The 72,089-nt window shown below is 39.3% G+C and overlaps 2 protein-coding genes across 6 annotated transcripts; one reads left to right on the top strand and one right to left on the bottom strand.

Moving 5' to 3' along the window:
- The first annotated feature begins 46,186 nt into the window (after window positions 1–46,186).
- On the top strand, window positions 46,187–50,216 carry C1GALT1C1 (C1GALT1 specific chaperone 1). 2 transcript variants are annotated; one of them, XM_043897200.1, is made up of 3 exons: window positions 46,187–46,457; window positions 47,079–47,201; window positions 48,490–50,216. In XM_043897200.1, exon 3 carries the CDS (start codon window positions 48,495–48,497, stop codon window positions 49,449–49,451), a length of 957 nt encoding a protein of 318 aa, XP_043753135.1. In that variant the 5' UTR covers window positions 46,187–46,457; window positions 47,079–47,201; window positions 48,490–48,494; the 3' UTR covers window positions 49,452–50,216. The 2 variants fall into 2 exon arrangements, with proteins under 2 accessions (XP_043753135.1, XP_043753136.1); XM_043897201.1 differs by lacking the exon at window positions 47,079–47,201.
- Window positions 50,217–62,116: 11,900 nt separating this feature from the next.
- On the bottom strand, window positions 62,117–71,809 carry MCTS1 (MCTS1 re-initiation and release factor). 4 transcript variants are annotated; one of them, XM_043896917.1, is made up of 7 exons: window positions 71,442–71,808; window positions 70,758–70,862; window positions 70,058–70,210; window positions 69,420–69,517; window positions 65,278–65,411; window positions 63,560–63,627; window positions 62,117–62,323 (listed from the first exon to the last, which is right to left on the bottom strand). In XM_043896917.1, exons 2-7 carry the CDS (start codon window positions 70,769–70,771, stop codon window positions 62,242–62,244), a joined length of 549 nt encoding a protein of 182 aa, XP_043752852.1. In that variant the 5' UTR covers window positions 70,772–70,862; window positions 71,442–71,808; the 3' UTR covers window positions 62,117–62,241. The 4 variants fall into 4 exon arrangements, with proteins under 4 accessions (XP_043752852.1, XP_043752853.1, XP_043752854.1 ...); XM_043896918.1 differs by having other exon boundaries at window positions 71,540–71,808; XM_043896919.1 differs by lacking the exon at window positions 70,758–70,862 and having other exon boundaries at window positions 71,442–71,809.
- Between the last annotated feature and the right edge of the window lie 280 nt (window positions 71,810–72,089).

Raw genomic sequence — 72,089 nt, 5'->3', positions numbered from 1 at the left:
ATCTTTCCCAGCGTCGGGGTCTTTTTTGATGACTCAGCTCTTCACATCAGGTGGCCAAAGTATTGGAGCTTCAGCTTCAACATCAGTCCTTCCAATAAATATTCAGGACTGATTTCCTTTAGGATGTACTGGTTCCTTTAGGATGTACCGGTTACTGGACCTGCAGTCCAAGGGACTCTCAAGAGTCTTCTCCAATACCACAGTTCAAAAGCAACAATTCTTTGATGCTCGTCCTTCTTTATGGTCCAACTCTCACATTCACATATGACTACAGGAAAAACCAAAGATTTGACTAGATGGACCTTTGTCAGCAATGTAATGTCTCTGCTTTTTAATATGCTGTCTGGGTTGGTCATAGCTTTTCTTCCAAGGAGCAAGTGTCTTTTCATTTCGTGGCTGCAGTCATCATCTACAGTGATTTTGGAGCCCAAAAAAATAAAGTCTGCTACTGTTTCCACTGTTTCCCCATCTATTTGCCATAAAGTGATGGGCCCAGATGCCATGATCTTCATTTTTTGAATGCTGAGTTTTAAGCCAGGTTTTTCACTCTCCTCTTTCACTTTCATTAAGAGGCTCTTCTTCACTTTCTGCCATAAGGGTGGCGTCATCTACATATCTGAGGTTATTGATATTTCTCCCGGCAATCTTGATTCCAGCTTGTGCTTCATCCAGCCCAGCATTTCTCATGATATACTGTGTATATAAGTTAAATAAGCAGGGTGACAGTATACAGCCTTGACATATGCCTTTCCCAATTTGGAACCAGCCCATTGTTCCATGTCAGGTTCTAACTGTCACTTCTTGACTTGCATACAGATTTCTCAGGAGGCAGGTCAGGTGGTCTGGTAATTCCTGTTGTAGCCACACGTTCCAGGAAACAAACTCACTCAGAAGGACAATGCAGATAGTGGAGTGCAGTTTATTACACTGGCGGGCCCAAGGTAGAGTCTCCTCTATAGCCAAGGACCCCGACCAGTTTTTGTGAAAACCTTATATACCCTAAGTGTACGTGCACAAACCCACCTCCCCAAATTCCCTGACAATCAAAGTTAACCCATGATTCATATGCCTTAAGCCTAGGTAGTTAACAGTGGACAATTATCAATAGGCCTGTGGTCATACCCCAATAAGCATAATAGAATGTATGATTCTATTTGGTTACACAGATAATTAGGGTATTCTTTTAGCAAAGGGAGAGCCCTGGGGCTCTTCATTCCGGGAGGCCTGGTTTTCCAGTTGGTAAGTTTCCATAGATACTGGCATATAGCTCAAAGTCCACAGTCCACCCCAAGATGGAGTCCTGCTTTCAAGATAGAGCCTGTTCTGTTTCCTCCTTCATTCCCATCTCTTGAAGAATTTTCCAGTTTGTTGTGATCCATACAGTCAAAGGCTTTAGCATAGTCAAAGAAGCAGAAGTAGATGTAAAAGCAGGCCATTATGTATGCTTATAATAACAAAAAAGGGTTAAAGTCACAGAAGCAGATCCAGTGTAATTTCAAAATTAACCCTTCCCTGTTACAGGTTCTTTACTACTGAATCACTGGAGAAGCCCATGAAGACTGTAGACCTAATGCTGAAGCAGTGAGAAGTCTGTTACCTTATTTGCAAAAGCGGGAAAATAGTACACCTCCATCATGGGGTAGCTGTGAAGATTAAAGGGCACCACACCACTGCCCTCTCCCATCCTGTACCTCCCTATTGAATCTGTCACCAAGTTTGATCAGCACTATCTCCTAGAAATTTGTCACCTCTGTCAACTGAAAAAAAAATGCACAACCTAGAAGTTGAGGATTATATTTTATTTGAAGGAATTTCTGAGGACTTAAGTCCAGAAGAGAGCCTCTCAGATAGCTCTGAGGGACAGCTTCAAAGAGGTAAGGGAGGAGCCAGGATAAAGAAAGAGTTTTGCAATGAAAAACAGGTAGTTAGAACATCAAAAGATTACTGTTAAAGAAAAATAGACATCTCAAATTAATGAATTTTTTTTTCAAGTTAATGAATTTAGTGCTTTTCTTGCTCTTCTTGTATGGGAAGATGCAAGCTCTTTGAATCTTGGGCCCATTGAAATCATTTCTTTGATACGTACCTCAGTTATCTGGGGCTACTATTCTGTTCTTTCCCATGCTCAGTCCCCTCACGGTCTACCATTGTGGGGTGGCTGCAGTGGCTGAGGGCTGGGCAGCCTGTTTTGTCTCCATCCTGAGTTCCCTCAGGGCTCACCATGGGGCAGGCTAGTGGCTGTTGGCTTGATGGCCATATCATCCTTACTTCGCTGATATGGCAGGCCAGTTTTTCATTCACATCTCCAAAATTCATTTCTACCTCCACTGCCACCACCCTGGTCTAAGTCACCACATCTAGCCTGGGCTATTGCTAACTGGTCCCCTAACTTCTACCTTTGCTCCCCTTCACTCCATTATCCCTGCAGCAGCTTGGGTAATCTTACTAAAATGTGAATCTGATCATGACACATTCACTTAAAACCTGCCAATGACTTCTCACTGCTCTTAAGAGACCAAATCCATAAGATATATGCAAATGCCATTCCTCTCCCTGAGATGTGCATTTCAACTCAAGTCCCATCCCCTGCTCACCTAGTTTATTCCAGTTAATCCATCCTTCTCTTCAGGGAAGCCTTTCTTGATCCCATTCACCATCTATTTCAGATTCTTTTGTTATTTGCCGACTGAGAACCATATTTTTTCCCTTCTGATATCTTATCTCTATAATTACATAGTCAACATGACTGTTTCATGTCTGTTTCTGCCACTAAACTATAAGCACCAAGAAAGCAAGGAATGTGTATTTTTTGCTTCCTTTTACATCCACGGAACTTCACCCAATGCTTGATATATAGGAAGCACTCAATGAATATTTGTTGAATGATGGTGATGTTAACTACTGCTACAAATAAAAATAACAGTAGTAATAATTTATTTATGTATATTAAATATTGTTACTATTATGAATGTGCTATTTCACTGATAGTTATTCCTCCAGGAGCCAACTTTTAAAAAACAAAATTCAACTGAATAAATTTAAAGATTAAACTGGCTCAGTCAATGATTCGTGAATCAGACAGCATCCCATCTAGCAAACAGGAGCTCCAAAAAGCTGTGGAAGAAGGAAGGTTTTTAAAGGCAGGAAGAGGTGGGGAAGGAAGGAAGTTACTAGAAGAGAGTGGATCATGTCAGGCAAGATCACATGCCTAGGGGGGTGGTGGGGGTCTATTGGGAAGATAGCCTCACTAGTGCTGACCAGGTAATTCCAGATTGACTGGTTACAGATTACATTCTGGGGAGATGCTAAAACTGTAGTTAGGTTAGGTATTGAGTCTTGGTTTGCTGGTGTGGGGTTTAGCATAAATGACTCCATTTGGGGCCTAAGCAAAATCAACATTGTTGATCAGTAAATATCCTACCACCTTTTTTCAGAGCCCCTATATATTATTATATGTATCACTTATTATAACTAGTTACCACAGGCAGAGTTATGAGACTCTGAACTCAGACTAGAACTAAGTCCTCATTCTGCTACTCTTTGCTACTTTGAACAAATTGGCCTTTTCTGGGACAGAGTTTGTTCTCAGACTCATGAGACTTTAATGAGATCACACATGGAAAGTGCTTAGTACAGTGTCTGGAATATAACATGCACTCACCAATATTACTGTTACATCTTACAGATCATTGATTAGTCTGAACAAGTACCTATTAAAATGTACAGCAAAACCAGAATATCAAAGGGCCTCTGACAACATGGTATCTCAGACTGCTGGGGAGAAAACACCCTCATGATATCTAAACATGATTGAATCTTCCTGTAATCTTGAGAAATAAAGGGAACTTTGTTGGGTTTTTTTTTTTTTCCATTTATTTTTATTAGTTGGAGGCTAATTACTTTACAATATTGTAGGGGTTTTTGCCATACATTGACATGAATCAGCCATGGATTTACATGTGTTCCCCATCCTGAAGCCCCCTCCCACCTCCCTCCCCATCCCATCCCTCTGGGTCTTCCCAGTGCACCAGCCCTGAGCACTTGTCTCATGCATCCAGCCTGGGCTGGTGGTCTGTTTCATACTTGAGAGTATACATGTTTCGATGCTGTTCTCTCAGATCATCCCACCCTCGCCTTCTCCCATAGAGTCCAAAAGTCTGTTCTATACATCAGTGTCTCTTTTTCTGTCTTGCATATAGGGTTATCGTTACCATCTTTCTAAATTCCATATATATGCGTTAGTATACTGTATTGGTGTTTATCTTTCTGGCTTACTTCACTCTGTATAATGGGCTCCAGTTTTATCCATCTCATTAGAATTGATTCAAATGTATTCTTTTTAATGGCAGAGTAATATTCCATCATGTATATGTACCACAGCTTTCTTATCCATTCGTCTGCTGATGGGCATCTAGGTTGCTTCCATGTCCTCACTATTATAAACAGTGCTGTGATGAACACTGGGGTACATGTGTCTCTTTCAGATCTGGTTTCCTCGGTGTGTATGCCCAGGAGTGGGATTGCTGGGTCATATGGCAGTTCTATTTCCAGGTTTTAATGAATCTCTACACTGTTCTCCATAGTGGCTGTACTAGTTTGCATTCCCACCAACAGTGTAAGAGGGTTGAGAAATAAAGGGAACTTTGAAGAAGGCAAGAAAAGCTACAGAACATTGAATGGGGCTTCTGAAGGTTAAAATGTAGTGTTTACTTAACATGCTAATAGCATCATCTGGCATGCAGAAACAATGGAGTCGGTCCCAAAGGGCTAGCTTTCTAAATGATAGTAAACCTCTGAGTGTACCAATATAATACACTTGATCTAATCTATCCTTCTTTGGACTTCTGTGTCCCTGACTCTCCATAACTCCCTGATTACGTTGAGGAAACAGAATTAATTTCCCATGTCCTTTGTTTGGGAGAATTAGCTAACAGCCCATTTTCCTCCACTCTAATGTTATCTGATGTGCTTAAGCCACTGCTACTCCTTTGAGTAGATACCTTTTTAAAAAGGATCTTGGGGTAGGAAAAGCCTTCATGAAGCAAGGGATTGAATCTCCAATGGTGGAATCTAAGTAAGACATGCAAAGCAGTAAACAGACTCAGGAAGAACACATTACTCTATGCGCTTCAATCAGGCAGTGGCTAGGAGCAGGTGTTTAGAATCAAATAGATGGGATTTCAAATTCAATTTCAAATCCTAGATCTACAACATACTATCTGGGTGATCCAAGTAAATTAATTAAGTCCACTTCCTCAACTGTTAAATGAGGATAATAAGGATCTACCTTACCAGGTTATTAGATTAAATAAGATGACATAAAGTCATCCAAGAAGAATCCGTTATAATTTTTTGAGTGCTTACATATTTTTATTATTTAATCATATCTGCTGATTAAATAGAACTGACCATGTCCTAGTCTTTTCTGAAACCGCGGTGGGTTCTTCCCAGAGAGCCCTGAGGCCCGGGAGGTGGTCCACCCTGTTTGTATTTCAGGCAGAGGGTGGAAGAAGCAGCAATGATGGGAAGTCCAGGCCTCTGGCCACTGGTCGTACTTCATGGGTAAGAGTCACATGGAAGACACAAACAGGGAAACTTAGATGAAACCTGTGTCCTCCCCACTACACGTGAACAATAAACGCACAATTCAGAATAATTATCACCAGACTTCTGCTGGGAGAAGTTTGCACACTGCTTTACATAAAGGCCACCAGGTCTATTGACACCCTGAGGACTTAAAGGAGTGAAGTTGTGGGATGCACATAACAGGCACCCCCTCTCCCAAAAACTACCCTTTTTAGCAAACCCCAAAACTCTGTTGTTCAGACCCCTTCAGTCTGCTCCCAGAAAGCTCAGATGGTTTCTGCTTTCAACTTTGGAACCTCCAGGCTTTCCCCAAGTCTTTCCCCTCTATCAAAATGTACCTATTTGGTCCCTCAAGTTCCTATTCTTTACTAGATGTCAGTGATATAATTTGGAGTTAAAACACTAATATTTTTATGATTTTGTTTCCCATCAACCACAAATAAGAGTTTCAAAGAGTGCATTATGGAGGATATTAGATCAACAAATATTTTTGAGGGTTTAGTGTGCACCCAGCATTGTGCTACATCCTATAACACTGTACAAGGAAAAGAAGAATTGCCACAGTGGGTCAATCCAGCCTACTACCCAGTTGCTAACATTAGCAATGAAGAATATGCTCAGGAAAAAGCAGAGGCAAAACATTCATACAAACCTTCTGGCTGGCAATTGAGCCAAACAGAGCAAAAGCTTTAAAACTGTATATAATCCTTGACCCAGTAATTGTGCTCCTAAGAATTTTTTCTAAAGAAATAATCAGAGATATACACAAAGATGCAAGCACAATGATGTGTGTTGCAGGATTATTTATAATACCAAAAACTTGAAAGCAATCTATCCAAAATAGAGGACTGGGCAAATAATTCATTCTGCATCCACATGATAGAAAATTGCATATACATTAAAGTTATATTAATACAAGACTCTTTAAAGACAGGAAAAATCTACTCACTGCTGATTGTGAAATTTTTTTTAAATTTTATGCATAGCAAAAAGATTAAAAAGATATATACCCTAAATGTTGAAAAAAATGATTATGTCAGAATGACAGGATTACTAATGACCTTTTTTGAGCTAAATTTTCCTGAAGAAGCATTTTTTAATTATAAAAAACAATAAAACTTATGCTTTTTAAATCTCACAGTCCCTAAGAAGGACTGTTTGTCTTCCTTATAACATCAAAGAGTAAAGTCCCAGCTTCTCCTATTGTAGCCATTTAATGGTTTTGCATTTATAAATGTGGCTAACATTTTTAATCCTTTTGATTTCTGGTTAGTAATTTCTTGTATTATTTTTTTAATCATTGTACATTCAAAGAAGGTTGCAAGAAATGTATAGGGAAGTCCCATGCACTGTTTCTTCAGTATCCTCAATGTTAGCATCTTATATAACTATAATGCAACATCAAAACTGGAAATTGACATTGATATAATTTGCAGTGCTTATTCAGATTTCACCAATTATACATGTATTCATGTCTGAGTGTGTGTACGGATGAGTGTTTAGCTCTATACAATTTTATCACATGTATAGCCTTGCATAACCACCACCACAATGAAGATACAGAATATTTTCATTACTGCAAGGATACTTCATGCCTCCCTCTCCAATTCTCTAACCTCTAGCAACCACTAAACATTTGTCCATCTCTATAATTTTGTCCCTTCAAAAATGTTATATAAATGGAATCACACAGGATGTAACCTTTTGGGATCAGACATTCTTACTCACTGTAATTTGGTGATTCATCCAGGTTGTCATATGTATTCATAGTTCATTACTTTTTCTTGCTAAGTAGTATTCCAAAGTATGGATGTGACAGTATGTGCAACCATTCAGCCACCGAAGGACAGTTGCACTGCTTTCAGTTTTTGGCTATTACAAATAAAATTTCTATGGGCATTTGTGTACATTTTAGTATTTTTTTAAATTCTCAATTTATGTCACCCAAGAACTCAAGAAAGCCTTCTCCTCCTGTATACTAGGACTTGTTTTTTAAAAAATCCATGTTTACCTTAGGTGTACCGGCACAGTTCTATGAGAAACAAGATAAAGAAAAGAACATGGAGTTACACTGTGTTTTCTCGCTGAATTGTATTTTTTAATTTATCTGTCTCTGTCCCTCGACTGCGCGCTACATGGAGGCATGGATCATGACTGAATTGCCTCTACTTCTATGGCAGGGCACAGGACCTAGTAGAGAGTAGGTGTTTAGAAAATGTTACCATCTTTAGGGGTGGGTGGGGTCCAGGGATAGATGTTCTGTAAGAAACTCCATGGATTATAATAGGCAATCAAGGTTGAGAACTACTATTTAGCTGAATAATGATTATTTAAAGGAGAAGAACAAAAGCTCATGATAGGAGACGGCAGACTCAGGACATAGATGGGGATGAGATGCTTTATTAGCCTTCTCTGCCTGAAAGAGTGAGTTCTGTATCCAGATTAACCTCTAGACTGCATGGTAGAGGACCAGTCATTTCTAGTGCTGTGTTTGAAAAGTGCTGTAGTTAAAAAAAAAAAAGAAAAGTGCTGTTGTTGAATTCCTATGTCTGACTGGGGCAAAGTAAAGCCAGCTTCATCCGTCCCACGGAGTTTTACCTATGTGAAAGGCTGCCCCAAGCATCTCTGGAGCCCCAGACACCTTGAGGAATTTGATGGAAAAAGCAACTGGTGAAATAAATTGCCTGGAGGTGCTTATCTGTTTAGATGGCATAATTACATTTGGCAGAGCTCTGGAGGGAAGGAACAATGGCTCCTTATATTATTATTACTGGATCACCTGGGAGACAGCCTAAAACTGTCCCTTGACAAATGCCAGTCCTGCCAGACCTCAATAAAATGCTTTGGAGATGTAAAATCACATCAGAGGCTGAACACAGACTGTGGAAAAATGACGGGAATGGCCAGGGCCCAACATTTTTAAACACTGAGGGGATTCTGTAGACACTACAGCAGCTGGTTGAAGGACTATTCGAAGATTGCAAAACACCTCGGTGAGTTGGTGCCTGAGATCAGAAGCAGAGCACAGAGTTAAAGAAGGAGGGGAAGGCTTGTACAAAATACCAGGGTCTGTCAGTCAGGAAGACTTGTGCTTGGGGTTCAACTATGCTGTATCTCAAAATAAAGCTGTCCTTGTGGGAGGACCCCTCAAAGAGCAAACAAACCAAGTTTAGTTTTTGCCTGGGCCAACTTTTCTCATGTGCCCTTCCTCTTGAACTTTTGGAGATTGGCATGCTGCCTTGCTTACGGTTCTAGCATGTGCTGTCCCCCGCTACCAAGGCCTGGTTTGAGGACTTGGGATCTGTGCTATGTCATAAAGACACAGGGGCAAAGATCATCACAGCTTTTTGCCAAGTGGAGTCTGTAAGCTGGTGAGATTTAAGATCCAATTCAAAATTTGAGTCTGTAGCACAAAGTCGAAAATACAGACAATGTCCTCAAGTATTTCGTGCCCTGGAGGCAAGGACCACAGACCTGGGCTGATTGAGGAAAGGACATCTCCTTTGCACTAGAAAGGTGAACTATGAGCTAGTTAGGGATAGTGGGGAGGAAGGAGTCAAGGAAGTATAGGCTCAGTCTGTGGAATTGAGAAGACACCTGCAAAATGCTTTCCCTCAGCTTGAGTGAGTCAAATAAGCTCTTTTTGGAGAAGGCGCACCCTGCCTCACACTTTTTCACAGGCCCTCAAAGGGCTTGTTTCAGCTTCAGCCTGCCCTACTGAGAGGGGCAGATTGAAATCTCATATTGGAATGTGGAAAGACTGTGACCCAGAGGTCCCTGCTCGCCTCCAAGCTGAGAAGTGAGGTGAGAAGTGACATGATCCAGGTGTATACCTAGGGTCAAAGAAAAAGGGACCATGGAAGCCCAGGTGTTGGCAACCATTTTTGACATCAACTAAATAGTCAAAAAAGATGGAAGGCAGGGCAGGGTTGCTACAGTAAATGCACTGGGCCCTCAGCAGTAACTGTGATAAGGCTCTGAAGAAGAGGTCAGAAAGCTCCTTGATGGGTCATGTTCATGTCTCTGCTCTGTCGGGAACACCACAACTGAGAAGCTGAGATCAGAGAGGATGAGACAGAGCAAACGCAATGAGTGACAGAACACTGTCTGGGATTTGCAGAAGGAGGCATGTAGGGTATCCTGATGTTGTACCAAAATCTATGGGGGAAGGAATTGACCCTCTACTCATCTGGATTGGAGAAGGCATTACCTATCCTCTGCTATACCCATCTGGAGGTTGATGGAAAGAACTGACAAGTGGGTCTTCCTTGGTAGTGACTCCTGAGTTTTCTCCCCTAGCAGTTTATAACATAGTCGAGATTTTAGACTTCTTTAGACATGAATTTAAATCTTGTCTTTACCACTTATTAGCTGTACACTTATTAGTGTGAGCAATTTAAATCACTTCACTGAATCGCAGTATTCTCTCGTGTAAAATGAGGATGATAATATTTACATAATAGGATTACTGTACAGTTTAAATGAAATAGCTATCAATGTCTGACACTAAGACCTCAGTATATTATTATTTAGCTTGATAATTATACATTTTCATCTGAAAGAAGACAGTTTTAGATAGTGGAAAAAAACAAGCTTTGAAGTCAGACTCAGGGTTGGATCCTGGCTCTAAAACTACCTGTGCTAGTTTGAGCAAGCCAGTATCATCTGTAACAAGGGATACTCCAAATGACCATCAATATTTACCTCACAAGCATGGCAGGTCCAGATTTTGTGGGGCCTAAAGCTTATACCATTTGGGTTAAATTGGCTTCCTTTAAGTACAAAATTAGGTACAATCCTAAACATTTATTTAGAATCAGACAATAAATCATAAGAAACACACATTTTAGAAACTGACAAACATCACAAACATCATAAAATTTTGAAAGTATTTATTTTTTCATTTAATTAACTCTAATTAAATTAACACATCTCCATGCTACCCTTTTACCTATATTTTCTGGCTGCATAACTTTTGATCACCTCTTCATCCAATACACCTTTTGTAGTACAATTTCTAGAGAGAGAGTAGAAGAACAATTCTGTTTTTTCTGAGAGTTTGCATGCATGCTCAGTCGCGTCTGACTCTTTGCGACCCCATCGACTATAGCCCACCAGGCTCCTCTGTCCATGGGATTTTCCAAGCAAGAATACTGGAGTGGGTTGCCATTTCCTCCTCCAGGGGATCTTCCTGACCCAGGGATCGAACCTGTGTCTCCTGCACTCCTGCATCAGCAGGTAGTTTCTTTATCACTGAGCCATTGGTTTCTGAGAGTTTGGAGAAGTCTTTTTCAGCTTCACAACTCACCACCTCTGGTTAATATCATGTCAATTTTCTGGATTGTTGTAAAATTGAGGAAAACCTCTATCATTTCTTTTATATGTGAGCTGTAAGATTTTACATGTCGAGTTTTTAAAGTAATAACTAATCTTAAATAAGCTTTAGATTTACCACTTCAGAAATGCTTCTGCAAGTCATTCCTACACTAATACAGCCAGCAATAACTTAACTATATGCAGAAGTCATAGCAAACCACATAACTATATCCCATTAAGCCCAAATAAATGTATATGCAACTCCATTTCTCTTTGGCTTGATCCCCAAAAGAGTAGCTCTGATAAAGACAACCTCTCTTTAGAAAGCAAAGCAAGACAGGGAATTCCCTGGTGGTCCAGTGTTATGGTCTTTTATAGACTGGGACCTGGGGACTGGAGTCGACGAAAAGAAAGAGAGAGAAAGAGCAATATCACTCGGGTTACGTGGAAAACCAATAAAGCCCATACAAAGGACTTGTACCACTCATGAAGGCACAGGGCATCCTCTCAAGGAGGTCTTGAAAGCCCGGGCAAGAAAGTGAGCTCGGTAGGCTTCCACGCTCCGAAGAACTAGCCAGAGACAGAAAGAAGGATGCGGGGGACCCAAGTATCTGGTGGAACAAGGGTATTTTATTAGCAGAAATGCCTGCTTATGTATCTTCAGTAAAATGATTACTCAGCCATTAAAAAGAATGAAATTCCACCAGTTGCAACAAAATGGATAGTCTATTAAGTACAAGGTTGCTGAGGAGAGTCACTGAAGGGAGTCACTGAAGGGAATCCAAGCAGGTGCTCTTTCCCATGATCTCAGTCCTGAGAACCGCGTGCAGCTCTTCTCCTTCCTGTATTCCAGGAACTGATAATGAACAGAGAGTCCTTGAGAACTGGCACACAAAGAAAGAAAATGCAACATATTGGATCCCTTAAAGTTGAACGTCCCCTGACAGTCCAGTGATTAGGACTCCACATATTCATGCTGAGGGCTCAGGTTCAATCCTTGGTTGGAAAACTAAGATCCCACAAGCTGTGTGGTATGGCCAAAAAAAGAGAGAGAAGAAAGAAAAAAGGAAGAAAATATGAAAAGGCAAAAGTAGTTTATGGATGTGTGGAAGGTAGAAGACACTCATTCTTAATACATCTTCACATGTAGATTCAAAGTTAATAAAACTATTCCCCAGTCCCATGTATGTTTCAAGCATTCTAGCATTGTGAATTCCACTGTAGAATTTGGAACACCAAACCCCAAAAGAACGAAGCCTCAGAGGAAATCTGGTAGACCTAACCTAAGGTAGGAAAGACTTTCTAAAGGAATACAGCAAGGAACTTCCCTGGTGGTCCAGGGCTTTGGACCCTGCACTTCCACTGCGGGGGGCATGGGTTCAATCCCTGGTCAGAGAACTGAGACCCCACAAGCTGTGCAGCATGGCCAAAAAAGACAGTGAAGACCAAAATCCTAAAGGAAAATACAGACTTAACTGTATTAAACTTTAAAACACTCTGTGGTTAGAGCAAACAAAACCAAACATCAAACGAAGAAACTAGAAGAAAAGGTACCTTTTTATTCATATTACAAGGATTAATAGCTCCAGTACAGAAACCCATTAAAAATTTTAAAGCATGAGGAATCCAACATTAGAACCATCAAAGAGCATGAAAAGGCCATTCACAGAGAAACAAATACAAAAGGCAAAAATGGAAAGAATTGGCAAGAATTTAGAGAAACTAAGCCCTCTCACCCTGCTATCAGAAATGTAAATTAGCTCACCTTTTCTTTTTTTCATTTACTTTTATTCATTGGAGGCTAATTACTTTACAATATTGTAGTGGTTTTTGCCATACATTGACATGAATCAGCCATGGATTTACATGTGTTCCCCATCCCGATCAGCTCACCTTTATACAGAGCAATTTGACAATATAAAAGTAACATTAAATAGAGTTTACTATTTGCCAAGTGCCCTGTGAAGTGCTTCACACTGATTTATTCAATTGCCACTCAATTGTATTGATATTCAATGTGCATCACATGTAATAATGAAAAACGAGATTCCTTAGACACCCAACAACAGGATTTGGTTAAATAGAACATGGAACCTCTATACAGTAGGATTGAACTAATTTATATTTACCAACATGGAAAACCTCTAAAATGTAGTAAGGTTTTTTTTAAGGCAACAAAAAAAGAATGTACAATATACCTGTTAAACAACAAAATTCAACTAAGTTTGAAAGATCTTAATGATTTTATTTAACAATTCATAAATTGGGCAGCATCCCATCTAGCATATAGAAAGGAGCTCTGAAGAGTTGTACAAAATGTAAGCCTTTTAATAAGCAGAAGGCAGAGGGACAAAGAAATTACTAGTGATGAGTGAATTGTTTCAGGCAAGGTCACCTTCCTTTGGAGGACTGCAGGGGTCTATGAGGTGGGTTACTTCACTACTGCTGACCCGACAATTGCAGACAGATTGGAAATTACATTTCTAGGAGATGCTGAAACTGCAATTAGGTTAGGTATTAAGTCTCAGTTTGGTGATGTGGGCTTAGTATGAGTGACTCCAGTTGGAGCCTCTTGTGTTTTTTAACAATTCCCCCCTTCTGATCAGACTCTTAGCTTAACTAGGAGATGTGATCAAAATTTAAGGCATTAGTATCACTTCCAGCTATCACTCTGAAGTTCCCAGTTTTTTGCTGACCCTCTGTGTGGTATTCACAGGTCATGACTTTCTTTGCTGCATTTCTGTGGCATTCACAGGTCATGACTTCTGCTTCACAATTTTTAGCTGGTCATTCCCTTCATTTTTTCTGACATTCTAGTCTTAGAACATTTGCTTAGTGGTGAGCAGCCACCACCATGCATTTTACGATTCTGAGAGAACACAGCGCACTGGGGGGACTACTGTGACTATGATAAGCAGGATGAGTCCCAAAGTTTGGAGTACACTTTGGAGTCATGGTTTCTAAGACCCAAACCAATCAAAATCAAACACATCAAAGAAAGAACCTGTTGAAGAAGTTACTTTCTCAAACCAGTGGCTTATTCAGTGATCTTATGCATCTGAGTTTCAACTTTAGAAGTGTTAATCCAGGTGCAGCAAGTGGTTCTGGTCACAGCACAAACAACTCCTTGATCAGCCAAAAGATAATCAAGGGTTATTTTTTTATCAAGAGCAACCTTGACGAGAGAGTCTAAGGATTTCTAATTGGATGGTTATGGCTTTTGCAGTAGATTCTGTAGTATTTTCAGGAGTTTGAGATTCCTGATCATAGCCTCACTTGTCTTCGACTCCTAACCAGGGAAGTAGGGACCTGCCAGGGTAAGTGAGTCCTGAATCAAGAACACCTTAATGAGGTGTTTCAGTTTGACTGTGGACAGTTAGGAGCACAGTTAGCTAACGTAAGAGGCATTGATTGCACAGTTATGCACCAGCCATCTGGGCATGCATAGGCCCAAGGAGAATGACAAACATCACAGACAAAGATAAATCCTGTCAGGACACAAAGCCATTCCCAAGGTGGCACTGTTAATGGATTGTTGCATGCATCTACTCAAGCCAGGGGTTGGTTAGGTTTTCAGCACAATTGGAAACTAAACCTCCTAACCCAAAATAAAAAGTTGCTCTAAATTCCTTGCAAAGATCGGTGCTGCTGGTGAGACCTTTTCATGACTGAGGGAGATCTGATAATAGATAATCATAAGTGTGGGGGTGCAAATGTACTACGATTTACATAGATATTTGTATATACTTGGGCAAATACATTATAACTGAAGAAAAGTAAAACAAGGCACAGGATGTTCTGGGCATAAGTCTAACTCTAAGTGATTCCTAAGACAGGGAATCAGTCGAAAATAGAAATTGGTCACAGGGAGGACCAAGGGGCCTCTAGCATCATGTTGTGGCTGTTGTTCAGTCCTTCAGTCGTGTCTGACTCTTTGCGATCTTGTGGACTGCAGACCGCCAGGCTTGTCTGTCCTTCACCATCTCCCAGAGCTTGCTCAAACTCACGTCAATTGAGTCGGTGACGGCATCCAACGATCTCAATCTTCTGTCGCCCCCTCCTCCTCCTGCCTTCAATCTTTCTCAGCATCAGGGTCTTTTCTAATGAGTCAGCTCTTTGCGTAAGGTGGCCAAAGTATCGGAGCTTCAGCATCAATCCTTCCAATGAATATTCAGGACTGATTTCCTTTAAGATGGACTGGTTGGCTCTCCTTGCAGGGACTCTCAAGAGTCTTCTCCAACACCACAGTTCAAAAGCATCAATTCTTTGATGCTCAGCCTTCTTTATGGGCCAACTCTCATATCCATACATGATTACTGGAAAAACCATAGCTTTGACTATACAGACTTTTGCTGGCAAAGTAATGTCTCTAGCATCATAGACCGGCATTTATGATGACAAATTCAGCAATCTGAAATGTAAACTCTATTAGCAATGGCCTAGAAGATAAGGATGATGGCATTAACTTTCCAGGCCAATGACAGACTAAAGGAAAGAAAGAGAAGGCTTCATGTTTAGCTAAAGTATGAAATTTTGATCTGGCATCTTAGTGGTCTACATCAACATTAGCTACTTCTCTTCCTCTGATTTGGAGGTCTCCAGTGTCTGTGCTATGCTGTGCTTAGTCGTGTCTGACTCTTTGCGACTCCATGAACTGTAGCCTGTCAGGCTCCTCTGTCCGTGGGGATTCTCCAAGCAAGAATACTGGAGTGGGGCTGCCATGCCCTCCTCCAGAGGATCTTCCCAACCCAGGGATCAAACCCAGGTCTCTTATGTCTCCTGCATTAGCAGGTGGGTTCTTTACCATCTGAGCAACCAGGGAAGCCCTCCAGTGTCTACATAGGACCAGCTGTCAGGCGGAGCCTTCTTTAGCTGTGAGATATGCACTCAAGGTTTAAGTTCCTGAAGTTTGGTTGCCATCTGGATAAATGAGGAAGACCTCGTATAGTCTCTTGCAAGAAAACTTAAGAGCAGCTTTATTCTTGTGGATTCCAAATCAGAAGGGTGGGAGAAAACTGGAAACATTAGTTCAGAGAGTTATAGCCAGATATTTGAGGAAACTAAAAGAACTGAGGATCCAGTCCAGTTTACAGGTATATAACAAAACTTCAAAGATCAAAGACAGTTAACAGGACTAAAATCCAGTATCTACAAAGGTGCAAACATAATTTTTCTCTCTACAATCACCCCTATTTTTTAACCAATATAATCACAGTAAAACTAATTTGTTTGTATTAAAATTGGGCTAGCTATTTATATAAGTGCAGCAAGAACAGTGACTGTTCTTTTTAAGTTCAGTCTTAAACAGAACTTAAGTTTAAGTTCTTTTTAAGAGACATTTGCTGGAACTTTGCATAAGAAATCTCAACTTAAACTCTTAAAAGCCTCTGAGAACAGGTAGTCTAGCCAACATTTTGCCTAGAGCTTGTGTGAATTCCTCTCTTCTTGAGATCCTCAAAACATCCTAGCTTTCTGAGCCTGCCAGAAAGTGACCTTCCTTACTCACCTGGTAAGGTTGCCAGGAATCCAGTAAGCAAGGTGCTAGGTCAATTTTTCCAAGAGGCTTTATTGGCTCCATGAAGTCAACCTTAATACCTTAAAGCTCGCAGCACTGTTTATAATAGCCAGGACATGGAAGCAACCTAGATGCCCATCAGCAGATGAATGGATAAGGAAGCTGTGGTACATATACACCATGGAATATTACTCAGCCATTAAAAAGAATTCATTTGAATCAGTTCTAATGAGATGGATGAAACTGGAGCCCATTATACAGAGTGAAGTAAGCCAGAAAGATAAAGATCATTACAGCATATTAACACATATATATGGAATTTAGAAAGATGGAAATGATAACCCTATATGCAAAACAGAAAAAGAGACACAGATGTACAGAACAGACTTTTGGACTCTGTGGGAGAAGGCAAGGGTGGGATGTTTCGAGAGAACAGCATGTATATTATCTATAGGGAAACAGATCACCAGCCCAGGTGGGATGCATGAGACAAGTGCTCGGGCCTGGTGCACTGGGAAGACCCAGAGGAATCGGGTGGAGAGGGAGTTGGGAGGGGGGATCGGGATGGGGAACGCATGTAACTCCATGGCTGATTCATGTCAATGTATGACAAAACCCACTGCAGTGTTGTGAAGTAATTAGCCTCCAACTAATAAAAATAAATTTAAAAAAAATACCTTAAAGCTATCTGGTCATATCTGAGTCTATGCATCTCTCTCTCAAATACAACGTTCCTATCAAAGCCTTGGTAATACAGCCAATGTTTCTGTGTTCTGTTACAAGGAGAACAAACAGATCCTTACTGAACTTAGGCAAATAACTAACGATATTGCCATGAAAAGAATACCTAAGAGCTTCTCAATTATGGAGGGATCAGGTAGGGAGAAAAAGTACATGCTGCCTCTTTGCTTACAAAGGGATAGTTAACCAAATTGCTCCATGTCACAGCTAGCTTAACAGAAAAGCTTTTCTGATATCTGGAAAAACAAAACATTAAGGAACCAGCAATGTTTCGATCAAAGTCATTAAAAATTATAATCATCCTCCTCAATTCATTCAGACCCACGCAATTAACACTTGTTCTACTTGAATCCAGTTTTTCCACTAGTTCTGGAAATTCTTACCCAGTTCAGTTTTATGATCTTAAAGTTATCAGAAACCTGTACTTGTCAAAGTTCTTTCCATGAATCTCTTGAAGATAAAAGTACTTTGCAGGAACAATTTTGCAAAAGTATCAGGGTAAAACAATGTACATGCGTGCTCCGTCATGTCCAACTCTGAGACCCCATGGATTGTAGCCCACCAGGCTCTTCTGCCCATGGGATTTTCCAGGCAAGAATACTGGAGCAGGTTGCCATTTCCTCCTCCAGGGGATCTTCCTGACCCAGGGATATCTGCATCTGCTGTGTCTCCTGCATTAGCAGGCAGATTTTTTTTTTACCACCAAGCCACGTGGGAAGCCCAGTAACCGTATACACTTAAAAATGCTTGTTGTTAAAGATCTGATGAGAGTTAATTACAATAGAATTGATGAGAAAATTCAGTTATTTTGGTAATAACTGGAATTACTACTGAAAACACACCAGGACACTTCAAATTCCCAGGAATTTCATCCAATTTCTGAAACATCTATATATTTATACAAATACAACATAAAGAAGGTTTAGTACAACTTATTTGACAATGCTTCCCATGTAATCTAGCATATCAAATATACCTAATAAGTTAAACATCTCTCTTTTTCTAAGGAGAGTCATTTTTCTGTGACTTTCCAGAGACCTTCTGGAAAAATCTCAAAGTTACTTCCAGGTCAAAAAGACTTCATGTTGATTCGATTTTTTGGCAGGGGGATAGGGAGAGAGTTATCAAAAATATCAAAAGGCTTCAAAAACATTTGGTCAAATAGGATCATAGGTCACTGAAACAACAATTATCTGTTTAGCCATAGTGACAAAGACTTCACAGGCAAATACAGAAAGTTAAATAATTGTAAAAAATTTGGAAAAAAACAGAATAGCTTAGCTCTTTTAATAGAGAAGACTCAATTTTCTTAAGTAACCAAAGACTTAATAAAGACAGTGTGAAACACAGAAAATTATTTTGATAAGACACAAAATCTTTGTCTTCTAAGCAAATTACTTAAAAGATAAAAACCGCTTATAACCTCTTACAAGAGCAGACCAATAGTGGACAAAAACTTAGCACTTCTAACAGAGAGAAAATCAAACTCTAATATTGTACCAGCTACTTTTGATATTAAAATCCATTTTTCACCCAAATAAATTCATTTTAATCTTAGCCAGCTTAACCATGCATAAAATTATTTTCACAAGATTCCTTTCCCATAAACATTTTACAACTTTTTTACATTCAGATTTTGTCATATGTTTTTCCTCTTTCCCATTCTGAAATAACCAACCTCAGGACAAAGCTATTAATACTTTTCCTTCCCCTCAACAAAAATGCATTTCTATTCCTCATACCTTCTTTTACTGAAAACATACACCCTACCTTCCTTGCATGTGGAAACATTTCCCTTATTATTTCTAGTAGTTTTTTTTAATTTCTAGTAGTTTTAATTACATATATAATTGTTAACCCTTAAAAACCTTAATAACTAGTGAAAATAAATAAACAATTGTGAACTATTTTGTACATTAGCATTTTGTGACAAATGTATAAACACTTTATATTTTCTAGAAACATGTGCTTTTTCATAGTGATTTTTTTCAGTATGGCACAAAATGTCTTTACTAATAAACCCAAATATTTTTTGTTCCTCTATAAAATGAAACCAAAAGTAAATAAACTTACATTTAGTAATTAGTGTTTTCATATTTCATCTTATTTGGAAATTATCTAGATATTTAATGACTATCCATCACTTAATTTAACTAAGCAAAACTTTAAGATCTCAGGTTACCAAAAAGATTGTGGAAACTGCTTAAGTAGACATATTGTGAAACATAATTATTGCTAAAAAGTTCACCTAAAAGCTCTAACCTCACGTCTATTTAAATCACTTGTTTTCAACAATTGTGCTTAGCTTACTTCATCATACCAGGTTATATTTCTTGCTGACAAGTTTTATAACAGAGATAACATGCACTTATTTGACTAATAAACCTAGATAGAATAAAAGTTGTAGGTCTGCATTATACTCAATGTTGATAACACAAAGACATGTCTGTTTTAATTAAACTAACAGATTTGAATTAGCTTTAATACCAAATATTTTCCTAGATCACATGAACCTGAAACGCATTTGGGTTAGTTTCTGTTATATTTTTTAAGAATTTTATAAATACTAAATTCACATAGGCATTCTTTTTCTTTAAGCCAATTATACAGAACTCTATTCTGTTTTTACAAATTAATTTTGACAAAACCATCTGAAGGTAAAAAAAAAAATACAACACATCTACAACATATACAGACACACACCAAAAAAATGCTTACCCAAACTTTATAGTTGAGATTTTATAGTTCTTGTTCTAAAATTTTAACCATGAGGCAGGTATGACAATGTAAAACTCACTAGCTTAAAAAAGAACAGTTGAAATAAGTATACCTGCTCCAATGTCTATGGCTAAAGCCTTTTCTACTAATATTTGTGGAGAAAACACTTTAGATTTGTATTTGTCCTTAACAAGTAACCTTTTTTTTAACTTTCCCAGTTCTTTTTTTATTGGAGTATAATTGATATACAATGCTGTGTTAGTTTCTGTTGTACAACAAAGTGAATCAGCTATATGTACACATACATCCCCTCCCTTCTGGGCCTTCCTCCCACCCCTCATCCCACCCTTCCAGGTCATCACAGGGCACCTAGTTGAGTTCCATGTGCTACACAGCAGCTTCCCACTAGCTATCTATCTTACACATGGAAGTGTATATATATCAATCCTAACCTCCCAAATCATACCACTCTTCTCTTCCCCCACTGTGTCCACATGTCCATTCTCTACATCTGCATCTCTATTCCTGCCCTGAAAAGAGGTTCATCTGTACCATTTTTCTAGATTCCATATGTATGTGTCAATATACGATATTTGTGTTTTTTTTGACTTACTTCACTCTGTATGACAGACTCTAGGTCCATCCACATCTCTACAAATGACTCAGTTTTGTTCCTTTTCATGGCTGAGTAATTAATATTCCATTATATATAAGTACCACATCTCCCTTATCCATTCATCTGTTAATGGACATTTAGATTGCATCCAATTCCTGGCTGTTGTAAATAGTGCTGCATTGAACATTGGGTCACATATGTCTTTTTGAATTATGGTTTTCTTAGGGTATATGCCCAGTAGTATAATTGCTAGGTCATTTGGTAGTTCTATTTTTAATTTTTTAAGGAACATCCATACTGTTCTCTACAGTGACTGTATCCATTTACATTCCCACCAACAGTGTGGGAGGGTTCCCTTTCCTCCACACCCTCTCCAGCATTTATTTACAGATTTTTTGATGATGGCCATTCTGATCATTGTGAGGTGATACCTCATAGTTTTGACTTGCATTTCTCTAATAATTAGTGATATTGAGCATCTTTTCATGTACCTCTTGGTCATCTGTATGTCTTCTTTGGAAAAAGGTCTATTTAGGTCTTCCACCCATTTTTGATTGAGTTGCTCTTTTGATATTGAGCTGCATGAGTTGTTTGTATATTTTGGAGATTAATCCCTTGTCAGTTGCTTCATTTGCAAATATTTTCTCCCACTCTGACGGTTGTCTTTTCATCCTGTTTATGGCTTCTTTTGCTCTGCAGAAGTCTTTAAGTTTAATTAAGTCCCATTTGTTTATTTGTTTGTTTGTATTTTCATTACTCTTGAAGGTGAGTCAAAAAAGATCTTGCTGTGACTAATGTCAAAGAATGTTTTTCTTATGTTTGCCTCTAAGAGTTTTATAGTGTCCAATCTTACATTTAGGTCTTTAATCCATTGGGCAAGAGAGCTTTTATAGCAGTGTGTATTTTTAAAAGACTTCCCCCCATTTCGGGGAGAATGGATACATCTGTATGTATGGTTGAATCCCTTTGCTGTGCATCTGAAACTATCAGAACATTGTTAATTGGCTATAGGCCGATACAATATGAAAAATTTTTAAAAAGCCTTCGCCCTACTTTTTCACTTCAATCTTAGGAATTGAGGATGGTCTACATAAGAGTTGCCAGAGAAAGACTAGGTAAAACAATTACATATCAAAGACAGGGAATAATGCAAGTTCCTCCAAGAAGGACTTTTGTTCTTTAAAGACCAGAATTTTTACAATATTTACAAGCTTCCTGAGATAAATAGAGGAGGTTTTGGAATAACACGGTAAAAAGGATAGATAAGCTCTGCATTTTTTCTGCAGTCACATTTCTGGTTTTGCAAAGACTTGTAAGATAGGGATAAGAAAGAAAGAAAGTGAAGTCGCTCAGTCGTGTCCGACTCTTTGCGACCCCGTGGATTAATGTAGCCCACCAGGCTCCTCCATCCATGGGATTATCCAGGCAAGAATACTGGAGTGGGTTGCCAGATAGTTGCTTTTAATTTCTCAAGAAATTAAGTGACTACTTAAATGACATCAACCAAGAGAATGCACTGGTCATAGCAAACACCCTCTTCCAACAACACAGGAGAAGACTCTACACATGGACACCACCAGATAGTCAACACTGATATCAGATTGATTATATCCTCTGCAAACAAAGATGGAGAAGCTCTATGCAGTCAGCAAAAACAAGACCAGGAGCAGACTGTGGCTCAGATCATGAACTCCTTCTTGCCAAATTCAGACTTAAATTGAAGAAAGTAGGGAAAACCACTAGACCATTCAGGTATGACCTAAATCAAATCTCTTATGATTATATAGTGGAAGTGAGAAATAGATTTAAGGGACTAGATCTGAAAGACAGAGTGCCTGATGAATGATGGGTGGAGGTTCGTAACACTGTACAGGAGACAGGGAGCAAGACCATCCCCAAGAAAAAGAAATGCAAAAAAGCAAAATGGCTGTCTGAGGAGGCCTTGCAAATAGCTGTGAAAAGAAGAGAAGTGAAAAGCAAAGGAGAAAAGGAAAGGTATACCCATTTGAATGCAGAGTTCCAAAGAACAGCAAGGAGAGATAAGAAAGCCTTTCTCAGTGATCAATGCAAAGAAATGGAGGAAAACAATAGAATGGGAAAGACTAGAGATCGCTTCAAGAAAATTAGAGATACCAAGTGAACATTTCATGCAAAGATGGGCTCAAAAGGACAGAAATGGTATGGACCTAACAGAAGCAGAAGATATTAAGAAGAGGTGGCAACAATACACAGAAGAACTGTACAGAAAAATCTTCACGACCCAGATAATCACAATGGTGTGATCACTCACCTAGAGCCGGACATTCTGGAATGTGAAGTCAGGTGAGCCTCAGGAAGCATCACTACGAACAAAGCTAGTGGAGGCAATGGAATTCCAGTTGAGCTATGTCAAATTCTAAAAGATGATGCTGCAAAATGCTGCACTCAATATGTCAGCAAATTTGGAAAACTCAGCAGTGGCCACAGGACTGGAAAAGGTCAGTTTTCATTCCAATCCCAAAGAAAGGAAATGCCAAAGGATGCTCAAACTACCACACAATTGCACTCATCTCACACGCTAGTAAAGTAATGCTCAAAATTCTCCAAGCCAGGCTTCAGCAATATGTGAACTGTGAACTTCCAGATGTTCAAGCTGGTTTTAGAAAAGGCAGAGGAACCATAGATCAAATTGCCCACATCCGCTGGATCATCGAAAAAGCAAGAGAGTTCCAGAAAAACATCTATTTCTGCTTCATTGACTATGCCAAAGCCTTTGACTGTGAGGATCACTATAAACTGTGGAAAATTCTGAAAGAGATGGGAATACCAGACCACCTGACCTGCCTCTTGAGAAACCTGAATACAGGTAAGGAAGCAACAGTTAGAACTGGACATAGAACAACAGACTGGTTCCAAATAGGAAAAGGAGTACGTGAAGGCTGTATATTGTCACCCTGCTTATTTAAATTATATGCAGAGTACATCATGAGAAATACTGGGCTGGAGGAAGCACAAGCTGGAATCAAGATTGCCAGGAGAAATATCAATCACCTCAAATACGCAGATGACACCACCCTTATGGCAGAAAGTGAAGAGGAACTAAAAAGCCTCTTAATGAAAGTGAACGAAGAGAGTGAAAAAGCTGGCTTAGAACTCAACATTCAGAAAACTAAGATCATGGCATCCAGTCCCATCACTTCATGGCAAATAGATGGGGAAACAGTGGAAACAGTGACTGACTTTATTTTGGGGGGCTCCAAAATCACTGCAGATGGTGATTGCAGCTATGAAATTAAAAGAAGCTTACTCCTTGGAAGGAAAGTTATGACCAACTTAGACAGCATATTAAAAAGCAGAGACATTACTTTGCCAACAAAGGTCCATCTGGTCAAGGCTATGGTTTTTCCAGTAGTCATGTATGGATGTGAGAGTTGGACTATAAAGAAAGCTGAGCGGCAAAGAATTGATACTTTTGAACTGTGGTGTTGGAGAAGACTTTTGAGAGTCCCTTGGACTGCAAGGAGATCCAACCAGTTTATCCTAAAGGAGATCAGTCCTGGGTGTTCATTGGAGGGACTAATGTTGAAGCTGAAACTCCAATACTTTGGCCACCTGATGTGGAGAGCTGACTCATTTGAAAAGACCCTGATGCTGGGAAAGATTGAGGGCAGGAGGAGAAGGGGATGACAGAGGATGAGATGGATGGATGGCATCACCGACACGATGGACATGGGTTTGGGTGGACTCCAGGGGTCGGTGATGGACAGAGAGGCCTGGCATACTGCGGTTCATGGGGTCGCAAACAGTCGGACACAACTGAGCAACTGAACTGAACTGAACTAAATGGCATCATAGGCTGTTCCACCCATTTAACCACATTATCTTCAGTTTGCTTTTTCATATCAGGGAGAAGATTCCCAACTAAGATGAAAACCAAAATCCAAAATATTTCTGTGTTCTAGATTTAGAACTATTTGTCTTTGGAATGTTTGAGTAAATCCTTCCAGAAAGGCTTCAGAAGGTTTCTTTCTTTCCCTCTGGGTGTACAGTTTTCATTTTAAATTGGGAGAGGAGGCCTTTAAAGAAGTTCCCAATAGGCTTTGGATATCAGCTTCCAATTCGGCCAACTTCTAACCACAGAGTTGCTTCAAAAAAATATCCTCTAAAATATCTTGTTAGGTTTCATCCAGGAAGAACAGTATCTCTGACAGTAATGAACAACTACTTGGAGGTGCCCCCAAACAGGGTACAAAGGGCATTTTATTTTCCTTTCCCTACAGGATACAACAGAGATCCTGGAGAGCCAACTCTAGCAAGAATTCTCACCCTTAACCAGCTTCTCCCAGTTTTCCCCGGAACCCATCTTGCAGCCTCTGAGTGGGGTATAAAGTAGAGATTGTAGCTCTAGTATCTACCAGAATTTGGTAAGGTTTTTGATTGACTTTAACTTCAGTTTCCCCTTGGCTACTTACGGAAATAAAGTAGCAGTTTACTAGAAAAATCCCTCAGAGTCTCAATTCTGGAGGAGTCTCTCCTTCTAAGGTAGAGAAGGGAGCATTCAAGCAGCTGTTGAAGAATTTGCATAGGACCTTTGAGGTCTATCTCTTTTCTAAGTACCCCAGTTGATTACAATAGATATCAACCTCTGGGCCAGTGTTTTTGACAACGGACCCCTCAGTTCAGTTCAGTTCAGTTCAGTCGCTCAGTCGTGTCCGACTCTTTGCGACCCCATGAACCACAGCATGCCAGGCCTCCCTGTCCATCACCAACTCCCAGAGTTGACTCAAACTCATGTCCATCAAGTCAGTGGTGCCATCCAATCATCTCGTCCTCTGTCGTCCCCTTCTCCTCCCGCCTTCAATCTTCCCAGCATCAGGGTCTTTTCCAATGAGTCAACTCTTTGAATGAAGTGGCCAAAGTATTGGAGTTTCAGCTTCAGCATCAATCCCTCCAATGAACACCCAGGACTGATCTCCTTTAGGATGGACTGGTTGGATCTCCTTGTAGTCCAAGGGACTCTCAAGAGTCTTCTCCAACACCACAGTTCAAAAACATCAATTCTTTGGTGCTCAGCTTTCTTTATAGTCCAACTCTCACATCCATACATGACTACTGGAAAAACCATAGCCTTGACTAGATGGACCTTTGTTGACAAAGTAATGTCTCTACTTTTTAATATACTGTCTAGGTCGGTCATAACTTTCCTTCCAAGGAGTAAGCGTCTTTTAATTTCATGGCTGCAATCACCATCTGCAGTGATTTTGGAGCCCAAAACAAGAAAGTCTAGGGTATAATTCGGGAGGCCTGAGTGTTGTTTTAGATACTTTTTGTCTTTGATTTTCCATTAGCCTTTTGTAACAAAATTTTCACTGAAGCTATTTTAGACTCTAGAATGCTTTTGGAAGCTTCTACATACCAATTAAAATAGGTATCCCATGTTTGTTTGATTTAGGAATCCTTGCTTATCAGTGAATCTCTTAACTGAATGATCATGGGTAGCTGGAACATTCCTCATAATGGCCACTGTAAGTCTAGGGTTTTTTTTTAGTAAGATCTTGCCATTTTTATAGATACTTATAGCTTCCAGGACCATCATTCTTAAACATAAAATAAGCAGGTGTGCCAGAAGGTGGTGCATTCAACTATTTGGAATTTAAGCATCCCATTTTTTCTAGCCAAGCCTTTTTGGTCTCTCAGACCCAAACTACAGTAGTCCCTCCTTAATCACAGGGGATACATTCCACGAAAGACCTCTAGTGGTGCCCGAAACCCAAGGACAGCACCAAACCCTACTACCACATACTATTTTTCCCTACATGTACATATGTACCTATTACAATATCAATATCACAGTAATACAAGCCTGTGCCCCGACCAGTAATGCTGAAGAAGCTGAACAGTTCTATGAAGACCTACAAGATCTTCTAGAATATCCAAAAAAGGTGTCCTTTTCATTAAAGAGGACTGGAATGCAAAAGCAGGAAGTCAAGAAACACCTGGAGTAACAAGTAAACTTGGCCTTGGAGCACAGAATGAAGCAGGGCAAAGGCTAACACAGTTTTGTCAAGAGAATGCACTGGTCATAGCAAACACCCTCTTCCAACAACACAAGAGAAGACTCTACACATGGACATCACCAGATGGTCAACACTGATATCAGATTGATTATATCCTCTGCAAACAAAGATGGAGAAGCTCTATGCAGTCAGCAAAAACAAGACCAGGAGCGGACTGTGGCTCAGATCATGAATTCCTTATCGCCAAATTCAGACTTAAATTGAAGAAAGTAGGGAAAACCACCAGACCATTCAGGTATGACCTAAATCAAATCCTTTACGATTATACAGTGGAAGTGACAAATAGATTCAAGGGATTAGATCTGATAGACAGAGTGCCTGATGAACCATGGACAGAGGTTCATGACATTGTACAGGAGACAGGGAACAAGACCATCCCCAAGAAAAAGAAATGAAAAAAGCAAAATGGCTGTCTGAGGAGGCCTTACAAATAGCTGAGAAAAGAAGAGAAGCGAAAAGCAAAGAAGAAAAGGAAAGATATTCCAACTTGAATGCAGAGTTCCAAAGAATAGCCAGGAGAGATAAGAAGGCCTTCCTCAGCATTCAGTGCAAAGAAATAGAGGAAAACAATAGAATGGGAAAGACTAGAGAGCTCTTCAAGAAAATTAGAGATACCAAGGGAATACAAAGATAGGCACAATAAAGGACAGAAATGGTATGGGTGTAACAGAAGCAGAAGATATTAGGAAGAGGTGGCAAGAATACACAGAACTACACAAAAAAGATCTTCATGACCCAGATAACCACGATGGTATAATCGTTCACCTAGAACCAGACATCCTGGAATGTGAAGTCAAGTGGGCCTTAGGAAGCATCACTACGAACAAATCTAGTGGAGGTGATGGAATTCCAGTTCAACTATTCCAAATCCTAAAAGATGATGCTGTGAAAGTGCTGCCCTCAATATGCCAGCAACTTTGGAAAACTCAGCAGTGGCCACAGGACTGGGAAAGGTCAGTTTTCACTCCAATCCCAAAGAAAGGAAATGCCAAAGGATGCTCAAACTACTGCACAATTGCACTCATCTCACATGCTAGTAAAGTAATGCTCAACAGTATGTGAACAGTGAACTTCCAGATGTTCAACAGTTCAACAGTATGTGAACCGTGAACTTCCAGATGTTCAAGCTGGTTTTAGAAAAGGCAGAGGAACCATAGATCAAATTGCCAACATCCTCTGGATCATCGAAAAAGCAAACGAGTTCCAGAAAAATATCTAATTCTGCTTTATTGACTATGCCAAAGCCTTTGACTGTGAGGATCACCACAAACTGTGGAAAATTCTTAAAGAGATGGGAATACCAGACCATCTGACCTGCCTCTTGAGAAATCTGTATGCAGGTCAGGAAGCAACAGTTACAACTGGACATGGAACAACAGACTGGTTCCAAATAGGAAAAGGAGTACGTCAAGGCTGTATATTGTCACCGTGCTTATTTAACTTATATGCAGAGTACATCATGAGAAATACTGGGCTGGAGGAAGCACAAGCTGGAATCAAGATTGCCGAGAGAAATACCAATAACCTCAGATATGAAGATGACACCACCCTTATGGCAGAAAGTGTAGAAGAACTAAAGAGCCTCTTGATGAAATTGAAAGAGGAGAGTGAAAAAGTTGGCTTAAAGCTCAACATTCAGAAAACTAAGATCATGGCATCCAGTCCCATCACTTCATGGAAAATAGATGGGGAAACAGTGGAAACAGTGGCTGACTTTATTTTTGGGGGCTCCAAAATCATTGCAGATGGTGACTGCAGCCATGAAATTAAAAGACGCTTACTCCTTGGAAGGAAAGTTATGACCAACCTAGACAGTGTATTAAAAAGCAGAGACATTACTTTGCCAACAAAGGTCCATCTAGTCAAGGCTATGGTTTTTCCAGTGGTCATGTCCATACATGTGAGAGTTGGACTACAAAGAAAGCTGAGAGCCAAAGAATTGATATTTTTGAACTGTGGTATTGGAGAAGACTCTTGAGAGTCCCTTGGACTTCCAAGGAGATCCAACCAGTCCATCCTAAAGGAAATCAGTCCTGAATATTCATTGAAAGGACTGATGCTGAAGCTGAAACTCCAGTACTTTGGCCACCTGATGCAAAGAACTGACTCATAGGAAAAGACCCTGATGCTGGGAAAGATTGAAGGCGGGAGGAGAAGGGGACAACAGAGGATGAGATGGATGGATGGCATCACCGACTCAATGGACGTGAGTTTGAGTAAACTCCAGGAGTTGATGATGGACAGGGAAGCCTGGGGTGCTGCAGTCCATGGGGTCACAAAGAGTCAGACACAACTGAGCAACTGGACTGAACATATTATAAAGATTAATTTATAAATTAGGCACAGTAATAGATTTATAATAATCACTAATAATAAAATAGAAAAACTATAACAATATAGTTTAATGAAAATTATGTGAATGTAGTCTCTGTCACAATATATTCTATGGTATTATACTCACCCTTCTTGAGACAATATGAGATGATAAAATGCCTATGTGATGAGATGAAGTGAGGTGAATGATGCAGGCACTGTGACATAGCAGTAGGCTACTACTGCCTTTCTGATGATATGTCAGGAGGACCATCTACTTTGGGTGATCCTGGATCATAGAGCCATGATGATGCTGATGGATGGATGTCAGGAGCAGACAAAGTCACTGGTTGGGAATCCCAGGCTGGATGTAGCCAGAGGGCTTGAGGTTTCATCACACTATTCAGAATGGTTTGCAATTTAAACCTTAGGAATTGTTTAATTCTAGAATTTTCCGTTTAATATTTTCAGACCACAGTTAACTAGGGGTAACAGAAACTATGGAATGTGAAACTGCAGATATGAGGGACTACTGTAATACTTAAAAGGGTTGTGCTGCTGTGTTGCAAATTATGTGGTGCTTTACAGCACACCTCAATGCATGGAATTTTTTTTTTTTTTTAATTTTGAGGATAGTGATCAACTTATCCTAACTGACTTATCCATGACCAACTAATCCTAACACAAGAGTCTCAAGAGTTAGGTGGCAAGTGCTCCATCAGATTTTTTTTTCCATCAGATTTTAAGAGCCCACCAATTTTTCAACTTTGGGCTTCCAAGATTCTCATTAGCAATAGCCCTTATCTACACAAAACAAGACAAATATGTGCACCTTAACACACCAGCAGTAACCAAGAGATGTTACTGTGGCCTGCCAGGAGAAGGCCTGGTACACACTACCACCAGTTTCCAATGTGGAACCTGGGACTGGAGAAAGGACTGAACCAGTAGACCCAACAAGTGGAGACTGAAGACCGAAATTCTAAACAAATGGGGAACTACTGACTGAATCGCCAGCAGTTCCTAAAGTGGAATCTGGAGACTGAACTAAGGGTTAAGGTTTTCCAATCAAATAGGAAACTGTGGTCTAACTACGAGAAGGTCCTAACGTGGAGTTGCAGAAAGCCAATTAGATTGGGAGCTCAAGGCAAAGAGAGTGGAACTCTGAACCAAGAGGTACTTACCCACAGCCCTAGGAAATGGTGAAAAAGACAAAGAATTCAAAGGGTTTCCAGGGTATCACACCTGTGTTTCTCCTTGACCCCAAAGTCTCCTTCAGTCTCACTTTTGCCACCAAATACATTAAATAATAAAATTCAGCTGAGTAAAATTTAAACCTCTTATTGGCTTTATTCAACAATTCATGAGTCAGGCAACATCCCATATATCAAACAGGAAAGAGCTCTGAGGAGCTGTACAAAATGGAAGACTTTTACAGGTAGAATGAGGCAGAACAAGAAAGTTATTCTAGCAGAGTCGATTGATTCAGGCAAGGTCACCTTCCTCTGGGGAACAACAGGGGCCTATCAAGCAAATTACCTCTTTAGTGCTGACCAGGGATTTCCAGACTGACTGGTTAAGATTACATTCCTGGGAGAGGCTGGAACTGTAATTAAGCTTCATATTAAGTCTCCGTTTGTGACATGGGCTTAGCACAAGTGACTCCATTTGGGGCCGTATCTCTTTTTTAACATACAATTTCCCTAAAAAATTGTTGCACTGTTTACAATAACCAAGACATGGAAGCAACCTAAATGTCTATCGACAGAGGAATGGATAAAGACGTGGTACATATATACGATGGAACACTACTCAGCCATTAAAAAGAATGAGATAATGCCATTTGCAGCAACATGGATGGACCTAGGGATCGTCATACTGAGTGAAGTAACTCAGACAGAGAAGGAGAAATATCGTATAACATCCCTTATATGTGGAACCTAAAAAAAAGATACAAATGAAATTACTTATAAAACAGAGACTCACAAACTTGGGGGACAAACTTATGGTTACCAGGGCAGCCGGGCAGGGGGAGGTTGGGAGAAAGGGATAGTTAGAGAGTTTGGGATGGACATGTACACACTGCTATATTTAAAATGGATAACCAACAAAGACCTACTGTATAGCACAGGGAACTCTGGTCAATGTCATGTGGCAGCCTGGATGGGAGAGGAGTTTTGTGGAGAATGGATACATGTATATATATGGCTGAGTACCATTGCTGTTCACCTGAAGCTATTAGAACATTGTTAATTGGTCATAACCCAATACAAAATAAAGTTTTAAAAAACTGTATGCAAAAGCTTTTAAGTTTAATTAGGTTCCATTTGTTTATTTTTGCTATTATTTCCAATACTCTGGGAGGTGGGTGATAGAGGATCCTGCTGCAATTTATGTCAGAGAGTGTTTTGCCTATGTTTTCCTCTACAAATCGCCAGTCCAGGTTCAATGCATGAGACAGGGTGCTCGGGGCTGGTGCACTGGGATGACCCAGAGGGATGGGATGGGGAGGGAGGTGGGGGGGGTTCAGGATGGGGAACACATGTACACCCGTGGTGGATTCATGTCAGTGTATGGCAAAACCACTACAATATTGTAATTAGCCTCCAATTAAAATAAATAAATTTATATTTTAAAAAACTGTATGAATATATATCTATATATGTATACAGAAACATCTTTGGGATATATAGACCAAAATAATAAGGGTTCTTTCTAGGTGGTGGGAATTTTAGATGATTTTGCTTTTCTGCTTTGAAGTGAAGTGAAGTCGCTCAGTCGTGTCCGACTCTTTGTGACCCCATGGACTGTAGCCTGCCAGGCTCCTCTGTCCATGGGATTCTCCAGGCAAGAATACTGGAATGGGTTGCCATTTCCTTCTCCAGGGGATCTTCCCAACCCAGGGATCGAACCTGGGTCTACCCACACTGCAGGCAGATGCTCTACCCTCTGAGCCACCAGGGGAAGCCCTTTTCTGCTTTGCTGCTGCTAAGTCACTTCAGTCGTGTCCGACTCTGTGCGACCCCACAAACGGCAGCCCACCTGGCTCCCCGTCCCTGGGATTGTCCAGGCAAAACACTGAAGTGGGTTGCCATTTCCTTCTTCAATGCATGAAAGTGAAAAATGAAAGTGAAGTTGCTCAGTCGTGTCCAACTCCCAGCGACCCCATGGACTGAAGCCTGCCAGGCTCCTCCGTCCATGGGATTTTCCAGGCAAAAGAGTGCTTTAGACCTTTCTATTTTATCTTCTGAATTTTTGTTATGACTATTCCTGCTGCCCAGGAGTAAAGTCATCTTGCTGGGCATATAATCTATGCTACCACACAGGGTCCCATGCTTAGAAGAGTCCATGTTTGGCTTCATATTCTGTTGTCACTAATTTGAAATTCTGAATAATTCAGGAACAAGGGATCCCACGTTTTCATTTTGCACTGAGTCCTACAAATTACATAGGTGGTCCAGTGAGGAGTATAGCTTGCCTCTTCAGTTCTCATCCAGAAATGTGTTGCTCTACAACTATCACCATGGAGAACTTGCTACTCTCATTTTTGTTTCAAGTAGAAGGGTAAAAAAACCTCTTAATAAGGAGGCTTTTGACCTATTTTTTTTCACTGTCAGCAAGGCTGTCAATTCTCTCCCTGAAGGGAAGGGAAAGGCTCTGAGGGCAGAAAATTTTTTCTTCTCTACTAGATTTTAGTTTAGCATGCTCTCCTAGCCCCTGAGACGATGGATTGTAGGTGTCCATAATAGAGTACTGACTTCCAAAATGCTAATCCTAACGGGAGAAAAAAATCTATTCTCCTGTGATCTACAATCAATCCCAGCCAATACTCTAGCATCATATGCATATATGTACATTTACATACATGAATTATTAAGTCATTCTATAATGAGCGTTCATGCCTACAGCCTTGCCAAGCAAGACTTTCATAATATCCCTAAGTAGTTTAGCAACAATTCAGAGCAACAAATAAAGCCATCTTCTTAGCTACCAGTGAATATACTCATGCCCATATTGGTGATTTTCTATAGTTCATTTACATCAACTAAGTTTTTTATTGTCAGAAAGTTTCATGTAATTCTCCACTTGGAGATTTCACTGTTTCTTTTGTCAAGATTATTTTTTTAACCAGGCACCCCTAATTCCAAAGAAATCATATTTTCTAAATGTCAAAATAATGTCCTTAACCTCCTTTATCTCTATGGTTTGTTTCCTATTTCTACGGTAATATCTACTCAGATGAAAGAGCGTCACAGTCCTAATGTGACCCAATCCCCTTAAAACCAGTGGTCTCAGGAATTCCTTGGTTGTCCAGCAGTTAAGACTCAGCACTTTCACTACCATGGCCAAGGGTTCATCCCTGGTCAGGGAACCAAGATCCTGCAAGCTTTGTGGCATGGCCAAAAACAAAACAAACACACAAGAAAAAACTAAAATATAAACAAAAAACCCAAAACAGTGGTTTTACATCTTGTCACAAATTTGGGGGGATTAATTTATATTATATCCATTAAATGTCTTATCAGCATGCTGTTTAATCCTTCAAATAAATCCACTTACCTAAATGAGAATTATAAAAATCACCACATTTCTTCTAAGGAGTTCTTTTGGTTCAAATATCCTCTACTAGCTTTACTGACATGGCATCAAACTCCCCAGTGTTTCAGTGACCTCCACTGTCTCATAATTGTCACATAAACAAAAAACTTCTGGGACTTCCCTGGTGGCCCAGTGACTAAGACTCCATAGTCCCAATGCAGGGGGCCTGGGTTCAATCAGGGAACTAGACCCCACATGCCACAACCAAAGAGTTCACATGCTGCAACTAAGACACAGCACACTCAAATAAATATTTTTAAAAATTTAAAATAAAAAACAAAAAACTTCTAATTATGGATACTTTCAAACACACACAAGTATAGAGAATAGTGCAATGAAGTTCCAGGTATCTACTACAGTTTCAGCAATTACATTCTGCCTATTTTAATCATCACTTCTTAATTTTGTTTCTCAATTTGGAGCAAACTTTGAGTATTAGATTCTAACTAGGAATACAGCCAAATTCATATTATCACTTGAAACAAAGCTGTCACCTAAGTAGCAGTTATCTAGTTAAAATCTAAAACCATCCCCACTCCCAGATTTTCCATCTCTACCCAACCTGCTTTCTAACTCCCTCTCCTCCCACCCCTGAGCTTCAACTAGTACTTGTCCCAGCTAACTGGTCTAATCCTTTCAACTACTTAAATGTGGGACAGGAGGACTTTGAGAATAGATTTGCTTAGCATACTGCAGAAGAGGCAAAACTGCCCTCTGACCATTGCATCCCAGGGCAATTTCATTTCAATTCTTTAACTTCTGTAGCAGTGAACAAATAACAGCATTCGAATAAAACTTATTTTTCAGAACTTTTGTTCAAAGATCTGTGTAAATGCATGCCCATGTCTATCCATGTGAAAGTGGATATTAGGCAAAGAAGGCAAGAGCAAGGCTCAGAGGGAATAAGATGGAGGATTAAGTTATGGATCAAGGGAAAGGAAGCAATGATTCTAGGCTCCCTCTTGGAGCCTTTATCTCTTTTAATCTTCCCAGCAACTTCAGGTATCATCTAATTCCCACTTTACATATGAGGAAATTGAGGAAATTTAAACTTCAGAAGTTATATGGCTCAAGACACCCAGTTTGAGAATGCTGCAGGAGAACTGAGTCTGATCTGACTCCAGAGCCATGCCTTTCTTACCTAAATAATAAGGTCAGGAGCACTGGAAATTGATTGGGATCCCCCAGGACAATTCCTTCTGAGGCCCGAGCCTCCAAACAAATGCTACTGTGTAATGAGACTTTCTCTCTTCCTCACCAGATGGTCCCCTAAATTAGTTGAAGCCTGTGGGCCTTGAATACAAAACAGGCAGATGCATCTCTATTATAATACAGCAGTTTGGCTTCAGTTGCAAGTGTCAAGTGGCTTTAAATATAAGAATGTGATTGATTTACAGTATTTTTTAATGATAGGGAGTAGCCCAGCCCCCGAATGCCTGGCTGCTCTTCCTAACAGATAGAACTATACCTAAGCAGGCCACCAAAAGTGAGAGTTCTATTTCTCTGGGACAGGCCTAAGAGCACCTTTGCCCAACCCATACTGCTGATGCTGCATCTAAGAGACCCACCAGAGGCAGTTCTTGCTCTTCCTCCCTTAGCCAGACTAGGCAAGAGTTATTTCCTCAATAAGTCCCCAGCTTGCTGGAATAATAACCACCTTGCTCCTTTCTTTGCCACCAGCATTTACCCTAGCCTGCCTGAATCTAGAAGCTGATTCCTCTAGACTAGAGATCTTGCCTCTTCTTCACTGAGTTGAGGGGACAAAAGGCAGCTTTAAAACTTGCTTCTCTTTCACTCACATTTAGGATGCCTCCTTTTTCTGTATGTAAAGGCTCCGCTCATCTACAGATAACAAAATTCTGCTCTAACTTTGAAACTGAGAAATCAGTCTTTATTCAGACACACGCTTAGGCAGCAGTGCGGAGGCAGGATCCAGGAGGGAGAGGGAAGAAAGCAATTCTGAAAGGGAGTGAGGAAGTCTCAGGGTGAGGGAAGGGAGGTGTCATCAGAGGGTGAAGCAGGCAGCAGAAAGGAAGATGAATTCACTACTGAGGGGAAATGGAGAAGGGACTAAGTGCCAAGCACTATGCTAGATGCTTTACATATACCAAGTGAGAAGGGGCTGGAAATGGGGAGAAATTTATGAATGCCATTACAGTAGTGCAGGCAAGAAGTAATTAGGAACTTAATAGAGTACTGACTGTTTGAATGGGAAAGAAGGACAGAAGCAAGATTCACTGTGAAGGGAGTCTCACAGTGTAGACCAACTGATTGGGTGTAGAGGTCAGGGAGAAGGAAGAAACCAAGAGCTTTGGGTTTTCATAATAAGTGACTGTGAATGTAAGGGGAAATGACTGTCAGGAGATGCATGTACACAAGGTTAGTTCAGTTTGGGGCCTATTTGAGCTTTAAAATTTTTTTATTATGCAAATTTCCAAACAGAGAGAAAAGAGAATAGGATACTGAAGTCCTACATACCCATTACCTAGCTCAATAACTGTCAACACACAACCAATCTTGTTTCTCATCAATACCTTAACCTATTCTTTCTCTCCCCAGCTGAATTATTTTGAAGTAAATCCCAAACATCATATGATATCATCCATAAACATTTCAATATGTATTTCTGAAAAATATTCCTAACATAGCCACATATAATCATCTCAACTAAAAAGATAACATTAAGTCTTTAATGTCATCAAATACTTAATGATATCAGTAAGTATTCAAACTTCCTCAATCAGCTCCTTGTTTGATTTATATAGCTAATTGGTTAAAATCAGGATCCAGGACTTCCTTGGTGGCTCAGTGGTAAAGAATCCGTCTGCCAATGCAGGAGACATGGGTTCAATCTCTGATCCAGGAAGATCCTACATGCCACAGAGTAACTGAGCCCATGTACCACAACTATTGAGCCTGTGTGCCACAACTACTGAGCCTACACACCCAAGAGTCCATGCTCCACAGCAGAAGAAACCACAGTAAGAAGCCTGCACACCACAACTAGAGAGTGGCCCCCGACTCTCCACAACTAGAGAAAAGCCCACACAGCGATGAAGACCCAACACAACCAAAATAATAAATAAATTTCTAAAAAAAATCAGGATCCAGATAAGCAGACCCATTGAACATAAGATTCATAAGATTGTCTCAAACAGACATTTGGAGATATCAAGCAGGCAACTGAAATTTTGGGTCCAAAATATAGAGGCCAGAAATATAGATGTGAAAATCAGTTTTCCAGAAGGAGCAGTTGAAGCTATCTGACTAGATGAAACTATTGAGTAGATATTAAAGGGGAAGAATATAACAATAAAAATGCCCCAAGGATAGAACCCTGGTGAAAGTGAAAGTCACTCAGCTGTTTCAAATGATTTGTGATCCCATGGACTATACAGTCCACGGAATTTTCCAGGCCATAATACTGGAATGGGTGCCTTTCCCTTCTCCAGGGGATCTGCCCAACCCAGGGATCAAACCCAGGTCTCCTGCATTGCAGGCAGAATCTTTACCAGCTGAGCCACAAGGGAAGCCCAAGAATACTGGAGTGGGTAGCCTATCCCTTCTCCAGGGGATATTCCTGATCCAGGGATTGAACCAAGGTCTCCTGCATTGCAGGTAGATTCTTTACCAATTGAGCTATGAGGGAAGCCTAAATATTAGAAGAAATAGTGGTTGTATAATCCATGGAATTCTCCAGGCCAGAATACTGGAGTGGGTAGCCTATCCCTTCTCCAGCAGATCTTCCTGATCCAGGAATCAAACCAGGGTCTCCTGCATTGCAGGCAGATTCTTTAACAACTTAGCTATGAGGGAAGCTATGAAGAACCCTGGCGAGCAACTAAACTCAGAAGAAGAGAGACTGAGGATGGGAACCGGGAGATGTTGTAGAAACCAGTACTCGAGAAACCAAGCACCACACTCAGAGAGTTGGAGAACTCAGGTTTATTATGCCAGCGGGCCCAGAGGAGTTAACACTCCAAGCTCTGAGCCCCGAACAAAGGGATTACAGAGTTTTTATAGACAGACTGTAGTGGGCAACACTAGCTGTTAATAGGCTGGTTTAAACTAAGGGGTTTTGTGAGCGCGCGCGGGAACAGTGGTCAAGATGGGGAGGGGGATGCCTGACCTGGACAGGCATGATTAAGCAGGTTTGCAGGGGCTGGGTGACTGCAAAGAGCAGGACAAGGGTGAGTGAGATAAACTCCAGTTCCTAGTATTGCAAGTCCCCACTTTCTGAGACTACGTGACCTACGTGACCTACGTGACCTATGTGATCCAGACTTTGCAAGGGGCAAGGTGAGTTACAGAGGCAGGAGGTAACATTTTAACTATTCCTTTTCAGAGAGAGTACTTTGGGAAAGAAACAAGAAGCTGAAAAGTTGAAAAAGCAAACAAGATACTGTTGTCACCAGAACCAAGAAATGAAAGTGTTGCACAGAGAAAGGACCACACAATTCTCCTCACTCAATGTTTTCCCTCAAAAGAGCCTTGTAGTAGGACTCAGTCCTTACTTTGTTGTGTGACTTTCTAGTTGTGTTACAACCCTAAGTCCAAGATTCTTCACACTTAAAGGGGACTTCCCTGGTGGTCCAGTGGCTAAGACTCCATGTTCCCAATGCAGGGGGCCCAGGTTCCATCCCTGGTCATGGAAGTAGATCTCACATGCCACAACTAAGAGTTCACATGCTGCAACTAAAGATCCCTTAGTGCCACAACCAAGACCTGCCAAATTACCAAATAAAAATGAATATTTAAAAAAATAATAGGACCAGTCCTTCTTGTTAACAGACTGTTATGAGGATCAAATGAGAATGGAATCATGTGAAGAAGGCCTTTGTTGACTGCAAAGCACTGGACAAACAGGAGAGGCTGAGAGTTTAATACATCTTTATTGTTATTTGTATTACGTTAAAATGTAATTGCTGAATGGAGGACTGAAAGTTTTACTATTGGGAATCCTGAATTCAAAAGGCCATAGTTCTTTAAAAGTCTCATTAGATATAACAGCCAGCTCTTAGAACACTGTGCTGGACACTGTTCTAAATCCTCCATGTACCTTAACTCACTTGATCCTAAAACAAACAAACAAACTTATGAGACATGTACTATTATTAATCTTGTCTTACAGATTAAGAAGCTAAGGCTAAGAAAAGTGAACAAACTTGCCCTAGGTCACATAGCTAGGAAAGTGGCTGAGCCAGAGCTCAAGCCAAGTCTTTCCTATGCCAGGGCCTGACTTCTTGATCACTACACCAAACTTCCTCTAAAAAAATACGCCTTGGAAAATTGGAAGATCACCATATTGCAATCCTAATGAATTATGGATCTAGGCGTCAATGGCAGCTATCATCACAAAGGCAACCAGACACAATGCTCCTGAAGGAAGCACATACCACAACCGATGAAGAAATCTTTGACTTCAACCCTCTTCCCCTCAAAATTAAATCTGAATCAAACAAACCTTTTAGATTAGGGTTACAGTTACCAGATAAATTTCAGGATGCCCAGTTAAAACTGAATTTCAGATAAACAACAAATGATATTTTTAGTGTAAGCATGTACCATGCAATATTTTGTATGTCCCTCATTTGGGACACAGTTATACTAAAAAAGGTATTGTTTATCTGAAATTCAATTTTAACTAGGAACCCTGTATTTTTAATTGCTAAATCTGGCAACCCTACTTTAGATCCATTTATAAAGAACACAAAGGGTAGAGAAACATTAAAGGAACCAGAATGTGGCTATCTGCATCAGACTATGGGTAAATGTATAAGACAAACAATGAGACTTCTTCAAAAAAGAAATGTTAAGGGGGAGAGAGAAAAGAAGAAACCTATAGACTAAAGAAACTTGAGAGACACAAAACTCAATCACAATGTGTAGACTGTTTGGATTCTGATTTAGATTACTGAAATCATCACAATCATGATATTGTTAGTAACAAGAACACTGTTAAGTAATTCCTTAAGTATATTAAGGAATTCATTTTCTAGTGATATTGTGGGGTTTTTTTAAGAAGCCCTTATCTCTTATATTTAATAGACACATTTTGAAATGTTTATAGATGAAGTGGCATGTCCGAAAAGTGCTTCACAATAATCTGGATGGGAGGGAAGTGGAAGGGTTTGAATTGAGGATGTTGAAACTTCCTTAAAATGGAAGCAATTTACATCGTTTACAGCCTTTTTTACATGCGATTTCATTATATTTTTCTATTTCTGTTTATGTTTGAAATTCCCCATAATTAAAAAAAAAGGTTTTTGAAAAAACAATACCTAACACAGTGCCTGACCTATTGTAAACACTTAATACGTATTTGTTGGCAAGCAAATGAGTTTGTTAATTAAAAAAAAAAAAATAAAGCTTCCAGATGGTCATCAAATGGAGAAACATTTTGAAATGAGACTGTAAACAGACTCTGTATGATTTCAATACCTTTAGACTATGAAATTTCTGCACCTTGTTTTATGTCCCTGGATATGATCCAGTGTCTCCTGGTTTATGGTCTATGGGAACGTGAATAGAATTTGTATCCTGCTGCTGTGTGAAAATTGTATAAATCTTAATTATGTTGAATTGGTTTTAAAAAATAAGTAAAACTCTGGTGACTACATCAAAAAGCTCATACACCATAATCAAGTTGGGTTTATTCCAGGGATGCAAGGATTCTTCAATATATGAAAACCAATCAATGTGATACACGATATTAACAAATTGAAAGATTAAAAACAATATGATAATCTCAAAAGATGCAGAAAAAGACTTTGACAAAATTCAGCAGTCATTTATGATTAAAACTCTTCGAAAAATGGGCATAGAAGAAACCTACCTGAACATAGTAAAGGCCATACATGATAAGCCCACAGCAAACATTATTCTCAATGGTGAAAAACTGAAAGCATTCCCCCTAAGATCAGGAGCAAGACAAGGGTGTCCACTTTCACCACTATTATTCAACATAGCTCTGGAAGTCCTAGCTACTGCAATCAGAGAAGAAAAAGAAGTAAATGGAATCCAGACTGGAAAAGAAGAAGTAAAGTTCTCACTATTTGCAGATGACATGATACAGTACATAGAAAACCCTAAAGATAGTATCAGAAAATTACTAGAGCCAACCAGAGAATTTAGCAAAGTTGCAGGATACAAAATCAATACACAGAAAGCACTTACATTTCTATATACTAACAATGAAAAATCAGAAAAAGAAATTAAGGAATCAATCCCATTCACCATTGCAACAAAAAGAATTAAATATCTAGGAATAAACTTACCTAAGGAGACAAAAGAACTGTACACAGAAAATTATATGACACTAATGAAAGAAATAAAAGACAACATAAACAAATAGAGAGATGTTCCGTGTTCCTGGTTAGGAAAAATCAATATTGTGAAAATGACTATACCACCAAATGCAATCTACAGATTCAATGCAACCCCTATCAAATTACCAATGGCATTTTTCACAGAACAAGAACAAAAAAATTCACAATTCATATGGAAACACAAAAGACCCTGAAGAGCCACAGTAGTCTTGAGGAAGAAGAATGGAGCTGGAGGAACCAACCTTCCTGACTTCAGATCATACTACAAAACTACAGTCATCAAGACAGTATGGTACTGGCACAAAAACAGAAACATAGACCAATGGAACAAGACAGAAAGCCCAGAAATAAACCCATGCATCTATGGGTAACTTATTTTTGACAAAGGAGGCAAAAATATACAATGGGGCAAAGACAGCCTCCTCAATAAATGGTGCTGGGGAAACTGGACAGCTACATGTAAAAGGATGAAATCAGAACACTTCTTAACACCATACACAAAGATAAACTCAAAATGGACTAAAGACTTAAATGTAAGACCAGAAGCTATAAAACTCTTAGAGGAAAACATAGGCAGAACACTCGATGACATAAATCAAAGATCCTCTATGACCCACCTGCTAGAGTAACGGAAATAAAAACAAAAGTAAACAAGTGGGACCTGATTAAACTTAAAAGCTTTTGCACAGCAAAGGAAAATATAAACAAGGTGGAAAGACAACCCTCAGAATGGGAGAAAATAATAGCAAACGAAACAACTGACAAGAGATTGATTTCCAAAATATACAAGCAGCTCATACAATTCAAAACCAGAAAAACAAACAACCCAATCAAAAAGTGGGAAAAAGACTTAAACAGACATTTCTCTAAAGAAGACATATAGATGGCTAACAAACACATGAAAAGATGCTCAACATCGCTCATTATTAGAGAAATGCAAATCAAAACTACAATGAGATATCACTTCACACCAGTCAGAATGGCCATCATCAAAAAGTCTACAAACAATAAATGCTGGAGAGGGTGTGGGGAAAAGGGAACACTCTTGCACTGTTGGTGGGAATGTAAATTGATAGAGCCACTATGGAAGATGGTATGGAGATTCCTTAAAAAACTAGGAATAAAACTACCATATGACCCAACAATCCCACTCCTAGGCATATACCCTGAGGAAACCAAAATTGAAAAAGATACATGTATCCCATTGTTCATTGCAGCACTATTCACAACAGCTAGAACATGGAAGCAGCCTAGATGTCCTTCAACAGACAAATGGATAAGAAAGCTGTGGTACATATACATGATGGAATATTACTCAGCTATTACAAAGAATGTATTTGAATCAGTTCTAATGAGGTGGATGAAACTGGAGCCTATTATACAGAGTGAAGTAAGTCAGAAAGAAAAACACCAATACAGTATATTAACACATATATATGGAATTTAGAAAGATGGTAATGATGACCCTATATGCAAGACAGCGAAAGAGACACAGATGTAAAGAACAGACTGTTGGACTCTGTGGGAGAAGGCAAGGGTGGAATGATTTGAGAGAATAGCATTGAAACATGTATATTAACGTATGTGAAATAGATCGCCAGTCCAGGTTCAATGCATGAGACAGGGTGCTCAGGGTTGGTGCACTGGGATGACCCTGAGAGATGGGATAGGGAGGGAGGTGGGAGGGAGGGTCAGGATGGGGAACACATGTACACCCATGGCTGATTCATGTGAATGTATGGCAAAACCACCACAATATTGTAAAGTAATTAGCCTCCAATTAAAATAAAAATTAAAAAAATAAAAAAAGGAAGTTGTGGTACATAGACACAATGAAGTATTACTTAGCCATAAAAAGGAATGCATTTGAGTCAGTTCTAATGAGGTGGATGAACCTAGAACCTATTAAACAGAGTGAAGTAAGTCAGAAAGAGAAAGATAAATATCATTTTCTGACACATATATACAGAATCTATAAAAATGGTACTGAAGCATTTATTTACAGGGCAGCAATGGAGAAACAGACATACAGAATAGACTTATGGACATGGGGAGACGCGAGGAGAGGGTGAGATGTATGGAAAGAGTAACATGGAAACTTATATTACCATATGTAAAATTGATAGCCAACAGGAATTTGCTGTATGGCTCAGGAAACTCAAAACAGGTACTCTGGATCAACCTAGAGGGGTGGGATGAGGAGGAAGATGGGAGGGAGGTTCAGAACAGAGGGGATATGTGTATACCTATGGCTGATTCATGCTGAGGTTTGACAGAAAAACAACAAAATTCTGTAAAGCAATTATCCTTCAATAAAAAAATAAATAAACTTAAAAAAAAAACCTCTGGTTACTTAGCTCCAAAAAAGAATTAAAAATTAAATGAGATTGCAAGCATGAATATGCCTGAAAACACAAATCAGATTCATTTATGGACCAAGCTATACTCAAATGAAAACAATAATGAATTTGCTCAGACAGGGAATTTGTTTATTAAAGATGAACATCTGTGAAATTCTAGGCAGCAGAGGTTACATATATTACAGGTATTAATTTTGGTAAACACAGAAGACACCTTTAACCCTCCAAAAAGATGTTATGCAGAAAACAATCTACCTTAGATTTTCTTCAACATTTACTATTTCAGTGAACTGTTGTGGAAAATCATGTTAATTTCCCAAAGGCCTTTGGACAGATTTCAAAAATTGGAATGTTCAAATGCAAGTGATGGCCAATTACTAAAAATTAATGACTCCTCATGCTGAATAATGCATGCACTTGGCAGGAGGACTTTGACAATAACGCAGTGTTGTCAGTTTTGAATGCAGTCTGGCCTTACCTGCTAGGTACATGCAGGCAACCAAATTTAAAAGCAACCCTCTCCACCCTGACAAGGTGCAGGTTAGTATGTTTAGTGAAGTCTTTAGTGCAGGAGAGATAAGATGTTTATTTTATGCTTAATATTACACTATATGGATGCACTTTAATTAATTCAACCATTGATGGATATTTCCCACTACTAAAAACAACAATGCTTTTGACCATATACATTTAGCCTTACATTCTGGTGCTTTAATTTCTAGGGGAGCGATTACAAGAAGTGGGTTAGCTGAGCCAAAGAATATTTATAAATATTCTTAATTTTAGCAGAAACGTGCATGTATTTTTTAAATTAGGACTACAATGAGGAATGACGTTTTAAAAATGCAATCACCTAACTACAAGTCAACCATCTCACTAGTCTCACTTCAAATGCTAAGTATGCTTAAAAACTGCTTTAAATAGAGAATTGGGTTCTTAACCTCTCATCTGCAGCGCTTCTGATGTTGAAAATTCCGTGGTTTATTGTTTCAGAGCATCTTGTATCAGTATTTTCAGTTTGGTATTCCCTCCAGTACTAGAAAGAAGCAGTGGTTTAAATTGACTCTGTGCCACTGTCTCTGAATTCTGAGTGCCACTTTTATCTGTCTTTCCTTGGTCCCTTTTTGCAAGGAGAGCTTGGTTGTCTGCACTCTTTGAAAGTATTTTTATTGGTATCTTTCCCTCATTCTTTTTCTCCTTCTAATCTTAAAGATCCCTTTATTTGCTGTTCTTCAAATTAAAAAATAGCAAATGCTTGTTATGACCAGTGAAACAATGCAAACAATGCAATTGAAGAATGTATAAAGACAAGGCTAATCATTCACACCTCGACCTCCTGATGTGATCAGTATTAACAGGCTGCTGAGCCTTCCACAACTCCCTTTGCTCATTACCAACAGATCAAACATATGTGCACATATATAAAATTGTTTTCTGCAAAGCATAATCACACCATACACATTATTCTGCAACTTGTTTCACTTAACTAAATGTGCGTGTGTGTGTGTGTATAGATATAGGTCATCGCTGGTGGCTCAGTGGGTAAAGAGTCTGCCTGCAATGCAGGAGACCCAGGTTCAATCCCTGAGTTGGGAAGATCCCCTGAAGAAAGAAATGGCAACCCACTCCAATAGTCTTGCCTGAGAATTCCATGGACAGAGGAGCCTGGTGGGCTACAGTCCATGGGGTTGCAGAGTCTGACATATACACACATAGTCGGACATGCACACATATACACACCTCACACACATACAGGTAAGGTGGTTGCGGTTTAGTCAGTACACATGTATTAATATATATGTGACAACAGACAATGTATGTCATTTAACAAAATATAGTGGAGATACTCTGCAGTCTTAAGCTCTTTTCCAGTTCTAAAATTTATTTTTGTATTCCTTTGGAGAACGTAGCACCATGTATTTGTAATGGATTATTTAATGTCTTTCTTTCCAGCTATACTGAGAGTTCCTTAAAGGCAGGGGGCTAATTTTGTTCACCACTGTATCTCCAGATTTTAGGGTAGTGCTGCCAGGATAGTACATGCCTAAAATCTATTTGTTCATTATTTCAGTGCTTTCTGAAACTTTTAGTCCACTTAAACTGGGTCACTGCCAATACTCAAATATACGTGTCTTTAGGAACTCAGGGCTGGGTAAATCACCAAAGTTATTTGGATGGAACCTGGTGACAATACATTTAAAAAATGTGTAATATTTTATGCTTTTTAGCAAAAACCGCTTTATGTCACAAAAATGAATTTTAAGACAGCGCACATGTTTTGCAGAAAGCGAGCTCTACACTTGTAATTAGACCTGAGTTCTAGTTCCTCTTCTGCCGTTAATTACTCTGTGATCTTTAGAAAGTTCCTTACCCTTCCTTTCCGGTCCTGGTTCATCTGTTGTTCTAACATTCATTAATTCCACAAATATATACTGTCCACGGCGTGCTGGTACTAAGGCTAGTGATACAGGGGTGAGTAGCCTAACAGCTAACAGCTAATGAATGCTTATTCTAGGCTTGGTCTTTTGCTAATAAAGAGTCAATGGCACTATCTCATTTAATCTTCTACGAGATAGCACTACCGTGATACTTTCTGTACTTCACAGAGGGGGAAACTGAGGCATAGCGAGGTGAAGTAACCTCCCCAGCATACCAAATGACGCGGTGAAGACAGCACTGGATTCCGGACCGTGGGGCTTCAGATACCATTCCAATAACCTTAGTGACTCCCTGCCCTCATAATTTGGTGACTGCTTCAGTGGTCTGCATTTAAACTCAGCCCAGGGGTACTGGATGGAGCACCCTCTTGGTGCAACGTCTCAAGAGTTCGTCAGAGAAACCAATGAGAGACCTGACACGAGCTCGGTCAGACGGAACGCTCTACCTCGCTCTCGCAGTTTCCACGCCCGGAAGGTGCGGTGGTGGGAAGTGTCGGCGGGTCGTACGCGCGCACGCACGCCTCTCTGGGCGTCCCGTTTGGTCTGGGCCGGCGTGCGGGTCACGCCAACCCGACGCGCTTCTTGGAACTCGGCAGGGGGCGGGGAGAAAAGGCGAGCTGCGTGCGCGCCGGCCCTTCTGTCGTCGGTGCGACGGGAGGCTCCGCCCGGCCGAGGGCTTCTTTGCCCCGCCCCCTTCCCGCGCCGTCGTGGAGGCCACTTCCTGGCCCTCCCCACCTTTTGCGAAACCAACGAGAGGACACCGCCTGCATCTAGAGCAGCCCGACCAGGAACGTAACCGAGTGGCGCGCGAACGTGAGAGGAAACCTGTGCGCGGCTGCGCTTTCCCGCCCCTGAGCCGTTCTAGACGCGGGTGAGTGCTGCGGTTCCGGCCCGCACCTGGAGCTGCTCGCGGAGCAGCCCCCTGAACGACCCCGCCCCTCTCCGGGGTAGGCCTGGGCCCTGGCTCACTCCCAGCATGCTCCGCGCGAGGTGCCCAGGCAGGTCCAGTGGGAGGGAGAGATTGAGCGCCAGCTTCCTAGAGGCGCTCCCTCTGCCCCTCCTTGGGGTCTTGGGTTGACCATGTTCTCCCCCTCACTTCTGTTCTTCATTTCATCCTCCTCCCTTTTCCATATTCCACCGCAACCACCTTCATCTAAAAAGACAGAGTGGAAAACCACTCTGGTAGTTTCTGCCTTGTTTGTGCCCATGTGCAGTTTTAAGTTTCCCTCCCCTCTGCATCAAATATCCTATCATGTGCATCACATATCATGTGCTACTCCTTAGGAAAATTTGTGCAAATGACTTATAAGTAGTATCCCTATCAAGAAGAATCCTGAAATCCATATGCCATCATCAAGCTAAGAAACACTAGTGAATTATCATATATTGACCAGAAATAATATGAAATGCTGAAGACCTATATAAAAGAATTCATTTTGCAGTGCATCTGACAATTCTGCTTGTTTCCTGTCAATTCTCTTTTCCTTATTAGAGCTGTGTTTGTTGACCGAGTTCTGTGAGTGACACAGAAAAACTGTCCTGTCTCTTTCCCCACTCCCCCACCCCTGCTTAAGAATTACGTCTGTCAAGGTATTCCACGCCCGGTCCTTCAAAGGTAATGGAAGTCAAAGTCCATTTCCTCTAAAACCAAGGGTTGGTGTCCTTGAGGCAGTATGGTGATGTTAGGTGCAAGATCTGTTAAATTATGGTTAACAGATCTTACATGTTCATTTATAGGAAAACAGGGTTATTCAGTTACTTGTTTATTATCAATAATATGGATAGAAGCACTGTTGAGGTCATTGTTCTGTACTAGAAAAAGCATTAAACTGATGTCAGGATAGCTGATTTCTAGTTCATTTCTACTACTAACTGTGACTTTGGGTCAGTTACCTAACCTCTGTGGACCTTCTGTTTCCCTATCTGTAAAATGAGAAAAGTGACATTAAGTATCTTTTAAGCCCACTTTCAACTTTAAGAGACAAAGGGAAAAATCTAAGTAGCTCAGAACATTCCTTGTGGAGATGGAGAGGAGATTGGGAAATTTTCAACCAGTTGTATTTAATGTTGACTTTTCTTTTAATTTCTAATTGGAATCAAAGTGTAGACTTTTTACTTCCCCAAAGAATAAACAGATGCCTTTGGAGGAAATAAAAATGTTCATTAATGGTCCCCAGATATGCCTTATATTGACTCATTTCTCACCCAAATAACTTAACTCTTTTCATTATGGGCTTTTATTACATCAGTTAGTTGAGATACTGCGTTGGAAATCATTTAGTCTTAGGCACAAGAGGGTAAATATTAACAAATATGGTATCAATTCCAAGAAACTTGCTTTAGATGTACTCAAAACACCTGATAGTAGCCACCGGTTAAATAAAGCATTAGATTGAGAACAAAAGCCAGCACAGATACCAGTGGTGATATAGCAATTGTTAGTGGTTTTATTTGTTCAGTTTAACATTTTCTTGTAAAAGTCCATTTTTAGCTACAGAGGTACTTAAATAATATAATGCAAGCTTGTGAAACAAAATTCCTTTCAAGAGAATGGTGGACAGACGACCTCTGTAACATTGGTGTCTGGGGTCAGTGCTTTAATTCAGTACTTGGTTAATTAAATCCCCATAGATGAAGTGCAGAAATAGCCTCCCAGAAAATTCTATGGCTGTGAGGTATTTCTGCAAAGTTCCAGGTTATACCTAGCAGTAATCAGATACCATTGGAAGCAAAAAACTCTTAAGATTCTCTTGTACTATTTGTAACTGATTCCATGTCAAACCTGGGAGCCTTTTTTTTTTTTTCTTAACATTAAGAGCCAAATATAAGTATAAGGGAACTATCAAATCATTAGACTAATCCTTTTCTATTAAGTATCCTAAAGTTCTTTTTCTTCTTTATAGGAAAAATGCTTTCTGAAAGCAGTTCATTTTTGAAGGGTGTAATGCTTGGAAGCATTTTCTGTGCCTTGATCACTATGCTAGGACACGTTAGGATTGGTCATGGAAATAGAATGCACCATCATGAGCATCATCATCTCCAAGCGCCTAATAAAGAAGACATCTTGAAAATTTCAGAGGATGAACGCATGGAACTCAGTAAGAGCTTTCGGGTATACTGTATCCTCCTTGTCAAACCCAAAGATGTGAGCCTCTGGGCTGCAGTGAAAGAAACTTGGACCAATCACTGTGACAAAGTAGACTTCTTCAGTTCTGAAAATGTTAAAGTGTTTGAGTCAGTTAACATGGAAACAAATGACATGTGGTTAATGATGAGAAAAGCTTACAAATACGCCTTTGATAAATATAGAGACCAATACAACTGGTTCTTCCTTGCACGCCCCACGACGTTTGCTATTATTGAAAACTTAAAGTACTTTTTGTTAAAAAAGGATCCATCACAACCTTTCTATCTAGGTCACACTGTAAAATCTGGAGACCTGGAGTATGTGAGCATGGAAGGAGGAATTGTCTTAAGTATAGAATCAATGAAGAGACTTCACAGCCTTCTCAGTATTCCTGAGAAGTGTCCTGAACAGGGAGGGATGATTTGGAAGATATCTGAAGATAAGCAGCTTGCCGTCTGCCTGAAATATGCCGGAGTGTTTGCAGAAAATGCAGAAGATTCTGAAGGAAAAGATATATTTAACACCAAATCTGTTGGGCTTTTTATTAAAGAGGCAATGACTAATCACCCAAACCAGGTAGTAGAAGGATGTTGTTCAGATATGGCTGTTACTTTTAATGGACTGACACCTAATCAGATGCATGTAATGATGTATGGGGTATACCGTCTTAGGGCATTTGGGCATGTTTTCAATGATGCATTAGTTTTCCTACCTCCAAATGGTTCTGACAATGACTGAGAAGTGAAACGAGAGTATGTATATGATTGCCGTACAAGACGTGTGTTGTTATTTGTAGTAACAACTGCATATATATCCAACACAGCAGTATGTTTCTTTTTTTGTTTTCTTTTTCAATTTGGTGGCACTGATTTATTCCCACATTGAAGTTTAATGGTACATTTTAAAATAGGGTGGAACTTTTTTCTTAAAAAATGTGATAATTTCAACTGTGTTGGAAAGAAATGTCTTAAGAATAATAATTTTACAAATAAAGGATATATTTATAAGTAATATATGTGATAAATCCTAAATTATGAACATTAAAATCTGTGTGGCACATATTTTTGCTGATTGGTTACAAATTTAACGTGTCTTTTTAGCTTGCTAAGATATGCAAATGAAATCTCTAGTTTCGAATCTGTGATTAAAGTAAAACTTTTAGCTATGTGTTTCTGTTACTTCTAATGTTGGTTTATGTTCTAAGCCCTCATAAGTGCCAATGGATTTGCTTTCTCAAAATACACAACCAAGGAACCAAGAGAATGTTCCCAACCCCTGATACAGTGAAAGTTGAATGTCCCTGAAAGTGAAGATTACTTACAAAGGTTAATAATTTTCCTGGGAGCTAGTTTAGTGGCATTCCTCGGCATATACAATTTCTCTATGCATATACTGAAATTGGAATGGTGATCATAAGGAATGTAATGTCATTTAACTGCACTGTTTCCCAGTTAATCAAGCTCTTAGCTATGGCTTGAATAAAAATATACCAGTTGAGATTGATTTACTCCTGCAGAGCAAGTGAGTTCTGTGGAAATCTCCTTTGTTGTTGTTTAATCGCTAAGTTGTGACCAATTGTTCTGAGACCTCATGGACTGTAGCCTACTAAGCTCCTCTGTCCGTGGGAGTTCCCAGGCAAGAATACTGGAATGGGTTGCCATTTTCTTCTCCAGGGGATCTTCCAACCCAGGGATCAAACCCAAGTTTCCTGCATTACAGGCAGATTCTTTACTGCTGAACCACCAGGGAAGCCCCTTTGTGCTTAGTCTCACGGTCTTGCCCAACTCTTTGCGACCCCATGAACTGTAGCCCGCCAGGCTCCTCTGTCCATGGAATTCTCCAGGCAAGAATACTGGAGTGGGTTGCCACGCCCTTCTCCAGGGAAGCCCCTTTAAATCTCCTTTAAAGAACTCCTTTTGGTAGTCTTGCAGTTTCATTTACCTGGGTTGAATCTGCCGTGGTTTTTGTTTACCTGTTCAAATTTTGAGATTTTTTTTTGCATGTTCTTGATTGTACCATATGTTGATTGCACCTATTTGGTGTGGAGGCCTTAACCTCACCATTCACCTCGGATTACTATGCCATTTGCCTGATTTCAGTGGCTATCTGGAAGCTTTAAGGATGGTGGATACAATAACTTCTGTCTTCATAAATTTGTGAAATACTTGGAGCTGACGTGCCCTCTAATTGGGCCTGCACATGCCATATTAAGTCAGAGCCATAAGCCCCCACAGAGTGAAAGACCATGACATTTTAGAGATCAAGTTTTCTTGTAACTGGCCTCATGATGTTAATAGTCTCCCACAGCTTTTGTAAGCCAGAAAGAGAATTTCCTTAAGAGGGCCTTGGGCTACAAATTATCAATCATCAGAGTAGTGTGTAAAACCCTTTGTTTTAATTTCTATGATTTTCCTCATTGGGGCTCTTGGTTAAGATGAAAGGTTATTTTGAAAAATAATAAAAACCCTTTTATCAAGCACCCTAATATGTGGTCTTAGATGTAAATACTACAAACCAAATCATATTCAGTGAGTATAATAATGCACAGTATTTCACTGAGTGTGACACTCAGTTTACAAGTATCACCTTGCCCCCAACACCAATATATTAAAATTTTTTCTAGTGTATTATCACCTTCAATTACATTAGGGTATCAAAATATAGTTGAAATAAATATATTAGAGAATGTATTCTATTGTTTGATTTCCTAGTGGGTACTAAGGTAACAATTGCTTTTTAAACCAAATTGATGCTCTTGATTGTATTTTTATACGAGTATTCCTTTATAAAAGGGACTTCCCTGGTAGCTCAGCTGGTAGAGAATCCACCTGCAATGCAGGAGACCCCGGTTCAATTCCTAGGTTGGGAAGATCTGCTGAAGAAGGGATAGGCTACCCACTCCAGGATGCTTGGGCTTCCCTAGTGGCTCAGCTGATAAAGAATCCACCTGCAAAAAAAAAAAAAGAATCCACCTGCAATGCAGGAGACCCAGGTTCGATCCTTGGGTTGGGAAGATCCCCTGGAGAAGGGAACAGCTACCCACTCCAGTATTCTGGCCTGGAGAATTCCTTATAAAATATTAGTTGTCTTAAATAATACACTGTCTCTTTGAACATATTTGTACCTAGTCTTATAGATAAAACTGGAATCAGTAACACAGAAAATTGTGCTACAGAGGTCATGGTTACAGATTTGATCATCATGCATTCAGTAGTCAAAAACTGTAACCCTAACTACAATCTTATTGGGAAGAGAGTTGGGAAGAATGGAGGTCTAATGAGAATTGATCATGATTGTGAATATATTTTATATATGGCTGGCTAATGCCTACTTAATTGGACAACACAGGTCTAAACCAGTTCCCCAAGTGTGAGACCCACTGGCTGAATGTAAATGAGAGAAAACTAAGTTTCTTCTAAAAGTTATATTTATCTTTCTGGTTTTCTTGAATGCAGTGGAAACTGCACCTTGACTTTCACTAGGCCCCAGGCCATCTCCTTGCACAAGTTCAGTCACTAGACCTTCTTTTTCAAAACACTGGATTTGGAGCAAAATATAGATTAGATCTCTTGGCTTTTTTCTTCATGTAGCTAGAAGAGTGCTTGTGTATCAAATCTGATTTATAATGTCCAGATTTTTCTGTAATGCATTTAAACAAACCCATCTATTGGGCTTTCTTAAAGCAGGGAACACCTGTATTAGAAAAGTTAGTGAAAGCACAGTTTAGTAGTGATGTACCACTAATTTTCCACTCATTTAAAATATTCTGTTCCTTTTAGTGCCAGCTCACTTGGATTGATGCATTCACTGCATGTCTGAGTGGTTATGTGAAGAGCCTGTTTGTAAAAATTTAGCTTTTTTTTTGGCATAGAAAAAAAATCAGAAATTTTTGACAACCTTCCCACAAAGGAGTCCCCAAAGTCTAATGAAAGAAAAATAACTCAATTCCAATATAATCAAAGGTAAAATACTGTATTCAAAGGACAATGGAGGAAACTACTTATTTAGAAAGTATGAAATTATGGTGTGTATCTGGGGTCTCTAGCATAATAGAAAAGTCTACTTTTATTAGTGTGGAATCTATACACTATACTATTCCTTGCATATATTGAGTATCCATTAGCTCAACACTAGACCTGGTTATTTTGTGAAAAGCAAAAAGGCCCAAACACATGATTCATACAGGCAGTCAAACAATCATATTGTATAAGCTTTGCATGAGCAATAAAACAAGCCATTGTTTACTATTAGAATATGGTGGTTCTTTTTTCCTTAAAAATCATTTTGATAAGTTCTATTTCTCTTAACCCATGTAATTCCCATTTCTTTGATAGCTTTCACTGATTCTGTGCAAGAATGGCCACACTGGTTTTGCCATTGCTTTGGCAATTTAGTGAAAGACCTGGCAGGAAGAGCAGGGCCTAAAAATAAAACTAAGATTTTCTATGAATGGTTGGATGGATGGGAGTAAGAAGCTGCATGTGCTCACTTGTGTCTGACTCTCTGTGACCTCATGGACTATAGCCCGCCAGGCTCCTCTGTCCATGGGATTCTCCAGGCAAAAATACTGGAGTGGGTTGCCATACCCTTCAGGGATCTTTCCAACCTAGGGATTGAACCCAGGTTTCCTCTGGTGGCTCGGCTGGTGAAGAATCCACCTGCAATGCAGGAGACCTGGGTTCGATCCCTGAGTTGGGAAGATCCCCTGGAGAAGGGAAAAGCTACCCACTCCAGTATTCTGGCCCAGAGAATTCCATGGACTGTATAGTCCATGGGGTCACAAAGTCAGACACCACTGAGCAACTTTTACTTCACTTCACTTCTTCATTGCAGGCAAATTCTTTACCACTGAGCTACCAGGGAAGTCCAGGAATGAGGAAGGATGCCCTTAATTATGTGACAGGCTTACATTTGGGAAAAAAAAAAGTAAGCAGTGCTTCTAATGAATAAGTGATAAGAGACATCTACAAAGGTATTCAAAGTGTAGAATTGGGATGTTCTAATAGTCAAAACACCAGGCCCATACCATCAGGAGGAAAAAGTGGTCCTAACTTGGGGCTTCCCTGGTGGCTAAGACAGTAAAGAATCGCCTGTAATGCAGGAGACCCGGGTTTGATCCCTGGGTCAGGAAGATCCCCTGGAGAAAGAAATGGCAACCCACTCCAGTATTCTTGCCTGGAGAATTCCATGGACAAAGGAACCTGGCCAGCTACAGTCCAGTCCTAACTTGATGGAAGACTATTTTTTTAATAAATTTTTATTGGAGTGGAGTTGATTTACTATGTTGTGTTAGTTTCGATGTATAGCACAGTGAGTCAGTTATACATAAATCCATTCCTTTAGATTATTTTCCCACAGAGGTTATTACAGAGTATTGAGTAGAGTTTCCTGTGCTATACAGTAGGTCCTTATTAGTGTACATAGTATATGTATATGTACATAGTGTATATGTCAATCATAGTCCCCCAATTTATCCATCCCACTGACGGAAGACTTTAAATACTGGCACTGAGAATCTTCTTTTCCCTATTTACCACTCTAAGGTATTCACCTCTAGAAGAAAACTTCAAGGAACACTGCCCATTCTCCATCCCAGTACCATCCAATTGAAATGAAAGCCACATGTGTAGTTTAAAAATTTCCACTAATATTAGCCACATTTAAAAACACAGGTGAAATTACTTTTAATATTATATTTTATTCTACCAAAATATATCCAAAATATTGTCATTTCAATGTATAAGTGACAGAAAAGTGGCATAGTTTACATTATTTTATTAAGTCTTTTGAAACCCAGTGTGTATTTTACAGTTACAACACGGATCTAACCAATTCTAGAAGTGTCAGACAACATCCCACCCTGGGGCTGACATGTGAATGGAGAAAACTTGAAGTTTCTTCTTAAAGAGCTGTTTATTTTTTTTGTCTTGAATGCTATGGAAATTGCAACCTGACTTTTAGCAGGCCCCAGGCCATCTCCTTGTACCATTTCCATTACTGGATCTTCCTTCTCACAACAAAGTATCATTGGATACTCCTTCTCAAAATTAACTCAGTAGATCTGGAGTGAAATATAAATTAGACCCCTCAGCCTTTTCCCTTATATTGTTGCTGTTATTTAGCAGTTTTAGTCGTGTCCAACTCTTTTGCGACCCCGTGGACTGTAGCCCATTAGGCTCCTTGTCCATGGGATTCTCCAGGCAAGAATACTGGAGTGGGTTGCCATGCCCTCCTCCAGGGGAAATTCTTGACCCAGGACTGGAGCCCATGGACTGTAGCCATGTCTCCTGCGTTCAGGGAGATTCCCTTTTTTTAAATTTATTTATTTATGGCTCTGCTCTGCTAGGTCTTTGTTGCTGCATATGGGCTTACTCTAGTAGTTGTGAGAGAGGGCTACTCTCTAGTTGTGGTACATGGGCTTCTCATTTCGGTGGCTTCTCTTGTGGCAGAGCATGGCTCTAGGGCACCCAGGCTTAGTTGCCCTTCGGCCTGTGAGATCTTCTCAGCTCAGGAATCAACCCATGTCCCTGCACTGTAAGGTGGATTCTTAACCACTGGACCACCAGGGAAGCCCCTGCAGGCAGATTCTTTACTATCTTAGCCACCCAGGCTAGGCAGCCACCCACTCTTACCTCATTCTAATCCTACTCACATTTTCCCACTGTGGTATACAGGCTCGGCCAACTTAAACTTATCTCCAGTAGCCCATAAACAAAGATGGTGATGCAACTGAGGGCCGAGACTAACATTTTATGAAATATGAGGGGAGATTTTCTGCAAAACAGGCTGAGCAATCAAGTTGAAATGAGGTTCAAATCCCAACTCTGCCATTTATTAGCAATGTATATTCAGGAAAGTTAACCCTTGTTTCCTCGTTTGCAAAATGAGAATTAAAATCTACCTCATGGAGGGACTTCCCTGGTAGGTCCAGTCGCTAAGACTCTGTGCTCCCAATGCAGGGGACCCGGGTTCAATCCCTGGTCGGGGAACTAGATCCCACAGGCCACAGCTAAAGATCCTGTGTGGCACAACTAAAACCTGGCGCAGTCAAATAAATCTATAAAAATAAATAAAATCTACTTCATGGAGCAGTCGTAAAGATCAAGCAAGATATATAAATAGAGCTTATATATACAGTAGGTACTCAAGGAATGTTATTTCCCTTTCCCTCTGGCCCATTTGAACAAGTTTAACTAGCACTTTACACAGTTAAATATGTATCAATCCTTTTTATTAAGTATCTTGCTGGTAAAATATTAAAATATTGATGTGAATAACAGCTGGTACTGAATATTCAAAGTCACAAGGGAACTCCTTCATTAATAGTTCTAAGACAACATCTCTACACTGAATCTGTGCCATGCAATAAAACAGCTCTTCCTTGAGCAACTTTTTAATAAAGTAAATATTTTTTAAGGAGAAAACTGGAAGTTCCTTTGAAGAACATTAGCCTAATACATGTTCCCCTTTCACAGCAAATTAGACATTATTGGAGCCGAAATTGCCCAAATTAATATGATTTCTATCTCCTCACACTTTAATCAAGATACTTCTCTCTCTCAGTCTCTTTTGTTTGGTTTTGGTTTTTTGGCCATGAGGCACGTAGGATCTTAGCTCCCCGAGGGGATGAAACCAGCACCCCCGCACATTGGAAGGCAGAGTCCTAACCACTGGATCACCAGGGAAGATGCTTTTCTATATTAAAAAAAAAAAAAAAAAGAACTACTGCTTTAGTTAAGACTCTTCCATCCACAGTAAAAGTATCTGGGCAGTTGGTACTTGAGAGAGAACTGGATTTGACAATACCAAGAAGCTCACGAGGCCATGTGCCTTCTCTCAGACCTCTGCATTTGGGAGCAAGAAAGCAGAATTACTTTGTGGACTCCTTTAAAAACATTTTACAAAACATAAGAATTTTTACCCTGTAAAATAAGTACAGTGTAAGCTTACAAGTTTTTATGACAGTTTAGCCCCTACTATTTTTTAAGCAGAATAAAGCATTGCCAGTGATAAATTACCTTCCAGTCATGTGCTTTTTTGAAAGTTATTTAGGAGATAGAGGTTAATTTGATGGGTTAGAGACTGCTGTTATCCCATTAAATGAAGCTGTTTGTACTATATATTCAAATACAGTTCAGGTTGAGCTTTTTACAGGATTTTAGTTTCCTGACCAGGGACTGAACTCGTGCCCTCTGCAATGGAAGCACGGAGTCCTAACCACCGGACCAACAGGGAATTCCAAGGTTGAACTCTTTTAAACCCAAAATGCTTACATAAGCAAACTTTAGAAAGACTTCAGTCATGCAAAAGCATACTTTTTCCTCATCCTGGATAAGCCAACTCTCTAAGAAAGCCTACAGGGCAAAAAGGACCCCTCGTAGCTCAGTGAGTAAACAATCTGCCTGCAATACAGGAGACCAGGGTTCGATTCCTGGGTCGGGAAGATCCCCTGGAGAAGGAAATGGCAACCCACTCCCGTATTCTTGCCTGGAGAATCCGATGGACAGAGGAGCATGGCAGGCTACAGTCCATGGGGTTGCAAGAGTCAGACTCAATTTAACGACTAAACCACCACCACCCATCCTCCACACCCTGCCCACTTTAATCCAGATGCTTAAGTGAACAGTGAATTTTGACTTTAAAAAATGAATTCTGGATGGGGCAGCATTAGAACTGATGAGAACAGTATCCAGATTAACAAGTACATACAAAATCTTTCAGCTCATGAAAAACTAAAAATCTGTTAAAACATCAATATGATGAAACAGACATTCCATGCCTCACAGATAGGAAAACAAAAGTAGAAGTTAAGCACATGCAGCTTTTAAAAGTTGTCTTGGGACTTCCCTGGTGGTCCAATGGTTAAGAAGCCACCTTCCAATGCAGGATGTGGGTTCAATCCCTGGTCAGGGAACTAAGATCCCACGTGCTGCAGAGCAACTACACCTGCACATTGCAGCTACTGAGTCCGTGTGCTCTGGGGCCCATGTGCCACAATTAGAGTTGATGTGTTAACACAAGGAAGATCTCACATGCCACAACTAAGACCTAACACAGCCAAATAAATAAAGAAATATAAAAAATTATTTCACTAATCCTTTTATTTCTCAAAGTGTTCAGGGACAAAATTTGGTGTACTTTAACTTTTCACTCCAAGAGGCAAATCTTTAACAGTACAATTAGTTTGGATGTTTTTATCTATTTTTCCTCCCCGTGACCTGTTCTAATGAACATATTATTAGTAGAAATTCCTGTGAATCATCTCCATGTCCTTTTCCATATATACATTATATTCTCCAGGAAGCCAGCTCCTATACCAACTGACCAACCAGCCTGATAGTCTCAACATAGATTTTAAAACTGGTTCTCAAAAAAAAAAAAAAAGGAAAAAAAAAAACTGGTTCTCAATCCTGTTCATTCAGTCCTGTTCTGGTGGAGTTGTAGTCCTTTACAAGTACTTAATTAGTTTTAATACAATATCAAATAAATTAGCATTATAGTTCATTACATCTACTCATGCTTTTACCTGCTATAAAACAAGGCATAATAAAGTACACACATGATGCATAAAAACATAGAATACAAATAAACATTTACATGCATCAATCTCCACGTTGACAGGCAAGCTTTCTTTAGGAGTATTGCTGAGAGACTAGGGTATTAAGTATATTTAGTGTAATTTTTACTGCCCTGATACAATTAATGACATACTAAACATAAGCGTTCTGAAGGGCTTTCAAAATACATTTTAATGGCCTAATTCTTACAGGTTATTGAATAACTCAGTAAATTTCTGATTGCTTGAGACCTCAGAAGTGATGGTTGTATTGACACAGGATGTATACATACATTTTCTGTTTTTTCTCTCATCATAAATGAGTTTCAGTAGATGCTCCTTTAGAAATTGGAACATTTTGAGTTTCCTGAAGAGCCTTGAGAAATGTATTCTCAAAATTAATGAACCTAGATAAACAAAGTTAAAATATTTACCACATTTTGTTTGGGCATACATTCATTTCATATTCCCATTAATATATAACTGCTACATAATTAATAGTCTCATGAACAACAAAAGGGTGAAATACTTATTATAATGAAATACCTCTGTAAATTTAGTTATTTACCATTCTTATATCTTCTGAAGTACTTTGCTTAGAGATACGGTATCCTTGGTAGCTGATTTGTTTGTGCAGGGGGAACTGGGCTGGATATAATCATTTGACAAACGCCATCTGACTTTATGTTTGGGGACTATCAAATCTCTCCAATTGGAAATGTTCATGGCTGTCCTTTAGCTAAATCCAGCTGCTTGTTTTGGGTCCAGAACATTAAGAAAAGGAAAAATGCAGCTGCCAACCAAGCACCACCAAACTACTATAATAGTCAGTCTGCTAGAAGAGGGCTGACCGGGTCTTTAAACTATGGCAAAACGGGACAACCATCTGAGTTGGAATGTTGCAACTTCAAGACACCTGGATTTTTTAACCTCACAGTGGATACAATCTAAGGAATATTTGGTTCATGTATAATTTGTAAGTTTTGATGACTGAAATTGGAAATGTATTAGTAACTTCCTACTAGCTTTATAAATTCGTACTGGGCTGTCACCATTACCCAGATTTTTAAAAATGTAACTTTACTCACTAGCCTGGAAGCTCCTTAAGGGCAAGGGCAACTTGTCTATTATTCATCTTTGTGCCACACACCTAGAACCTAATGGATATTCAATAAATGTCCAGTGAGCTGAACTGACCTTGGCTGAGGAAAAGTGCACAAAAATGACTAGACTGTAGGTTGCCTGACACAAAAGTAATTTTCAAACTAAAAGTGAACTGAAGACACATCACCTATGAGAAAACAGGCTCTCCCCACATTCCCACTCTCAGGAATGTGGGTAAACTAAAGTTTCTTTTATGCACAGTGCATCAAGAGGTTGATATACCTGCTAGTTCAACCTCTTTGAATTGGTTGACTGGGCTGCATGACTGGGCTCCCACCTGTGGAATCACACCCCCGATTAACTCCATGACCTGAGGCCTCAGACCTGGGGGAAGTAGGAAATGTACATATTTAGCCCACATCACCAAGGCAACAAAGTCAATGTACCTGAACATAGTAGAAAAACAAGCACAGATGATGTTGAATATTTTAAAAGTGTTCCCTATACCCACTGTAACTGTGGTCAGAAACATGGATCAATTATTTCTGAAACCTCACAATTAAAATTTCTCTAATATGTGTGTGTGCTTTGTTTTTCATCGCTAACACTCCACTGGCAATTTTGGTCCATTAACATTATCTTAGTACCAAGAATAAAGATTCAAAGTTTGGTTTTGACATAAATGTCTTATGCCACTGATCAGATTATTTACACTTTTATCCACCAGGAATAAATAATAAAATATTAAAAATATAGCAAGTTGTAGAATATAACTGTCATAACAAAGTAAAATGCATAGGACTTAAAAAGGATATAGGAAGAAAAATATCAGGGCATCTCTATGGGCTAAGAAAGAAAGATTTTGGCAGTCATAAGCATTCTAATTAATGATGAAGAAGGAAAAATTCTCCAAGCCCTACCCCAGATGAAAGACTCCCCCAAATTATCAACCTTCCTTTAATCCATCTTCACCAAGAAACCTCTTGTTTACTAAGTGTTTACCCTAAGCAGACTTACTACTATAAATTAATACACTTACATTCTAACATGGGAATCTCCAAGTCTTACAGGTTTTGTGGGAAATAGTTTCTCAATCTGAGTCAGACCCTGGGTCTATAACCTTCACCTATGTTGTGAAGGCCCAGCTGCAACAGCCAGCCCAATGGTATCTCTCTTCTTACTATCCACCCTCACCTTTCTCACCAACTTCTAACTGTAACACAGGTCACCACAATCTTGTAAATGTCTGTATCCATCTGAAAAATAAAATCACATGTAGTATATTTGTCAACAATCAAATGAAAATGGCTGAGACATAGCATAACAGCAATGCTATTAGGAAGAAAGACCTGTTATCACTATATAAATTCAAAACTGCTGTTTAATTCTCAAAACAGCTTACTGTTCTTACTGAAGTAGGTTGATAGTCTTCACATGCTACTTATGATAAGAGATACACATCCTTTGAGGAATACAGTAGGGACTCAAATCTGGAAGTTCTGGGCATCTGTGGAGTATGAGTTCCCCCAGCTTCAAGAGAGGGCATTAAATAAATTGAACCAGAATCTGATCAAGTCTATCTGTTTACAGGCTATACAAGGAGTATAAAAACAAGTTAAATTACTTTACAGTGATACAATCAACAAAATCCAGAATGTGACAGGAAACTATAAGACAAAACAACTAGATTTCTTAAATAATGAATTTAAAGGGAAAACGAAGGAGGGGGAACTTATGGATTAAAAGAGACAAATAAATAGCAACCAAATGCAATATAAGAACCTTGGCAGATACCAACTTCAAGCAAACCAATGATTAAAAAATTAAAAAGAAAAATAAATAAAATAAAAAGAGAAACAAGTCCATTTGTCACATATCTGAACACAGTTCAGATATTTGATAATATTAAGAAATAGCTAAATGTTTAGGTGTGATAATGATATTGTGGTTATTTTTTAAAAGAAAACATATCTTTTAAAAATACATATTAAAGACACTATGGATGAAATGGTATATCTGAGATTTGCTTCAAAATAATTGGGGAGTGCGGTGGGAAGGAGTGAGACAGAGATGAAACAAAATCGGCCATGAATTGAAGCTGGGTGATGGATTAGAAAATCCAATATACTATCTACCCATACTTTTCTATGCTCAGAATTTTCCATAATGAAAAGTTTAAAAATGGAAATAGCAACCAAACTAAAAACATACACAAAAGAGAAGGGGCACTTCTAGGTGCCCTTGGGTAACGGGATAAAAATCCAAGTCTAATATATACACTATAATGTGTAAAATAGATAGCTAGTGAGAAGACAATGTATAGCACAGAGAGCCCAGCCTGGTGCTCATGACAACCTAGAGGGGTGGGATGGGGGGAGTTGGGAGGGAGGCTCAAGCTGGAGGGGACATATGTATACTTATAGCTGATCCACACTGTTGTACAGCAGAAATAAACACAACACTGTAAAGCAGTCATCCTCCAATTAAAAATAAAAAATGTTTAAAAAAACCAGTCTCGCTTCCAGCCCCATTCATTGGTCAGATTTTCTGAGGCATCAGCCATATACTAGCAAGTTCATTTACCAAGTCTTGCCCTTCATCTTGCATCATTAGCCTAAGAAAGGACATTAAGTTATTTTAATTAGGTTTGGTTACTTACCAGCTACCTTTTAATGTCCAACTTTGTAACCCAAATTTAACTTGAGTTTAAGAAAAATTAAAATAATTTTTGGAGCTAACAGAATTTTAGCATCTGTTGAATTTATTCAGCATAACCACAGAGGTATTGTATTCATGCTGTCACACATAGACACAAACACAGAAACAGCACAATATCCATTTTTAGCCCAAGTGCATTTCTTCTGAGGCTCATTTATATGTCTTCATATGCCACAGCCCATCATTTAAATAATGGATATTTTCAATGCCAATTCCTTTGTTGACTTTCTCACTGCAGAAGGAATAAAGCACATAAACATGTTGTTAAGTACTTTTATAGGCTTACTCATAGTAAATGTAATTCAGGGTGCATTGCTATTTTGCAATTATTGAGCCATATATAGGGAATTTACTTATATTACACTAACATGATCATCTACATTAAACTACATTACTCTGCTGAAGTTCATGTCTTAAAGAAATTCTAGTGATCTAACTAGTAGGATCACAGAAACAGAGTAATGATGTTGCCAGACCAGGAGAACATCAAAGTGTTATAATTAACCCTGAAACAACAGTAGTAGGAATAATTTGGTCATCAAATGAGTCCAACATTTTTAAGCATATTGACTATATTTTGGTAAACTGAAAGTGAAAGTCACTCAGTCATGTCCAACTCTTTGCTACACCATGGACTATGCAGTCCATGGAATTCTCCAGGCTAGAATACTGGAAAATATACTGGAAAAATACTGGATTGGGAAAGGGTAGCCTTTCCCTTCTCGAGGGGATCTTCCAAACCCAGGGATCAAACTCAGGTCTCCTGCACTGCAAGCAGAGTCTTTACCAGCTGGGCCATCAGGGAAGCCAATGTTTTGGTAATATATCACTAATATTTCCTTAGTATTTTATGCCACCAGGTAAAAATACAAGATAAATACTGTGTGGCACTAAATTATGTCACTGTTTTTAAAAACCAGCAGCAAAATACCTTTCCCCACATGTAAGTGAAATCACACTAACTAAAAACATTCCTAAAATACCACACACATACATATAATATAGCTGTGTTGGCACACAGGTTCTTTTCAGAGTGCTAAAGAAAGAATGCAATCTCTTTGAGAGGAAATAACTTTCAATGGCTTCCTAAATCTTAGGAAAAATCAGAAATGAGGTTTCTGTGCGTAAACATTTGTAAGATGTGGTATGAACGAGAGCAAAGTTCACCTGTAATTCTGATTCCTCCTGCATGTGCACTAAGTCACTACAGTTGTATCCAACTCTCTGTGACCCTATGGACTATAGCCTGCCAGGCTCCTCTATCCATGGGATTCTCCAGGCAAGAACACTGGAGTGGGCTGCCATTTCCTTCTCTAGGGGATCTTCCCAACCCAGGGATCGAACCAGTGTCTCTTATGTCTAACCTGCATTGGTGGGCAGGTTCTTTACCACTAGTGCCACCTGGAAGCCCCTTACTGCATAGGTTACCTATATCTGAAAAATTAAGGGGGACTAACAGGAGACTTACATATCTTCTGCAGACATCTTCATGACTCCAACACACAGAGCATGCTGTTTTCCTTCTGCCATGATTGCCTGAAAACACACAGCTAAGAAAACCATTTATCTATCAAAATACCTTCGAGAGGGGGTGTCACTTTACTGCTTAAGCCACTGGGAACCCAACTTGCATTTTCACCTAGTCCATTAACTCCCTGAAGGCAAGGACCTAGCACCATTTATGGGCACACTGCAAATATTCACTAAATGCTAAATGAATGTAATCTAATAATCATTCTCGATTTCTGGGTCAAATGCTAATACTATAACCCAATGCCAACAAAAGAAGGAGGAGAAGAAGAAAAAGAAATCATGCAAAAAAGGAGATAAAATTTTTGCATATAAATATTAAAAAGAAATAAATATCAATTGTTCTAGTGCTTTAATCACTAAATGGTGGTTTTATATAAAGGATACATTAAAACAATAATTATATCCCCTATCTATCTTTAAGAGCCCAATGTAAGTTGCAATCTCTCCAGAACAAACAGAATGTTCTTGGTTCGTCTGAAGTATCTAAAATGATAAACATTACAGTCCATATTTTCAAAGTTTCAAGTGTACACAGCACCTCTCTGTACTAGTTTTGCAGCTTTCCAACAGTCTATAATTATTTCAAAATAAAAGTAATTTAAAAAGTAAAGGCCAGATACTAGGAAAATTTTCCATTTAGGGGAAACTCCAGAACTTTATAAACTTTAAAAACTTAGAGCAATCATAAACATAAAAGGGTAACCTGTCCTCAGAGAATACTTTTCTCCATTGGTTTTCAATTCATTCATTCATTCCTTCAATGTTCCACACATATTTGAACACCTATTATGTGACCAGTATCTATGTCAATACAAGCTGTTCCTAAGATATACAACTTATATTACCCCTTAGATATAACTTCCACAAGAGAGGACACCCTCCTCTGAGCACTCGTAAACCCATTCCAATGGCCTTACCATTCCAGTGATTTCCCACCAAATATGGTTCCTTTCCTCAACCTGAGGCAACTGGTCACTTTATCTATGACAAAAGAGAAGATGTCATCCTGTCCAGATTAGTTGACAAAAAACTAATCTAGAATATAGCTGAAACAACACCAGAGAAATGGAAGGAATGCAGAATTATTCAGCTATGTCATGAGTTGAATAACTTCTTAAGGGCTATCTCTGACGTCAACGTTTCTCTTTGAGAAAACATGTTCCAAGGCCCAAACAACCAAGTTAAAAATGAATTTTAAAATAAAAGTTCATTGGAACTTTAAAATAAAGCCATAGGGATTGCCAATGGTTCCTACTATTCACCAACATTCCACCTGGTGCCTAAATTCTTTTCCCTTTTGAATGTTTTTTTCCCAGGGTAATTCAAATGTAAAAGTAGCAAGATGATGTTCAAATAAGTGATTCAATCATATCATATAAAACCTCTATTAATAATCAGGAGTTTTATACTGTGTCCCAAGTCTCATAACACTGGGCCCTAGCAGAGCTGAAATGCAGCTGGGACTCTTTTTATTACTTGTTATCATTTAACTTCTAACACAAAATAATGTTGCTTCCCACATCTTCAAATGTAAGCAGAAAGATACAACAGTAACTTCCAAAAAATACATCGAATGTTCTCTTGGATATTAGTTCTTTCAGTGATAACAAGAACACAATGAACACATTTTTCAGCAGAGCCTGGGAAGGATACAACAATGGTATCTACCGCAGCAGGGTAAAGTTTAGCTCCAGGAGAAGTTAAGCCTGGACACATGATATTTGCTCCACTGAGGACAAATTTGATGGCTCCTTTGTCAACCTGCTGATGTGGCAGGATGAAAGGATCTAGAAGAAAAGAAATACATTATACCAATTAATGAAACTAAAGACTCAACAGAAAAAGGCAAATGACATGAACAAATATTTCCCGAAATTATAGTACTTTGACAGATGCGAAATAAAACTGAAACACATTCCTTCACTTATCAAATTGGTATATATTTTTGAGAAAAGTAATTCCCAGTGCTAGCAAGAATGTCAGAAAACTGGCATCCCCATTTACTGCTAGAAGGCTTATAAATAGGTATAGGCTTTCTTTAAGACTACTAGGCAATATGTACCAACAGCCTTGAAAAGGTTCAAACTTTTTGATTTAGTAATTCTACTTCTAGGACCTTATCCTAAGAAATAAATGAGGAATGCACAATATATTTGGGTAGATAGATACTCATTATAGCACTAATATTTATATTAGAAATAAACTGGAATCAACCTAAATGTCCAACAATTAAGAGATGAATGACTTGAAGTATAATATCTGTACAATAGAACCATGTTTTTGGAGAATATGTAATACCCTGGGAAATATTCATAATATATGATGAATGAAAAAAAAAAAAACGATAAAAATTGCCAAAAAGATCAGTGGTTGCTAAGGGTTGGAGGAGGGGAAGAGGTGGGAGGGGTGAGTAGGTAGAACACAAGGGATATTTAGGGCAGTGAAACTATTCTGTAAGATATTATAACAGTGGAAACAGTGCCTGCTCAGTCGCATCAGTCATGTCTGACTCTTTGCGACCCCATGGACTGTAGCCCACTAGGCTCCTCTGTCCATGGGATTCTCCAGGCAAGAATACTGGAAAGCGTTGCCATGCCCTCCTCCAGAGGATCTTCCTGACCCAGGGATCAAACCCACATCTCCTGCATTGCATGCAGATTCTTTACCACTGAGCCACCAGGGAAGCCCATGGATATATGACATTATGCAAATGACAAAACCACAGAATGTACAACACAAAGAATGAACCCTCATATAAACTATTGACTTGATTAATTATAATAATATACATAATAATATATCAATATTGGCTCATCAATTGTAACAAATGAAGCACACCAATGCAGGATATTAAGAAGAAGAGAGGGAAGGAAGTATATGGGAACTCTCTGTACTTTCTGTTAATTTTTTCTGTAAACCTAAAACTGCTCTAATGCTACCATATGACCCTACAATCCCACTCCTGGGCATATAACCAGAGAAAAACATGGTCTGAAAGAATACATGTACCCCAATGTTCACTGCAGCACTGTTCACAATAGCCAAGACATGGAAGCAACCTAAATGTCCAACAACAGATGAATGAATAAAGAAGATGTGGTGCATATATACAATGGAATATTACTCAGACATAAAAAAGAATGAAATAATGCTATTTGAAGCAACATGGCTGGACCTAGACATTGTCATGCTGAATGAAGTAAGTCAGACAAAGGAGAGATATCCTATGGCATCCCTTATATGTGGAATCTAAAAGGAAATCATACAAATGAACTTATTTACAAAACAGAAACAGACTCACAGACTTACAGAATGTGGTTGCAGGAGGAGGAAAAGGATGGGAGAGGTGATAGGGAATTTTGGATCAACATGTACACACTGCTATATTTAAAATGGATAACCATGTAGGTTCTACTGTAAAACACAGGGAACTCTGTTTAATGTTATGCGGCAGCCCGGATCCTGGATGGAAGGGGAACTTAGGGGAGAATGGATACATGTGTATGTATGTCTGAGTCCCTTTGCTGTCCACCTGAAGCTATCACAACATTGTTAATCAGCTATACTCCATAATAAAATAAAGTGTAAAAAACTGCTCTAAAAATAAAGCTTATTAATTTAAAAAAAGGAAAAAATATGCATTTACATATAACACACAGACACACACAATATTGGAAAAAATGCTATGGAAGTACACTGATATACTAACCATGGTAAGTTACCTCTACGTCATGGGAATACAAGTGATTTTACTTCTGTATTTTCCAGATCTCTAGACTGAATACATATTCCTTTTATAATCCTAAAAAAATGTATTTGTGTGTGTGTATATGTTTCTACTGGGCTTCCAAGGTGGCACTAGTGGTAAAGAACCCACCTGCCAATGCAGGAGATGTAAGAGATGCGGATTCAATCCCTGGGTTGGGAAGATCGCTAGGAGGAGGGCCCAGCAACCCACTTCAGTATTCTTGCCTGGAGAATCCCATGGACAGAGGAGCCTGGTGAGCTACAGTCTAGAGAGTTGCCAAGAGTCGACATCGCATGCACATACGTGTCGACTAATAATTCACAACCTAACAACTAAATCCCTGAAGGATTTAAAACAATAACTATGAGAAAAACTTTTTAGACCCTCAGGATTCTCTAGGAATAATAATAATTGGTAAAATGTAATCACTTTAATGTCTTACCAATAGCCTTCCCATTAGCCAGAGAACAAATAAGTCTTTTTCCTACCAAGACTAGAAATTAAACATGTTCCAAATTAATGAAAACATATTACTGATAAAAAGGAACCTGAATAAATGAATGTGTTTACTACTCAGAAGTCATAATTTCTTTTCTAGATCTCCATCCTTATTAATATTTGCCCTTTAATAATAATGATGATGATGATCCAGATCATGGGGATGATGACAAGTAGCAGTAGTGGATGGACATTTACTGAACAATTACTGTATCATAATAGTGGGTATAATATATCGACCACTTACTATGTTCCAGATACTGTGTTAGGTGCATTACATCTATGTTACTATCTCATTTAATTCTCACAACCCTGGGAGATATACCATACAATTGTGTCCATTTTCAAAGATGAGGAAACAAAGCTTAAACAGGTTAAGTAGCTTGACAAAAGTGACATGCAGTGAGAATTAAGCCTAGATCTGCCTGACTCCAATTTCACAGTTTTAACTACCATATCATCCTGCTTCTTCCCAAGAGTAACTTTAAGATGTTCTAAAAGGTTGGTTCCTAGCAAAATACTATTAAATAGAAACATCTTTTTCTTCCAACTTATCATGAAAATGCTTAACATATAGAAAAACTGGAAGAACAGTTCAATGGACAGTCTTCCTCTACCATTTAACATTTCAGACACCATGCTTCACCATAAATAAGCATACATGCCAGACACATACTGGCTTGAAAAGGAGAAATTTTACTTACAGTTGGAAAACTCTTGTACACTGGGATAGCAGCTTCCTTTGGGTTTTATTTTGCAATGTAATCAATCTAACAACATGCAAATGCGGGTACATAACAAACATTATTTTGTTTCTTAATACCTGGCCTTGGCACTACTAAGAACTGGGACTCCATGCTTTCCCTTATATAGAATTATCTCTATGAAGCAAATCTGGATACAGATGTAAAAAAAAAAGTTTACCGCAATTACACAGTTTGTGAATATATATGTGTAATTATCTAATTGTTGTCTATTCACCTCACTAGACTGTTAGCTTCCTAGGGACAGGGACCATGTCTATCTTTGCTTCCTATCACATTCTCAATACCTAGCTCAGTGCCTGGCACAGAATAAGTTCAAAAACTATAAATATTTTTTAAATGAATGAGTGAATGAATGCTCTTTCTTGGGCTTTTGGAATGCATAATGAGAGAATATGCATTTTTCAGATTTACCACAAGATGCAGAAGGGGGAAATTGTTTTAGTTTTATATTCCATATAACCTAGTACTAGTAAGTTAACTGTGGGACTCTCTGGTGGCTCAGAGGGCAAAGAGCTTGCCTGCAATGCAGGAGACCTGAGTTCGATCCCTGGGTCAGGAAGAACTTCTGAAGAAGAAAATGGCAACCCACTCCAGTATGCTTGCCTGGGAAATCCCATGGACAGAGGAGCCTGACAGGCTACAGTCCATAGGGTCACAGAGTCAGACACGACTGAGTGACTTCACTTTCACTTTTCTTTCAAAAAGTTAACTACCAGAAGTCACTTTCAACTCCTTTTGTGTCTTTTCATATGCCCAAATACATATTTTCTAACAAGACTTACATTTGTGAAGTAATCTTAGGGTTGGATAAAAAGGCCCTTCTCTTTGTCTAAAAAATAGTAACTCTCCATTTACTGTAAGGATTTCTATATGTTCATGGCTGTAAAACAAACATCACAAAGTACCAAGTTAGATATTTTCTTTCAAAAATGAATATGCCAAACATCCTTTAAATAATGTATAATATGAAGTATGCATATATAGAAATACAGTAAGTTTTTTTCTAATTTCAGTAAAGATCCAGGCCCCCCCCCAAAAAACCCCACAAAACACTGCTTAAAGTAACACCAGTCCATTAGAGAAAAATATGATCTGCTACAATTTTATTTCACATTTTATTACATATTTTAATTTCCTTGGTAGATAATTAATAAAACAAATCTCTAAAGCACAAGCTGAAATAAATCTGACTCTGAATAAAAACATTTAATTAACTCTTTAATAAAACAATCAGTACACAAAGCCACATTTTTCACATAGAAAAACATGTGAAAATACAAATATTGATAAGTTTTAGGGTTACTCATTTAGAGTAGATAAACAGTTAATATAAAGATAATCACAGTTATCATGAGTGCAATCCAATCATATTACATTCAGCTTCTGTGAGTTATACATAGAAAAAAAAGCAAAGACTTACCATCTCACTATTTTGACAGGATCTTTCTTAGGCATGATTTGATTAAGCCATGGTTCAATACCTGGAAATTGTTCTATCAATTGATTCTTAATACCCTTTATAACTGAGGTTTTCAACTGGATGCAATTGGACACATTTTCTTTTTCATCAAATCTGCCAAATGATTTTTGCAAGGAAAAACAAAAAGCATTTCTAAGAAGACACAACAGAATAGCTAAAGGTATTTTTTTAATTATTCACCTATTCCCAAGCAAATATTTAGATGTCTAAAATAGTTATGGAAGAAATTGCTTTTTAAAATACAACTTCCCTTTTATTCTGTCCAGCACAAAACCAATGTCTTAATACAATATTAAACTGTCATATACACACAATTAGCTGTAGGGGGGCAGGGAAGGGGGAAGGATATGAGACATATATAACACAATAAACTGTAATCAGCTACACAAGTGCCTTTCCTGGAAAATCTTACTCAGTTCTACCCAGAAAGAAACAGATTCCCACCTATAACAAAATCTGTGTAAAGCAAAACAAAACGAAAATACCTCCAGCATTAGTATACAAATGACCAACCCAAACATTAACACAGAAAAGCAGCCCCTCCTATGCTATGTAATCTGTTGAGATTTTTTTGAAGTGATAATGACAGTATTTAACATCCCTAATTATTTTTGCTCAAAATGTCATGCACAAAACCCACCTTCCTTTGCCCATGTTCCCCCTTTGCTTTTTGCGTCTACCAAATCTGCAAGGCAAAGCCACTAGGTGCGTTCCAAAGAATTTTTGTCTTCCTCAACTGAATAGCCTATGGAGCAATCACGTTATTTTCAAGACAAGGTTCCTATGGAGCAATCACGTTATTTTCAAGACAAGGTTAATCTGGCAGCTAGGCAATAGGTATGACAGTTCGCTCGCTTCCTGTCACCCAGACTCCTTCACGCCCATGACCCAGGAAGTCAAGCCTTCCCTTGTTCAGTTCCTAACTAGTAACCACATGGCAGAGAGCGCAGGGCTGTCCTCTTGCTAAAGAGGGCATGTCCCTAAATCACGGTGCAAGGATGTGATTGGTAGAATCCTAGGAATGGAGCTAGGACTGGGAAAGGGGGCAAATGAGAAAGAGGGGTAACGAAATAGAAAATGAGAGTGGGAGGACCCAACCCGATTGAGGATTAGGGACGAAAAGCTTAAAGCAATGTTGCAAGCATAGTACTGAGACATACAGAGACATATAGTGTTGAGAGCATGGTACTACAGAAAAACCTTAAAGAGTAAGGGTGGCAGGGGCGTGGGAGAGAGAAAGAGAATCTTTGCTCTTGTCCTCTTCCCCACCACCCACCCCCACCACCTTCGTGAGCAGCCGAGGGAGGCCACGGCATGTCCTTACTTCTTGAACATGATCCAAGGTGAAGGGGGCGACGATAGGGAAGGGCCCGGAATGGGGAAGAAAAACTGAATTAGCAAGGGTCCGGCAGATCCCCTTACAGGAGGAAGGCCGGCACTGACAGTCGGAGCTGCTGTCTTTATCCGGAAAGGGAGACAGCCAGCTGCACTTGACGGTGTTCAGAGACATTTGACTACTTCCGCTCCTCTAAACACGTCGGCGCTTTTGCTGGCCCTTTCTGGGTTATCGATCCCCGTCCAGAGCCGGTAGCTGAAAGGGCGGGACTAGAGAAGGAAGACAGATAGAGCCATCATTCTAGCAGCAGAAAGAGAAGAACGGAGCACACCGGGCAATCAATCAAAGCCGTGGTTAAGGCCGGTGTGTCACTACGGGTTCCTCAAAGGGTCAAGATTCTTCCGAGTTTCATTGCTACCTGCTGTTTACTTTTTCGTGGGAATGGGTTTTGTTCCCTGAGACAACCGAATGGATTGGTGCTTACCGACCAGCTTGAACCTGGGCAAACCTCTTGACATTATGTTAACGTACTCGTGGCCTTGCCAAATTTAGCAAATAAAAATACAGAACGCCCTGTACAGGACATTTGGATTTCATATAAACGATGAATACTTTGTTTTTTTTTTTGTTTTTCTT

The sequence above is a fragment of the Cervus elaphus genome, chromosome X (assembly GCF_910594005.1).
Source record: "Cervus elaphus chromosome X, mCerEla1.1, whole genome shotgun sequence".
NCBI classification, from domain to species: Eukaryota; Metazoa; Chordata; class Mammalia; order Artiodactyla; family Cervidae; genus Cervus; species Cervus elaphus.
Note: the sequence above shows the minus strand (reverse complement) of the source record. Positions and strands in the feature narration are given on the sequence as shown.

Bases quoted from the DNA above. Each gene is read 5' to 3' on its own strand.
- C1GALT1C1 (XM_043897201.1), top strand. From the start codon at position 48,495: ATGCTTTCTGAAAGCAGTTCATTTTTGAAGGGTGTAATGCTTGGAAGC.
- MCTS1 (XM_043896917.1), bottom strand. The intron at 69,518-70,057 runs GTAAGTCTTTGC...TTTGTTTTACAG, and splicing joins CCTGTCAAAATAGTGAGATG to CCATGAACATATAGAAATCC. The intron at 63,628-65,277 runs GTATCCTTCCCA...GTGTGTTTTCAG, and splicing joins CTGCGGTAGATACCATTGTT to GCAATCATGGCAGAAGGAAA.